The sequence below is a fragment of the Numida meleagris genome, chromosome 9 (assembly GCF_002078875.1).
Source record: "Numida meleagris isolate 19003 breed g44 Domestic line chromosome 9, NumMel1.0, whole genome shotgun sequence".
NCBI lineage: Eukaryota > Metazoa > Chordata > Aves > Galliformes > Numididae > Numida > Numida meleagris.
In genome coordinates, this window is record NC_034417.1 from 19,063,807 (window position 1) to 19,132,744 (window position 68,938).

A 68,938-nucleotide genomic window follows, 5' to 3' on the forward strand; every position below is an offset into this window, starting at 1 on the left:
TGCGGGGCTGGGCTGGCGGCTCCAAGCTCGCCGGTCCCGTTTGTTAAATGCTGTCCGTCCAGCATGAGCAGAAATAGAAGTCAGGGCTGCATGCCCACCTGCCCTTGGCACACCCAGCCTTCCCCTAGGAGCTTCGTGCAGGAGGAGGAATTACGTTGTGCAATGCTGGGCAGTGGAAGGGAGGGCTTCCTGCCAGAAATAAGAAGCAAGTTATTTTCTCACTCTTTGGGAAGTAAGATAGGTGCGTGCAGCACGTGGCTGTCCGGTGTGCTTGCGCAGGTTAAAGCCATTCCTGCTCCCTGTGTGAGCCATGCAGACAAGCAGTGCTGCTTTGGGGTGGGACAATATGCAAGAAAGGACCTCTTAAAACAGCTTGTAATCTGATGGGCCGGTTGCTTGGGGGAAGTCCTGCAACAAAAACCGAACAAGCAGCCGAGGAATGACGGGGGTGTCTGCTTTCCAGGGAAGCACAGCTTCTTTGCTCCGCGTTCTGCAGGGGCTCATTGCCAGCAGCCTGCAATGCCTGGGGGCTGCGGCCGCTCCTGTCTCTTACCAGGGATTAAACTAAATGATCCCTTCAATTAAACCAGGGCTTCCTGCAGAAACTCAGTTTCATCATTTTTGTGCTGGGAATTATTATTCTGGTTCTAGATGTCATTCTTCTGGTTGCATTTCTTTTTTTCCTTCCGGGGCGGCTCACCCCAGCTCGGGGCCCGTCCTATTTGGCAGATGTATGGGGCTCTGTACAGAGCACGGTGACGATGGAGGAAAGGCATCTGAGCTCCCGGGCTGGAAATTTGGCTCTGGCGTCTTGGGATTTTCCAAAAAAGAAAGAGTCCTCATCGTGTTTTCAACCAAAAAAAAAAAAACCAACCCTGAAACTCTCCAGGAAGGAATGAAATGCCAATGGTGAGAGAAGAGTTGAAGAGAAGGCTCTGACGTTCGGCTGCTGTCAGATTTGGGTTAAGGTCATTGCTGGATGCAGGTGCTGTGAGCACAATCAGCATTGCAGAAAGTCAGAAGAGTTCCACGGGCGTCTGCGTGGCAGCGTCACAGCCATCTCCTCCCTTGCAGGGGGAGCGGGTGCCCTAGCATCTGCTGTAATGTGATGCTGTCAGGTGGAAGAAACAGGGACAATTTATGGAAAGAATTGTATTGTCATGGTGGTTGGGAAATGGAAGAAGCGCTGTGTGTGGCGGGGGCTGTCCAGTCCTGGCAGGTAGCGAGGCAATGGTGGACAGAAGGAAAGAAGGTTGAGTCAGTGCCTAACCCTAATCTGTATAACCCTATATAGAGAGAGAAAGAGGCTAGGTGTATTATATATTTACATATATAAATAGCAGTTTGTATTCTACATGTTTTCCTGCGAGTACGCAGAAATCTGACAGCAATGTGTGCTTCAGAGAAATTCCTCTTTGGAATACATTCCATCCAGCTTTGCAGGTGAGAGACCCGTGCCTTCAAGTGGGGCTGCTTCAGAACTCTTGCAGCCAGCAAGCTGCTCTCCCTGAGAGCGGTGCATGGAGCTGTGTGCGTGCCATTCGTGGGCACGCAGCTGGGACTGCTGAGGTTTGTCCTTCCTGCGGGCAGAAGTCACAAAGCCGTAGCAAAACCTGCTTCTTTTTGTTTAGCCCGGTGGTTCTCGTTGTCACAAGCGTTTTTCAGAGGGATTGGAGCAGCTCCAGGAGGTGGAGTTGGTCCCGTGAGCGCCCTGCGGCGCTGCTGGAGCCAAAGGAGGAATGCGGTGCAGGAATGAAAGGAGTTTTTATCAGACATCTGCATGGGAGGATTTGCACTTTCAAACCCGTCGTTCCCGTGTCACTGAAGGGGTGGGGATCAGCTTGGCAGACACGCAGCCCCTGCCCTCATATCAGCAAACAGGAGAAAGCAACCCCCCCCTTTGTGCCTTAAAAATGCTTTCCCATCCTGCGCTCCTGAAATCCTTTAAGTATTATATGATGAAATCCTTTTCATGAGAGCACCGAGGGAATAGGCCAATTTAACGCAGCCCCTCTGCAGCTTTAAATTACCTCTTTCTCCCGTGGAACTTCTGAATTCTGTCTTCCACAGCTGAATAAAGAAATCCATCTTTCCATGTACCACGCAGTCAGCCTTTCTCCTGCACGGGTGGCTCTGGATGTTGCGGTGCCTGGTGAGATTTCATGCAGCGGGGCTCTGTGAAAACTCCGCTTTTCTTCCTGAGTCCTCTTCAGTTCCTCCATAGTTCATAAAGGCTCGGTGTCTCCAAAGCTCACGCTGTGCTGGAGCTGAGCATCAGCATCTCCCATTTGGGGTCCCAGAAGCTGCGTGCCCCATCCCTCTTCCTCTCTGCAGTTGGGGTTTTGCATGTTTGCTTTCAGAGCAGAACCAAGCTGAGCTAAGCGCAGTTTGAGGCAGCGTAGCCAGGGCCTGTGCATGGCTGGGGGATAACACGTGGGTCTGTTTGAGAACAGAGTCGGGCACGTGGGGTAATGGGTGCAGGGGAAGCAGGGTGGTGATGTTCCCCTTCCCTCTGTCCGTCCCCTGCTCATCCAGGTGGGTTAATTCATGCTGAGTTTTATAGGGAGGGGTCAGAAGTGTTATTCTCTTTTTAGAAGTTGAATGATCCCCGTGCGTTGTTGAGGTCATCCCAAAAGCATCATTGCTGAAAACTATCTGCTGATGCAGAAAATTGGATTTATTCTTATGCTAGCGTTTCCATAAAAATACAATTAGGTATGAATTTATGCTCTCTAAAAGCTCGCAGTAAACCGGGCTGTCGGCAAATAAGACACTTGTCTTTTAAAGTCCGATTTTAACTGACCAGATGGTGCTTACAGTGGAGGGGCATAAAACTGGGGAGAGATAACTGATTGTTTCCATTTGAAAATAATAATAAAAAAAAAAGCGATTTCAGCAGTGTGTGAACTGCTGCCAGGCTTTGGCTGGGGGGCTGTTCTGTTGGAAATCCTCCCTCGTTGCTCTGGGCACGGTGGTGGTTTTCTGCAGAGGGTTTTCCCATTCGGATGATGAAGGTTTGTGGCGATGCCCTGGTGGCTGCTCAGCCTCTCGTTGATGGTGAAAGCATGGGATGGCACAGTCCTGGTGGTACAACACGATGTGGGGGATGAGAGGAAAGTCTCCTGTCCCTGGAGACTTCCAAGGCGAGGCTGGATCAGGCCCTGGGCAGCCTGACCTAGCTGTGGTGTCCCTGTGCATTGCAGGGAGTTGGACTAGATGGCCTTCAGAGATCCCTTCCAGCTCTTAGGATTCTGTTATTCTGAGTGGCTGAGTGATGCCCTCGGAGGAGGGGTCTGGGGGTTGCTATGGGGGTAAACTCAACAGGGAGGGGGTCAGGTGGGGGTTGGGGAAGGTTCTGCACCCAAGGGCAACGTGCACGGCTCTGAGCTGCTGGAGCTCAGGGAGCACTGGGGCACTGCTCTTGGTTTAGCTGAGTTTACCTTGGTTTAACTCCTAGACTGTCCTGCGTAGAGTCAGGAGTTGGACTTGGCATTCCTCATGGGTCCACTCCAACTCAGGATATTCCATGATTCTTCTATCAGTTTGATCAAGCACTGGAATGTGCTGCTTAGGGACGTGCTGGAGTCCCCGCCCTGGGTATATTTAGGAGCCGTGGCACTAAGGGACAGGTGATTGGACTCAGAACGTCCAATGATGCATTAAGCTCAGAAACAAAAAACCCAAATTACCCATCAAACAAGCAAACAAAAGCAAGAAGTCCAACGGTTGGACTCGAGGACCTCGAAGGTCTTTCCCAACCCCATGGTTCTACCAACACTTCCAGCACCAAGCCCGCGAGGCACCGCTGCCTGAACCCCTCTCCCTTTGTTTTGCAGGTATGGTGTGAATATGCGTTGCTTGGCAGCTCGGGTCAACTACAAGACTCTGATCATCATCTGCGCTCTCTTCACGCTGGTGACGGTGCTGCTGTGGAACAGATGCTCGTCGGACGGGGCCGGCCCCTTCCCCCGCAGCCCGGGTGGCCCCGAGCGCCGCGCTGCCGCCGCCAGCAATGGCCCCGCACGCGACATGGCCAAGCAGAGCGAGGAGGCATCGCCCCAGGAGCAGCAGAAGGCTCCCCCCGTCGTGGGAGGCTTCAACAAAGCCCCGGGGCTGAAGTATGAGGAGATTGACTGTCTGATCAACGACGAGCACACCATCAAAGGGAGGAGGGAAGGCAGCGAGGTCTTCCTGCCGTTCAGCTGGGTAGAGAAATACTTTGAGGTTTATGGGAAAATTGCTCAGTACGATGGTTATGACAGGTTTGAATTCTCTCATAGCTACTCCAAAGTATACACACAGAGAGCACCTTACCACCCGGACGGGGTCTTTATGTCCTTCGAGGGCTACAACGTAGAGGTTCGAGACAGAGTGAAGTGCATAAGTGGTGTTGAAGGTTTGTGCTCCGCGTTTTCCTTTTCAGTTGAAATGCTTCCTAAAATTTGCTGTTGTCGTTAGAGATGCAGAATGCTCCTAATTTTGTCACGACAGCGTGGATGAAAATCCATCGACTCTGAGAAATCTGGTGCAAGCTCCAGCATCACACCGAGTTTTGCTGTGTTTCCTTCCTGTGCCGCTGGTTCTACTGATTGCAGCCATCTCCTGGGGCTGGGATGGGGTTCTCATTTGCAGCGCTGCTGTTGGGTGTTGGCATGGCCATTTCCACTTGCCGTGTCCGCCATGGAGCCAAACGATCCATCACACAAGCCAACAAAGCAGCACACCAACGGGGCTGGCCCTGCTTCCCGAGGAGACTCCGCTTCCCCACGGGCACGGGTGCAGCACCAGGCCCCATCTCGCTGTGTGTGACACTGCCCTGCTGCTCACCACTTGGGTTTTTGTCTTTGTGCTCCTGGTGCTTTAACAAATCCTCTTTCCTCATGTGCCCGGAGCAGTGCTCCAGTTCCACTGGTGGAGCCATCCCTTCGTGCTGCTCTGAAAAGCTGATGCTGTTTGGCTCAGTGGTGTGGCATGGGGTTAGCTCTTGTCCAAGCCCCTCCCCTTGCAGCCTCTGGGGGTTAGGGGTATGGGAACTGCCTGTAGGGAGAACTGCATGTGGGACAGTGCCCTCTCCACATCCTACTGTGGCACAGGTGAACTTCTCCAGTTGGAGCTCCTGGCTAAACTATGCAGGTGTTGGGAGGCAAGGTCCTCCCATGTCTTGGCTAAGATTTAGTCTCAGGAAGTTCTGATTGGGTTTCAAATTAAAAAAAATCCAATGATTTAAAAAAGGACAAAACTATTATAGAATGTGACACTGTGACCCATTGTAAATTGAAGACCAGCTTTCACTGAAGGACCGGAACATATTCATTTTCACACATCTCAGTGATGGGCAGTCTGTGCTGTGTTGATGCGGGCTCTTCCCCTGGCGGTCCCTGCAGAAAGCTGCCGTGCCATGCAATTAGTTTGTCTGCACAGGGTTCACATCCACAAACGCACAGGGCCCTGTGCACGTCCGTCTGGCTCACAGACCTTTGGGTGGAGGTGATACGCTGTGATGCTGGGGCATTAAAAGGGCCAACTTCTCTCAGTTCAAGTGCTGGACTTTCCCTACACTTGTTTTTGGGGCGTGAGTATGTACGCTGGGAGCAGGACGTAGGCAGAGCCCTCCTGGAACATCTTTGTTACCAAAGGTGTGAGCGCATCGCAGTAGCTGCGCGTCCTCTGGGTGCTGAGGCTGGGGAGGGGGTTTCCTTTCCTCTCTCTGCAGTAATTGATGGCTGAATACGGCTCAGGAAACGGGCACGTTTTGCACCTGACTGTTTGGTTATTCCTCTATTGGCCTTGCTTTTTTTTTTGCAGAAGTGATTTAAGAGCCGTCCTTGTGAAACGCGGTGCCAGGGCCTGGCTGCTGGAATGGCAGCGGTTAGCAGCAGCCAGCAAACAGGGCTGAGAAATGGTTGCAGAGGAGGAGCTGGAGTATTCAAACACTGTCAGCCAGGTTCAGCTCCTGCCTCGCGTGGTTCCAGCCCTGGGAACGCTCACGTTGTTGCGTGTTGAAGCCCTCGTGCTGTATGTTCACCTTCTCCCTTTCTGCAAGGTTAACGCGTTGTTATGTCCCATGACCTGGAGAATTTAATCTTGTCATCTTGTATAAATTTCAAGTGAAGCTCTTCCAGCAGATTCCTTTTTTTTGCATCTTTCAGTCTCAACGACTGCACCCTTTAACTGCAGATGCTTAGCGCTAATGAGCGAGCTGGCTTCCAGGAGCAGAGACAGCACACAAGGCTCAAATATTTCCACCAATGGTTTTCTCTTCAGGCAGCAGTAAACCATCCCATCCCCATCAGTGATATTTATTAGTAACGCGAAGCACAGAAATACGTACGAAAATTTATCTTTCCCCATCGAGTTCAAGCAATATTTTCACTGCACTGGGTTTCAGGCAAAATTAGTTTCTGAGCTTGACATTGCCGAAGGGGAGAGCGGTGCGAATGCCAGCTTGTTTGTTTGCATCTTCCTTTTTCTCTTCATCCGTGCGCACGAAAGCTTGCAGTGCTCAGTGTGCTGCAAGAGGGTCACGGCGATGTGTTCCCGCTTTGGATTCGTACATTGCAGTTGGGAACTGGCTCCAAACAAGATGCAGGGCTTTGGGGGAATCCTGCTTTTCTCTGTTCTATCCTGAGCGTTGTGCGTTTGCCTTGTTCTGGAGGCGTGTGGCCGGGTTACGTGGCACATCCCAGCCGAGGTAAATGCTGCAGCTCGGGGTTGGGAGGTTCCTCCTTTAGCACCAAGTGGCTCGAACCACAATCCAGCATTCATGTTTAATTTGGAAAGACGTATGCGGCGTTAAAGGGATTGTGTTACACCGAGTGTTGTCTGGGGGCTGAGCGGTCTCCAGGATTGGGGAGGGAAATCTGTTAGGGCATTTTAAATGCACGTTACCATCGGTGTGATGCGTCAGGACATGGTCAGATGGGAGGGCATGGAGGGCTGCCATGAGGACTGCTCTGCCCTTCCCCTGCAATCGCTTCTGATGCATCCCAGTGTCAGTGGGGACAATTCATTCCGTGAATGGGACTTTCCTGGAGTCCAGCTGACGGCGAAGCCTGTTAACATCATGGGTGGTGGGGGAGGAGTGGGGAGGGTTGTGCGCAGCGCCGCGAACGCTCGCGTGTGAGCGCGTGCCGATGAAAGGCTCACGCTGTTCCTTCTCTCCTAGGCGTGCCCTTATCCACGCAGTGGGGACCTCAGGGCTACTTCTATCCCATCCAGATCGCTCAGTACGGGTTGAGTCACTACAGCAAAAACCTGACGGAGAAGCCCCCGCACGTCGAGGTGTACGAAACGGCCGAGGACAAGGACAGGGGCGGCAGGGCCGCCGAGTGGACCGTGCCCAAGGGCTGCTCCCTTTCCACGGTGCCCGATAAAGCCAAGTTCACCAGTGTGAAGCAGTTTGCTGCTCCAGGTGGGTTATCACAGGCAAACAGCGGCTGTGCCGTGGCTGTTAGCTGGCTCAGGGGGTAGCGGGGGGCTCTCCTCCTCCCGGTTCCCCTGGTTTTCTTTGTGCAGAGTGGCTTTCCGTCCTTAAGACCTCACCCCAGAACGTCATCGAGTTCCTGCACGTTTCTTTTCCTGCTGTTTTCTCTCCATCGCTGCTCTTTGAAACGTCCTTAGGTTAATGAGAAAACGTGGCGGTGTGCTCAGGGAGGGCGGTGCAGCTCAGCAGGGCAGCTGCGCTCGCGTTTCCCGAGCCTGTTTGCTTCTGTCCCGAAATGGAAGCGCAGCACTGCAGCCAGCTGCGAAGCTGGGAACGGCACGAGATGACAGAGGGGCACTTTCCAGCCTGAGCAGTCGTCTCACGCAGGACTGCTGCTGGGACCCTGCGTCTCTCTTCGCTGGGATGCCGCTGTTTTTGCAGAGTTTGAGGGCCGTGCAGGCCTCGTTCTGGTTTAACTGGGTTGCCTTAATGAGGCCGCGAGAGGGAGCGCTGCGTTTGCGGGCTGTTAGGGGTGGGTTTTGGGGCTCTCTGCCCTCTCTCAGGATAACTAGATCAGCTTCTGTGTTGGAGTGACTGTATATAGGGGATGAATATTTTTCTAAGGGAGGAAAGGAAAACCCCTTATGGACAGACAGGCACCAAGAGCCCCTCCAGCGGCTCCCGGTGTCGGTGGCATTGCCAGGCTGCAGTGCTGCTGCCACTGGGCCCACAGAGGTGGCCCACCACGGCCCCACGGCCCCAGCTCTGTGGGGCTGAGTGGGCCCTCGCTGCCCATTGCTCACCACCTGCCTTCTGTTGCCCGCTTGACTTTCCCATGTTCTGCTCCGTACTGAGCAGAGGTTTATTTTGAGAAGTGGGTTCTTTCCTGCAGGAGTTTCCTTCGTGCTCGGACAGGCTCGTTAATAAGGACGTAATGTATTTTTCTTCAATCAATACCCATTAGAATTAATGAGTCCATTACTTAAAAGGACAGTGAAGTAATTTTCGGTTGGCACCTTAGGCCCGGGCCTCCAGGGAAAAGCTGCCGAACGCTCTCATGTCTTTGTAGTAGAGAAATACGGGGAGAGGGAAGGCTCAGAGATCTGCTGTGTGCTCCCTCCTCATCCTTTATTGATGGCAGAGTGATGTGCAGGGCTGAAGGCCTGCATCCACTCCTGTGAGGTGGCCGTAAGGAACGGCCTTACAGGCTGTAGGAAGGACGAGCAGCCTTTAGGTTTCCTTTGCTTCTTCAAACTCCTTTTCCCCTCTGTTATAATGTTCTAATTCGCTTTGTTATGGCACAAGCAGTTATTTACGTGGACATTCAGGGCACAGCACAGAGGCACCCACAATGCATGGTGCAGAAGTGGCTGTGATGCAAAATGCAATGGGAGCAGGTGGGAGATGGGAAAGCCACTGCTGGTGGCCACAGCCCTCTGCTTGCACATTCATGGGATATTTCACACATCGAGGTGTAGCAGAAGGGAAACAATTGTCTTCCATGGGAGGGTTTTATTCTATGAAAAGCTGTTAATTTGAGACAACTGCCTTGAAGTGTCAGTCATCCCTCCGTGCCCTCGAAGCTGCAGGATTTACACGCAGCATTAGAGACTAATTAGCCCTTTGATCTTCTGGTGGAGGCTTTTTGGGGGAGGAGTTGATTTTTCATTTCAACATCTGGCCTGAGAGAGAACCCGGGGCTGCGTTAGGTGCTGTTGCGTTAGGTGCCGCTGCCTGGGAGCTTTCTTTAATTGTTATTTTTCAAATTAAACTGCATTTTGCCAACTGAGAGTTTAATAAATGCTTCTCCCGTGTTCTTCTTTCTATATTCTGCGGGGATGTGGCACTGGGGGATGTGGGCATGGCCGGCTGGGCCGCACTCAGTGCCGGGCAGAGCGTGCTGCTGTGGGGTGCTCCCCGCCTCAGCCGTCGCTCGTGGCTTCACTTTTATGCTTAATTAAATAATACATGGACAGAAAGAAGAGGCCGTGTGAATTATTGATCGGCTCGCCTAAAAGCATTTGGATTTTGTCTGGTTGCCTCTGTGTCTTAGATATCGTTAAGGAAACGAGCGCTTTCCCGCTGAAGAATTGTTGTTTGTTTGTTTTGCAGAGAGCACCGAGGGCGTCTCCCTGCAGCTCGGCAACGCCAGAGATTTCATTATTTCTTTCGATCTCAAGTTCGTAACGAACGGGAGCATTTCCGTGGTGCTGGAGACCACGGAGAAGAACCAGCTCTTCACCGTGCACTACGTCTCCAACACGCAGCTCATCGCCTTCAGGGAGCGCGACATCTACTACGGCATCGGGGCCCGCACCAGCTGGAGCACCGTCACGAGGGACCTGGTGACCGACCTGCGTAAGGGCGTGGGGCTGTCCAACACCAAGGCCGTCAAGCAGACCAAAATAATGCCCAAGAAGGTGGTGAGGCTGATCGCGAAGGGGAAAGGCTTCCTCGACAACGTCACCATATCGGCCACCGCCCACATGGCGGCTTTCTTCGCGGCGAGCAACTGGCTGGTGAGGAACCAGGACGAGCGGGGCGGCTGGCCCATCATGGTGACCAGGAAGCTGGGGGAAGGCTTCAAGTCCTTGGACCCGGGCTGGTACTCGGCCATGGCGCAGGGCCAGGCCATCTCCACGCTGGTGCGGGCCTACCTGCTGACCAAGGAGCACGCCTTCCTCAGCGCCGCGCTGCGGGCCACCGCGCCCTACAAGCTGCCGTCGGAGCAGCACGGCGTGAAGGCCGTGTTCATGAACAGGCACGACTGGTACGAGGAGTACCCCACCTCGCCCAGCTCCTTCGTGCTCAACGGCTTCATGTACTCGCTCATCGGGCTCTACGACCTGAAGGAGACCGCCGGGGAGAAGCTGGGCAAGGAGGCACGGCTGCTGTACGAGCGCGGCATGGAGTCCCTGAAGGCCATGCTGCCGCTCTACGACACCGGCTCCGGGACCATCTACGACCTGCGGCACTTCATGTTGGGCACCGCTCCCAACCTGGCGCGCTGGGACTACCACACCACCCACATCAACCAGCTCCAGCTGCTCAGCACCATCGACGAGGCCCCGATTTTCAAAGAGTTTGTCAGGAGGTGGAAGAGCTACCTGCGGGGCGGCAGGGCAAAGCACAACTAGAGCTGACAACCAAAGCCCTCGTGCCTGCTGGCGGCGAAGGTTCGGGCTCCCGGAGCTCGGCGGGGGGGACGCTTGAAAAGGTTGCATCCTAAATTTGTACGGACCGTTTCAAAGAAGTGATCCTTAAAACTGATCTCCTGAAATAATTGCATTCCAGTGTGAAAATCTTTGGGTCTGATGGGCAGGAATGGGGGACTGCAGCTCGCTCGCTGTCCGTAGCGCTCCACCGTGACGTGACCTGCACGAAGCAAAACCCGTCTGTGCTCTGAGCTGGGGGACGATTTTCTTTTTCCTTTCTGCAGGAAAACATTGACGGAAGCCATACAGCTCTCTAAAGTCCAGCACTTGCCTGAAAAGTTAGTACGTGGCCTCTTTTAAAATGGAGCTATTTGTGTGTATGTTGGAGCAGCGTCGCCGGTGGTGTGGTGTGATGCCGTAAACGTGTATTTCCTTGTAGCCTGGGTAGTGGACAGCGTAGCTTTTTCGAGGTGTTCCTTTCTGTACGGATTCTTTCCCTGGGGTGACACGCTCTTTTCAATTCTCTGTCTGGAGATCCTGTAGCCGTGTGGCTTCGTGTCGCACCACGTAAGCACAAGTCGGTGCCCTCTCCTGGGAGCCAGGCGCACGCCGTGTGCTGGCGGCACGTCCCCCCCCCGGCCGCTGGAGTCTCTTCTCGTGGAGCCCGATGTTCTGTTCTGTATTTTTTCATCACATCTGAGAGGTTTCTGTCAGCGTGGGCCACTTCGTTCTGTCGGAGAGCTGCGTTCAGTTCCCAGGTGCGGCGTGGAGCTCGTTTCGAGGAGCGCGCGGGAAACTTAATGGGAAACGGTGAGCGATGTCCGATGGGGATTTTCATTTTTAACCTGCTTCCGGAGATCCAGCACTTGAAAAATGACAGTCAGCCCATTGGGCTCTCCAGCTCCGTCTGTGCTTTAGCAGCGCTCGGCCTCTGCCACTTGATGCCGTGGTCTGTGCAGTCACCAAACAGAATCCCAACGCTTCCACTGTGCCGGCGTCACACCGAGAAGCAGGCAGTCTGCGTCTCGTCTTCGTGAGCCCATACCCCCACCAGGGTCCTGCCTTCGCAGCACGGAGGGTTCTGGTGGATCCAGAAGGGTGAAAGCGACTGGTGGCATCATCGGATGGGAACGGTTGGGTTTGGTAGCGCTGCAAACACCGGCTCGTCAGCTCTGTGCAGGCATGCTGGGCTTCACTCTGCCATCCCAGGCACGAATGCTCCCGACGTGTCCCGGCGTGCTGCGCTCACGGATCGCCGCGGCGTTTTGCCAAGGATCCCATGGTGCACCCTGGGTGGAGGTTTGCTTCGGCTTCGGGCGCTCCTACGGAGGACAGAGCTGGTTCAGGCCACGGGGAGGCTGGGCACGAGGACGGCGTGCGCCTTGGTTTTTCTTTGCTTTTCTTTCTTTCTTTTTTTTTTTTTTGTAATGCTTTCTCTCTTTTTGCAGATATTCGAAGCGCGTTTGTAATGGCTTGATCTCTGCAAACGCGTGCACTGGGATCATACCAGTGAGCGCGAAAAGCGGATGTCGCAGGAGAAATCTCAATACCAAAGTTAGCAGAGGTGATTTTTATTTTTAGTGTGGGGTTTTTTTTGTCTTTTTTTTTTTTTTTTCCTTTTACGTGCGTGCACAGAAAAAAAAACAACCCAAACAACGTGCTTCCTTCCAGCGACCGGTCCTCACTGCAAGCAGAAGCATCTCCCCCCGCTCGTCCCCTCCGTCTTTTGCCCATTTGGGATCTGGGGAACCAAGAGAGACTTCCAGGGCGCTGCTCCGCGGCGGTGCCGGTGCCTTACCGAGGCCACCGTGTCCTCTTTTTTTCTATTATAATTTTATTTCTTTTCTTCTTGTTTTTAATATCGGGTTGCTCATGGCAGTGACGGTCGCGTCCGGGTGGGTCAGCCCCGGAGCATTCGTGGCAATGCCACCGCGCTGGGCGCACCGCGTCCTTAACCCCCCCCCCCCCCGCCCTCTGTTGGCCCGGGGGCCGTGGAGCCGAAGGGAGCTGGTGCGAGGGTTCCTCTTGGGATTGTGTTTTCCAAACAGAGCTGTGCGCTGGGAGAGGGTGGTTGGACACCGGTGCCCATCGCTTCGCTGAAGCCACTCAGCTTTTATCCCCGCGCTTTTTCAGTGGTCAACACGACCAAGGTCTTAGGGGCTAAGGTCTGCTCAACCTTCCCGTGAGGCTCGCTGTACATAGACCTCATTGGAGGCGTGGTGCACGCACGCCAGCGACACACAAGCACAAGCGTACGCGTGTGGCCGTGCTGTTTTCTCAGCCGTTGTGCAAGACATTCACCGAAAGCTGCTATTTTCCTTCACCTTGTACTTGTACTTTATTTTTTCTACATTTTTTTTTTTACATGTGGGGTATACACCATGTGTTAAATATGCAATAAATTGTTTACAGGATGCTCTTGTAAAGGGTGGTCCTTTGTAAAGCTGTACAGACTTTGCAGTTTAAGCACAATGTGCACATGTTAGTTTTATATACGGCGAGACGTGACTTTTTGCAGAGGGAAAGGTTCTACTATGTTTATATACAAAGTAAATGGATCAATGTTTGTGCTTCATGTAAAGCTGCTTTATAAGATTGTAAAATAAAGGTTTTTTTTTTTTTTTTTATCTTAAGGTAAACGTTGAGTGCTTGTGTTATTTCGGTCGGTGCCTTCCCCCCTCCCTGTGGCTGCAGCTCGTTAAGGCTGGAAATGACCACTGAGGTGACCAAGCCCAACCCCAACGCATCGCCCAGCCGTCAACCCATGGTCCTGATGGCTTTGGAAGCGTCTCCTTTTGGGGAATTTGGAAGGGTTTTGTTTCAAAATAAGGTGACAGAGGCTTTGCTCCAGCAGTTCCAGCACACGCCCTGTCACCAGGACTCCCCAAAAGCGGAGCTGGGGTCCTGGAAATGCACAGAGCGGAGCTGCCGGGGTCCCCCCGGTGGGCAGGGGGGAAATCAGAGGTTCTCCTTTCTTTGCAGTTTCTTAGAAACGTATGGATTGGAAAATGGAGGGGGTGGGACGACTTAAATACGTTGTCTCGGTGACGGATCTGAATGTTGGCTGCTCAGTTTGTGGTGGAAGGAGATACGTTTACCATCTGCTGAGGGTGACTGATGGCTCCCGTGGATGCGCTGCGCTTCCCGAATGCCAGACAGCAACGCCTGCGCTCTGCCCATCTCCTCCATGGGAAGGAGATGTTCAGGTGCCCAGCTGTGTGTTGCAGCGTGTTACACGCGGCTCACGTTTGCCGTGGCAAAGTGCGAAGGCCGAAAGCCATCCTGGTGCACGCGGGGCAGGGAATGTTTTAACAGCTCCTCTTGCTGGATGGCCTCGAAGCACCTTGCTGAATGGCTGTCGGGTGGCTGAGCTGAGGATGAGCAACACGGGGCTCCCGGTGCAGCGGCTGCAACCACATAGGAGTGCAGGAGTGGGAAAGCATCCCGTGTGCAGCCCCCATCCCGTGTGCAGCCCCCATCCCGTGTGCAGCCCCCATCCTGTGTGCAGCCCCATCCCGTGTGCAGCCCCGTCCTGTGGGCCCTTTGCTGCCTCCTGGCCCTCCCCATCAGTGGTGCTGTGGCTCTGAGCGTGTCCCCCTGCTCACCGATTGCCTTCCTGGGCTGAAGCAATGCCGTGGCCTCAAGACACTCCCTTCTAATTGGATTCGTCACGGATTTGTGTCGCTCTGTCACCCCCTCGAGGAAACGCCCATCGAGTGAGAGCCCCAGTGCTCAGAGCAGGCTCTGCAGGCGGAGGGCTCTGGCAGAGCACTTCCCACACGCTCCAGTGTAATGCAGCAGGTGATGCAGGGCCAGCTTTCCTGCGCCCATGCAATGCTTCTGCATCACCTTCCCCACTGCTGGGACTGCAGTGCAGGGCAGGAGCCTGGTGGGTAGAGCACCTTGGGCTTTCTAATTGGGAAAGTCACAGCTGCTTTCTAACACTGGCATGTCCCAGCAGTCCTCCAGAGCTGGGATCTGTGCAACCCAAGGCCCTGGGGATGCTCCTGGTTTCAGCACTGCCCCCGCTGCCTTCCAGCCTAGGAACTGCGGGCACGTGTGTGCAGGGAGAACCTAAACAGATTTGCTTCTGCAAAGCCCATTACCGGAGGGAAAATAACACAAAATCCAAATGGCATTGCTTGGGTGGGGAATGCTAACCCATTAATTTGATCATAAAGAGGCCTTCTTATGGAAATCCCCTCTTGATCCCGAGTGCCAGCGCGGATTGGCGCGATCCCATTAACCCCGCTCTGTGCTGCTGGATCTTTGTGTTTTACCCTTCGAACCATGTGCTGTCAGCAGAGGCAGCTGGTGGGGAGCTGCCACCTCCCCCTGCCCAGGGGCTGAGCTGCTCACGGTGCATTAACTATGGATGCTGAGCCCTCTGTGCATGGCAGGGCCGAGCCAGCTGTGCTGGGCAACGTGGCCAGAAGCCAGCGAGGACGAGCAGGGTGGGAGGAAGCACTTCCCAGTGCGGGGTGCCATTGTTTGGCCCCATAGGATGGTTTGTTAGGCTGGCACATCTGCAGCTCTTGCTCCCATTGTTCTGCCCCATCTCTGGGCAGGATCCAGGTTTGCAGGGCTGCAACTCAAGGCAGACCACGGCGATAAATTAAATGTGTGTAATTAAACATGCGGGCTTAGGGTTGCATTAAATATTAACCACTTCTGCCTCCACACCTCCGTGAGCAGTGGGGCTGCAGGGATTGGGAGCAGTGTGCAGCCCTGTTCCTCCTGGGGTGGCTCTGCCCAGTGACCGGGCTCGATTTCCAACTGATTTTAGGCCCTTCCCATGGTTGGTCTTTGCACCTACACTGAAATGTTGAGAGAGCCCACGGTCAGACTGCAGAATTCATTTAAAGAATTTAAACAGTGGAAAAAAATACTTGTGCTCAGAGCCGTCACCATCGTCTGCATCAGGCTGGGATGTGCAGGATGGAGGAGGACCTCTGCCCCTGGGCTGTGCGGGGCTGTGCACGTCTGCATGGGGCTGGAGCACTTCTGGAGGGGCTGCACAGCTGCAGGGGTGTGCACTGCTGAGGTGGGTGTGCATTTGCACAGGGCTTTGTGTCACCAAGTGCCCTGTCCCTGTCCCCTGCTTTGTGACCTTTATCCTGCACCTGTGCTCTGCAGCCTGTATCTTCCGCACTGCAAATGCCTTCTCCTGCTGGTTTGACTCCAGAGATAAGGGGCAGCAGCAGCCCATGGCCAACCCGTGCTTGCAGCTCTTTCCAGATCCCCATGTTGTCCTGTGTGCGTGGCTGCGTGTCAGCTCCATTCCTATTTAGCTGCAAACAATGTCACGAGGGTTGTGCCCCGAGCTCATTAAACACCTTTTACAGCTGGAGAGTTTCCACTGGTTTCCAACCGACCGCGCCGGTACTGCTGGGAGCCTTTGCTGTGCTGTGGGTGCAGGGCCGGCAATGTAAGGAAGGCTGCTGGGTTACAGTGCTGGCAGGCAGCAGCTGCTGTGCAGGAGAGGGGTGAGTAGGAGATGTCTGCATCCCCACCCTTGCAGGGCACAACGCTGTCACCTCAGGGAGAGTGACTCTGTGTGCCCAGGGCACTGCGGGGTGGGAGCATCGTCCAGCTGAGCTGTCCCAAAAGGTGACATGGGGACGGGGAGAAAAGAGGCAGAAGTGCAGGAAATGGTTCAAAGTGCACGCTGAGTGCCAGCAGCGCTTTGGGAACAGTGGCACCAGGCAGTGGGGTCAGCGGCAGCATCCCCTGGGAGCCCCACAGCTGGATGCAGGTGTGAGTACCCACAGCTGGATGCAGGTGTGAGCACCCACAGCTGGATGCAGGTGTGAGCACCCACAGCTGGATGCAGGTGTGAGCACCCACAGCTGGATGCAGGTGTGCACACCCAGCCCAGCCACCTGTGCATCCTCCCTGTGCTCCCAAAGCAAACCCAGACATGTTGTTTGGGGCGGAGGGATGGCTCACCCGGCTCTGGGAAGCACTCTCACTCTGCCCATGCTGGCTGGGCTGGATGGGTTGAGATGAGCATTAATTCTTGCCGTGCTGCGTGAATGGTGCATTAGGTCTGGATGCAGCGCTGAGGGTAATGGCTGTGGGTATGTCCGCATGCCATTCCTTTGGCTCTTTACAGTAATGGCCACACAGTGCTCTCCAGTGACTCCCAGTCCTCTCTCTGCCGCTCTATAAGAACGCTGCGAGCTCCGCAGAGCTGCGTGGGAAGCAGGGAATGCACGGGGTCCCGGCGGAGCCCTGAGGGAGCGATGCGGGGACACCTCCGGGCAGCGGCACCTCCCTCCCTACACGGCGCTTTGCACTTTTCCAGTCTCCTTGGAGACAGTTGAGCAACTTTCTGCTCTTTTCCGGTGCTCGAGCGGCGGGGCCGGGAGCTGCGCGCAGGGAGAAGCCCGGCAGCTCGCATTTTTCCTGCTTCCTCCCAGCCTGGCTGAAGCCGATCGGAGCGCGATCCGACAGAGTTTGGCCGCGGCGATTTCCGGTGGTGTTTTGTTGTGGGTTCTATTTTTTTTTTCTTTTTTCTTTTTTTTTTCCCATTCCCCTCGCACTCGGCCAGCTCTCCTTGGCTCCAACCCAACCGCGCGCGCTGACCTCCCCGCGTCCTTCCCGCGCCCAGCGGGAACCGTCCCCAGGCGGCCCCATCCCGTCCCACCGACCCCTCCCTCGCAGCTCCATCGCTGGGCCATGCGGGCTCTGTTTGTACACAGATGAGCAACAGCTCGGCGCCAGCGCGGCATCGCCCAGCCCCGTGCCCGGCCGCTGTGTAAGTACGGCACGCTCGCTTCGCCCCGCTCTGCCGCTGCGCTTTGTGCTGCTGTCCCGAAGGCTGCTGTGCTGCTGTGCTGCTGCGCTGCTGCTTCCTGACTGTGTGAGGCTGGGGAATGTGGGGGTTTATGTGTGGGGCAGATGGAACTCTTCTCTTGGTGGAGAAGGGGTCTGAGTACCCAGCTCGGCTTGGGTACCGCCGAGCCGCTGGTGCACAACCCATGTGTTGCATGCAGCCACAGCCCCTGCACAACCCCAGCTCTACGGCTCAGCCGGTCCTGCTCCTGCGCTGCTCTAAGGAAGCCATAAAAGTTAACGATTAACAGCTAAAATATCTTCCCCTCCATTGACACACACGGCTCCACACGCACACTGAGCCGATGCGCCGATGGGGATGAGTTGGGGCTGCGCATGGCCGTGGGGATGGGGAGAAAGAGGAGGAGGAGGAACAGGGGGAGAAGGAGGAGGAGAAGGGTGTGTTAGCAGCACGCCTCCAGGCTTTGCAGCCTGCTGCCACAGAGGTTGCAGCTCAACATATGTCTGTCCTTCCCACCGGGGTGATGTCCCCCGTCCCTGCCCCACTGCCTGTGTCTCACCGAATATGCCCCGGGAGCAGGAAGGAGTGGGGCTGCAGGGTGTGCCTGCTGCTCCTGCGGCCTCAGCCCAGTGACTCATTTTGCTCGTAAAAACACAAACTGGTTACTGCAGCTGGGGAGCTCCCTGCTGCGAGAGGCCGGGTCCCTCTGTCTGTCCCCAGGCGCTGTCCCCAGCCGCGTCACCCACAGCTGACCCATTGAGTTTCCCCTGGGAAGCAGGAAGCTTTGCAGCCACCCACCATTTTTATCATTTTTTTCGGTTTGCTGAGGTCACTTTGTCACTCTGAGCGCCCCTGTGCCACTCGGAGAAGTTGTGCACGCAATGGGACTGTGCTACGTCTGCACTGGGCTGTTCCTTCTGGCCAGGCAAGAGGAGAAGATGCTTGGATGCATGGGCAGGCATCCCCATCCCCATTCCCATCCCCATCCCCATTTCCATCCCCATCCCCATTCCCATCCCTGTCCCCATTCCCGTCCCCATCCCCATCCCTGTTCCTGCTCCCATCCCCGCTGCCATCCCTGTTTTGCACTCCTGCAAACCCTGCTGCCCCCGTATATTTGCAGCCCAGCGCGTGCCTGGTGCCAGCTCGTCACACAGCTCACACATTCTTATCTCCAAGATAAGAAAAAGTATTTTTGTTCCATCCCATCGTTGCGCTCATTGTGTTCCTATCAGTGGGGACGGGAGCAGGCAGAGCTGTGTGCCTTTGCTGGTGGAGAATGCAAATACCGGCACACTGCTGGTGCAACAGCCAAGAGAAAGGTCCCGACTGGAGTCTAATCTTTAACTAAAGGCATTTCCAACTTCATTCCATGTCAGGTTTATTGCTCTCTCACCTTGTTAATTTTTCCCTTGTTAACCACCTCCTGGCCACTGCCCTTCCCGGGCACCCCCTGCCCCCCCGGCCCCGTCTGCAGAGAGCAGGGCACAGCCCGGGCAGGGACACACGGTGGGCAGCGCTGGGAGAAGGGAGCAAAGGGCTCTGGTGGGGCTCTGCGGCCGTTCCGTGCAGCAGCAAGGTGTGACGCATCCCCACTCGGGGAGGTTATGGGGAGGGCGAGGAGGAGGCGTGGATGCAGTGGGGCACATCGCAGGGTGCTGCCCACAGCTCTGCTGCTTTCCACCCTGGGAATTCACCTTTTGTTGCCTTTACTCCACAGCCCCGAGGTGCAGGCAGGGAGCGGAGAGACGGTGTGGTCTGGTAAGTGCTGGAGGTGCTGGGATTGCTCCCTGTTCCCCGGTGTCTGATGGGGAGTGGGTAGGTGGGGACAGCCCCACATCCCCCACTTCACCCCATCCCTGTATGAGTGGCAGTGGGGGACCCCACGAAACCCCATGCTGGCTGCAGGGGATGCCACCTTCCATCCCCAGCATCCACGCCTTCAGAACCAGTGCACTGGAGACCACGTCCCCACCAACGCTCATGTCCCCCAGGCCACCCGTCCTGAGCGCAGAGCCATCGCCACAGGGCAGCCACGTCCCCTCTGCTTTTGGTGCCGTCCCCAGGGCAGGGATGTGAGGCACCGTCCCGCAGAGCCGCGGTCCCGACAGCACAATGCTGAGCCTGAAGCTGCCCCGGCTGCTCAGCATCCACCAAGTGCCTAAGGTCAGAAAGAAGCTTCCATCCCCAACCCCTGGGGCTGGGAGGGATGCGGGACCCTCACCCTGCAGCCGGGGTGCTGACCGGCCGGACCTCCCCTTGGGGGACGCTCTGCCACCGCTCTGCACCTCGCAGGGCTACCAGGAGCAGGGCATCCTCTGCGGGTACCGCCCCCCGAGGATCTCAGCAGCTGACTGCCTCCTCAGCGCCTTCCAGATGACCAACGAAACGCTCAACATCTGGACCCACTTCCTCCCCGCATGGTGCGTCTCGCGGCCGTCACCGCGCCGCCGTGGCAGGGGATGCACCGGGCGTGACGCTCACCCTGTGCTCACAGGTACTTCGTGTGGATGCTGGTGGGGCGGCTGCGGGGGCCAGGGGGCCGGGACCCCCCTGCCTGGCCACTACTCGCCTACCTGCTCAGCTGCTGCATCTACCCGCTGGCCTCCAGCTGCGCCCACACCTTCAGCCCCATGTCGGCCCGCGCCCGGCACATCTGCTACTTCTTCGACTACGCGGCGCTCAGCATGTACAGCTTGGGTAAGGACAGGGGGTTCGCCTTGGGATGAGGAACCTGCAAGGAATTCTATGGGGATGGGTGGGTTTGGGGTGCGGCCCTGCAGCACTGTTGGCCCAAACACCGGTGAAATGGGATTTGGGGTTTGGGGAGCCCCTGCTGGGCAGAGGGCACTTCCCACCACATCTTCCCGTCCTCCTCCAGGTTCGGCCCTGGCGTATTCAGCCTACGTGTTCCCGGAAGAATGGGTCGGTAGCATCTTCCACCACTGCTACGTCCCCGTCGCGGTGTTGAACACGGTGCTGAGCACCAGCCTGGCCTGCTACTCCAGGTGCGTGCCCTCCTGAGTCATATTTCAGTGGCTCAGCTGCGTTCCAGCTGCGCGCTCGGTGCTGGGTTTTTTTATGTAGTCAATTCCCAGCTGTTCACTTGTGCCACAGGACCAGCATGGCCAGGCGGGCAGCGCACGCGGATGGGCTGCAATGAGCATGCATGGCCTTCGTGCTATGCCTGCCCCGAGAGCCGCCCTACAAGGGCTCCTTTCATGCCTGCGGGTTTGGCGTCTCCTGCACGGAGCAGACAAACCTGTCTGTGCTTCCTTGCTGCAGCAGAAGCCGTACCCGCCCGTGAATGGGGCCCTGTGCTGTTCCTGGCTGCCTGCCCCACGTTTTGGCAGTGGGAGGTTCTGTGAGGTCCGCATCCGGCCAAGGAGAGCCCCGCTGCTCCTCCGCTGCTTTATTTTGGGGGCTGGCTCTTCAGTCACTGTGTGATTGCAGCCATTCCAACGCTTCACCGGTGTTAATTTCCTGGGCAACACAATGCAGAATGCTGTTCCCCATCCAGACATAGGCTTTCTGCCTCAGATGTGGTATGATGATAACCAACAGGCTCCTACATCTATTATAAGGGTGATGCCATAAAAAAAGCAACTGGTTAAATTAATTAACTCTCAGATTTCAGTCACTCGTTCTGTGCATTCCCCTAAATGACAATTGTAGAGTCTTGGCAGGGTGTGAGACAGAGGCACATGGAGACGTTCCATGCCTCTCAGGCACAAGCTGCAATACAGCTTAATTAACAAACATCGGTGACTGCAGCCTGAGAGCTGCATTACCAGGAAGAGTTTTAGGACCCAAAGCAAGGCAGGGCCTCAAGCAAGGCAAGGTTTAAAGCAAGGCAAGGCCTAAAGCAAGGCAGGGTCCAAAGCACAGCAGGATGCAAAGCACAGCAGGACCCAAAGCAATGCAGTTGCATTCTGCTTGCAATCCTAGCTCCTAAAGACTGGATCAAAAACCAAGAGTGAAAACTCAGTTAACAACAGCAGGGGCAGCAGCTGTTTGCCAGCAAGCTCCGTTCCCAGCTGCTGATGGGCAACAGTGAATGAGCAGTAGAGAAAATCAGCAGAACAATCAGGAGGGTGTAAAAAAGAGCTGCTTCCTGGCGTGCCCTAAGCGATGGATGGAAACAGGCCAAGGGTGGCAGCTGGAGAGGTGGCCTCCCCTGGTCTGGGAGTCATAGCAGGAGGGCGAGGGCACTGTGCACCAAGCTGCAGCTCTGTAGTGGTGGCAGCAAAGCCCAGCACTGCTGCAGCCTCACCCGGTGCTGCTCTGCTGCCTGCAGGTTCCTGGAGCTGGAGCGGCCGCGGCTCAGCAAGGCATTCCGCACGCTGGCCTTCGTGTACCCGTACCTCTTCGACAGCATTCCGCTCTTCTACAGGGTACGCTCACAGCACGGGGCTGCTCAGGCTGCGAGCACTTGGGAAAACATGTCCGTTTTGAAAAAGAAAAACAAACTCCTGCAGGAAAAGAGATGGCGTTATTTTTTCCTGCACCCATCCAAGCACGGCACTCACTGAAGCTGCCAGACCTTAATCACAGACTGGCGGCTTGGGTTGGGAGGGACCTTAATGCCTTTGGGGGTGGGCGTTTTGCTGGTGTGGGGCCGGTGATGCTGGGACCCTGGGGGCCAAGGGTCTCGCTCTGTCCCACCCCCACCTCCCGCAGTTCTACCTGTGCACGGCGTGGAGCTGCGCGGATCCCACGGTCGCTGCCCACTACAGGCACACGGCCTTCGCCTTCCTCACCTGCTTCATCTTCGCCACCCACCTGCCCGAGAGGCTGGCGCCGGGACACTTCGACTACATCGGTAAGCAGCAGGAGGCTGAGCTTTGCTTCCTCGTCAGGCAGAACAAATATTTATGAACGCATCTCCAGGAGGCGACGGCTCTCGCGGTCGCGGTCGAACAAAACTTGCGTTTTCCTTGAGTACTTCTGGCTTCCTCGCAGGGCACAGCCACCAGGTGTTCCATGTCTGCGGCATCCTGGGCACGCACTTCCAGCTGGAAGCCATCCTGATGGACATGAGCGAGCGGCAGTCGCGGCTCCCGGCCACATCGCTGCTGCAAGCACTGGCGCCCATGGGCATGTGCATGGCTGTTGGGTTGGCGGTCATCGTGCGCTGCTGCGCACAGCTCCGCCGTGCGCCGGAGCCCTTGCACTGGGAGAAGCTGCACGAGCATTAGGGCCCCTGGGCCGTAGGATGTGGGTTCCTGGTTTGCTGCTGCACAGGACAGAACCTGGACAGCTGACGGATGGGGAGAACACAGCGTTTCTTCGCGTGCGCTCTATGAGAAAATGTCTCTTGGCGGATCCTCGAGAGCGAAACGTATTGCACTGGTGTTTGTACATAGGGCTTTCAGGCTGGGGATAGGTTATGAAATGCTTTCAATCAAGCTGATATTTCATCACCGGAAATATTTAAAGTAATTTTTAACGTTTTTTTCTGCAAAAGGGAGGTATGTGCCAATGCTTTCCAGAGCAAGAGGCATTCACCAGTTCTGCCTTACGGAGGGGGCACAAGTGTCCTTGCTGTCAGGGGGAACAGTTTTAAACTGAAAAAGGAGAGATGTGGTCAGACGTTAGGAGGAAATCCTTTACTCAGAGGCAGCGAGGTGCTGGCACTGCTGACCGGAGCTGTGGGTGCTCCATTGCTGGAGGTGACCAAGGCCATGGACAGGGCCCTGGGTGATCTGCTCAACCCCTCCATGGCAGAAGGTTGGAACTGGGTGTGCTTCGGGGTCCCTTGCACCCCTGCCAGTCTGTGATCCCATGATGCTGGTCAGCAGCAGAACCCCACGGCAGGATGTGGATGCAGTGCGAGCCGCCGTGCCCCAGGGCTGAGCCCAACCTTTCTGGTGCTGGAAGTAAAACTCCAAATATCTGCAGCCTGCTGCCTGATGCTCCACCCAAGTGCCTAACCGATGTGGGGCTGGGCCGGACCAGAGCCTGCCTTACATTTAGTTTTAAGGAATTATCCAGGGCACCTCGGTGCTCCATGGATCAAGCAGCCTTAGGGGATCACCTCTCCTCCAAGAACACATGGAAGAACTCTTCAGGGCTTTGAGGATGCTTGCCACTCAGCTGCCACATTGGTTTTAGCCAGCACCTCACATGTGATGCGGTGATGCCTGCTGTGGAGCACTATCTCTCGGTAATCATACGGGTGTATAACTGGTTTGTGTATAATTAATTACCTCTCGCAAGGTAGAAGAGATGCACTTTGGTGTGGCAACACAACAGCTCGTTAAGGATACGATGGGGCTACTAAGTCTTTTGATAACAAACTTGCTTTTGAAAGCTGACCAAGATATTAATATTTATAAGCACTGGAACATAATTGTTTATTCAGCAGTTTTATTCCATTAAGAGAGGAAACTAATAGAACCGCGGCACTGATGTATTCTAACCTGATTTGGATGGTTCTATTTCTATCTGTGAAAATAATCGCTGCAGAGATAATTGCGAATAATTGCAAAGCTTATTTACGTGGAGTACGTGTGCAGCCGGAAAGAAACACGCTCTGTCTGCCAGACACGATTTAAGACTCTGTCATCTTTACATCCACCGCTGTGACTTTGTTTGCTCTATGGTTTGAAGTCCCGTGGTCCTCCCAGTGTGAGCAAAATACCAGGCGTGGTTTGCTCCTGGAGCGGCACTGCCAGGCCACACGCCTTGCTCGGCTGCAGATGGGCCTCGCGAAGCGCTGTGACGGACGGTGCGGCCTTCGCATCCGGAAATAAAAGCTTTGGGACCGATTGCAATGGAGGACGTTGATTTGCCTCGAACAAATCGCTTTCTGCACTGCCTGAGAGGAGGTGGTGGGAGGGGGTCGGCCTCTGCTCGCAGGTAACAGCGGCAGGGCGAGAGTGATGGCCTCGAAGGGCGAGACTGACGGCCTCGCCTTGTGCCAGGGCAGGTTCCAGTTGGGCACTGGGAAACTTTTCCTCTCAGAAAGAGCGGCGCTGCACCCCGGGGCCCTGCGCTCACCGTCCGGCTCTGCGGGCCCGCCCCTCCACACCCCCGGCCCGGCAGGGGGCGCCCTGCTGCAGGCGGCGCGCTGCGCCGTTACCATAGCAACGCTTGCGGCCTACGCCGCGGGGCTAGGATGGGCGGTGGCGCCCCCACGACGTAACGCTGCGCGGTGACGCCACGCGGCCGCGCGCGCTGATTGGTCGGATTTGAACTGAACGGGCGCGCGGCCGCCGGGTGAGGCAGCGCGGAGCTCGGACCCTGAGGTGGCCGTCCCCGCACCGCGACCCCCGCACCATGAAGGCGGCGTAAGTCGGATCCCGATCCCTCGGCCGGTCATCCCGGCCCCGTGAGGTTCGTCCCGGTCCCGCGCGGTGTCCGGGCCTCTCCTCACGCCTCGCTTCTTCCCCCAGTAGGGCCAAGACCCCGCGGAGGCCGGCGCTGAAGAAGCCGTCGCCCCCCGGTCCGAAGGATCCCGTGGGGGTGAGTGCGGAGCCTCGGGGCGGGGGGAACCGGGCGGGGCCGCTCTGTCCCGAGGCTCAGCCCGCGCTGAGCGGCCGCCGGGCCCTGTCCGTCCCCCCCCCCCCACAGGTGTACTGCAGGGTGCGGCCGCTGAGCCGCCCGGACCAGGAGTGCTGCATCGAAGTGATCAGCGAGAACACGGTGCAGATCCATCCGCCCGACGGATACAGGATATTCCGAAACGGGGAATACCGGGAGGTAACGGCCCGCGGGGGTGCGGGGCTCCTTCCTCCGCCGTCGGCCTTCCCGCTGGGCCCGGTGTGTCCTGCAGGGTGGGGCGGTTGGCCTTGTGCAGGTGGTGCTCTGAGAGAAGAGGGTTTTCAAATCCCAAAGCCCCTTTGGAGCAGAAATGCGCTTTGGTGTTGGTATATAGAATCAGTGTACAGATCAGAAGAGTGGAAAAGACCTCTGAGATTCCCCAAGTCCAACTCACCCCACCATGACCACTGCCCGTGTCCCTCAGTGTCACTTCTCCATGTTCTGTGAACGCCTCCAGTCCCCCCACCACTGCCCTGTGCGTCCTGTGCTGCTGCATCACTGCTCTTTTGGAGAAGAAATGTCTCCTAATATCCAACCTAAACCTCCCCTGGTGTAACTTCAGGCCATCACCTCTCGTTGCTGTTACCTGTGAGCACAGGATGACCCTTACCTCACCACAACCTCCTGTCAGGGACTGTAGGAAGCCATGAGGTTTCCTCTGAGCCTCCCCCTGACTGGCCAATCCCAGTTCCCTCAGCCGCTCCCTGTAACACTTGTGCTCCAGATCCTTTGCAGCCTTGTTGCCTTTCTTGGACAGGCTTCAGGGCCTCTATGTCTTTCTATATCTCCTATATGCAAAAAGGCTTCTGCAGGGTGGAGGGGTGAGAGCTAAAGGAAAAAAAGATAAAGCTGGCAAGACTGCTTGAAGGGCTTGTTCACAAAGCTCTGATTCTTAGAAACCAGCTCTAAGCAAAATCAGGCATGAATGAGTTAAGAGTTGGTATATCCTTAAGCTCAGCAAAGAGCAACGTTTCCCTGTGTGTGCTGAAGGGGAAAGCTGTAGTTAATGTATAAAAAGAGGAGAGTGGGTGGGCTGGTTTCTTCTCCCTGTAACCAATGAGATGTGTAAACGGTGCAAAGCTGTGCCATGGAGGATCAGAGTGGGTATCAGGAAACATTTATTTACTGTGAAGGTGGTCAGACACTGGAATGGGCTTCCTAGCGGGGTGGGTGGCTGTCAGTGGGCATTGCCCTCAGTAATAGGCTTTAACTTTTGGTTAACCCTGACAAGATCAGGCAGTTGGAATTGATCTTTAGGCTCCTTCTAACTACACTGTTCTGGAGTGGTGAAAGGGCGTGAAGTGGAAAGAAGGTGGCAGGTCACTTATGCCAAGCTGCTATTGCCTTTCCTGGAAAGGGGACTTCAGGTCATGAATACAGAATGGAGAGCTGGAGCACTATAGCTCTGAGCATGGTTTGGTTGTGGGATGGCTAATAACAGGTTCACAGCAAAGTGCTGTAGCTCTAAGTGAGACGATGTCTTTTGCTTTCTGTGAGTAAGGCTTAATGAATGTTAGCTGGCACGCAGGATACTCTGTTTCTGAATCTGTTATGGGAGAATCTTAAAGTATATGAAGTGATATTTAAATATTTACAAGTGTTTTGAGGAAAAGTGGCCAGATCTGTCAAAGTACATTAAAAACCCGTGACTGGAAACAGACTGGGCTGGGAAAAGACATGAACTTAAAAACAAGAATGTTAAATGCTAGAACAACATGACTTTATCCATTGTGAGTGTCCTTGGTGTTCTCTCAGCACCTGTGTAGATGATGGTTGGGGGTCAAACAGAAACTTGAGCTTGAAACTGAAGGTTGTGTGCTTCTCTATTTGCGTGTTTCTGATCACTCTGGTTATTGATGGATGTAAGCTCTATAAAAACCAGAGGTTGTTGTTCTTTGTTATACAAATCTTAGCTGATCGTTAGAAGAGCTATAGTGGATCAACTGTGCACATTCAAACGCAGGTGTAACCTTAAAGTAGGCTCTTTGTTGTTCTGTTGTGCTAACGGAAAGCACTTCTAAAGAACGTGCTTTCCAAAGAACGAAGCATTTTGAAGCAATGGAGTTCTGGGCAGGGAAACCTGAGATCTAGGGCAACATGTCTTCTTTTCTTCAGACTCAGTATTCCTTTAAAGAAGTGTTTGGTACCCTTGTTGCTCAAAAGGAGCTTTTTGACGTCGTGGCTAAACCTCTAGTGGAAGATCTCATTCGTGGGAAAAACGGTAAGGGTTTACTTGTTTTCTGTCATGTCTTTGTGTGTCTTTTTTTTTTGTATTGTTATGATTTTGCAGGTCTTAAGGTTTCTTAACTTGTCTAGGTTAAAAATATGTATATATTTAACCCTTATTTGCAATGAAAGCAGTTGTGGTTTAGCTCCCCTGCACAACTTCCTTGGGAGCTCTTCTTGTGTAATGCTGTGCATGCTTTGTGTGTCCAGGTATAATTTTTTTTTCGTGCACAATTATCTGAAGAAACATTTTTTTTTTTTTTTTCCCAGCAGAAAGATGTGAATTAGTCCCCTAAACACTGGCTATAGAAACAAATCAATTTGTCCTTGGCACACTTTGATACCTTGAAGTATCTGGTTAATGTCAAGCTCCCTAACAACAGCCCAAGTAAATCAGACTGCTACACCTGGGACTTAGTGGCTACATTTCCATTTTCATTTCCAAATGCATGATCCCAAAACAGGGCAAGTACTAGCAGTTGTAGCTGAAGTGTGCCTCAGCGAGATGGTCAGTACTGGTGCCTGAGGAAGAGTGGCTTTTGCTGGGCTGGAGTTAGCTTACTGATAGATACCTCAGCAGGAGTCTTTTTTCCCCAAGAACCTTTTACCCAAGAAAAAGTGTGAATGTAATTGATGTTTTTTTTGAGACTGTAAGCATTGATTACAGGACTCTTCTTCTCTCCTAGGTCTCCTTTTTACATATGGGGTGACAGGCAGTGGGAAAACCCACACTATGACGGGATCTCCTGGTGATGGAGGACTTCTCCCACGGTGTTTGGATATGATCTTCAACAGCATAGGACCATTCCAGGCCAAAAGATTTGTGAGTAGTTTTGCACCAAATTCTCCTTGCTGCTGCTCACAACAACCTAAAACACTGTTCAGAATGTCTCCTGTCTTTAAACAACGACAAAAGATACCCCTAAAAAACAATGGGCTTTCTGAAACAGGACCAAGGAGACAAACCTGGTTTCTAGGACGGACATATCAAGAAGGTGTATGGTCTAACTGTTCTTGTAATTGTTTCTCATTTTTTAATTACTTCAGTAAAAAAAAAAAAAAAAAGAAAAATCTGGGCCATGGTTTCCAGTGAGTTTTGCATCTTGAAACAAGAACTCATTCCATATTTAAAATAATATAGAGAATAATGTTTAGTTTTTCTTTTGTTCAGAAATATATATATTTTTTGCTATCCAAATATATTTGAAACAATACTGGAAGCTTTTTCCTTGGTAGCATGCTAGCTTGGAAGTCTTTGTGGAATATTTCTCTTTTGGAAGTACCTGTTTTCTGTCAAATCTACTTGGAATTAGCTAGCAGATTGAGCGTTAGTGAGGGGGTGTGGTGTTTGCTGGCTGCCAGACAGCTTGATCAAATAACTTGTCTTTTGCTGGCCAACACCTTATGTTCGCTACCGTTTGTCATTACATTGTCTAAACATGTTCACTGTTCAGGTTTTTAAGCTTGATGACAAGAATGGTGTGGATGTTCAGTGTGAAGTAGATGCTCTGTTAGAGCGACAAAAAAGAGATGCCATGCCTGTTCCCAAAACTCCTTCTGGCAAGTAAGTAACTATTGTAACATGCAGGAAAAAAAATAGTTAATGTAAATGTTATTCTGAAACTGTGATTTTAAATTATCTCGGTGTCTTTATCTCTTGCTTTTTTTTCAAGAATATTCATGGTAATTTAGTGAATTATGTTCCGTGTAGATTGGAAAATTGCATGGTTAAATACCTCGATTCTGAGGTTTAGAATCGAGCAACATAAGGCTATTTTTTTGGTATCTGTTTTTACATAAGTAAAATGCTATGATTGGACCAGGTAGGGTAATATGAAATTAAACTTGAGGATGATTTGCAAAATAGGGAGATTGCTGAATGGTGTGTGATTCCAGTGTCAGCCATCCAGGAATTCTGCAAGGTGCTTCTAGCTGGAGCTGAGTACAGCAGTACTGGGTAGATGGATCTATCTATTTAAACTCTTCCGAGCGTACTTGAAACTGGATGTGTTGACTTTAGTTTCTAATGTGTTTCCGTACTCAAATCACACTGCCTGTCAGTAGGCTTGGTTTTTTGACTGTACAGTCAAGGTGGCTGGCTGTGGGTGCTCCATCACAATTGCTGACTGTGCGTAATCAACAGGCGACAGATCGATCCAGAGTTTGCTGATATGATCAACGTGCAAGATCACTGCAAAGTGGAAGAAGTTGATGAAGATAATGTCTACAGTGTCTTCGTCTCCTACATCGAGATCTACAACAACTACATTTATGACCTCCTGGAGGAGACTCCATTTGAGCTGATAAAACCAAAGTGAGTAGGAATAACGATATTGATAGAAGTTATGCTTCTGTGGGGATTGCAGTGTCTTTGTGGCTGTAGTCTCTGTGAGTCTGGCTCACTTCAGGTGAATTGGTTCCGAAAATCACACAGAAAGACATTGAGGCCCTGGAGCGTGTTCAGAATAAGGTGATGTCTAAAGAATCCAGACGATGGTATTTCAGTGTGCTGAGTACTGACGGTCGTTCTGTTGCTGCTAAGATTGAGTGCTCCCTTTCCTAGTGTAATGGAAGATAAATAAGTAAATATTTAATTTCTCGGGCAGCGTTGTATCCTGCTGAGGCTTTAAATCTATTGATGCTGTTCTGCAAGTGCTATTCCTAGCTTGTGACTACGGCTTGAAGAGCAAGCTATTCCATAGCTGGCATTTTCCTCTGGAAAACTGCCCATTGGGGAAAAGCTTATGTATTATTTCCACTCGGTGCCAATCATTTCCTTAGCAACAGAGATGAATAGACTGAAATGAAATTCTGGATGTTTTTTGGGAAGGTATCTACTAGGCCGTGGTCCAGAACCAGTAAATCTTGTGATCTTTGAAAAGACAGTCTGTAAATCAAACTTATTTGAACATATTTTCAAAATTCTAAATCTGTTAAAGAAAACTATGTGCATCTACTGGTACATGTGTTAATTAAAGAGTCGGCCAATCTACAAAGACTTAACTAGAGCGAAACAAGCCATTGCATTGAAACATTGAGAGCATTCTCCAGGGTACTGCTTTGAAACAAGTTTGGATATCTGAATGCTTTCTAAATAAGAATGAAGTTTGGTTTGGTTCTTGCTTATCGTATCCGGAAGTTGGCCTAGGGAAAGTCTTGGATTATTTCCATTTATGGAAGCTACAGTGCATTAAATATGACAAGGTCTTGGACACAAGCTGAACGACTTAATATTTTTAATCCTGTTTTTTTGGTAGGTGGAACAATTGCAACACTCCTGTGCGAAACGGTGACTTTATGTATGTGCCTAAGCATATTACTCCCAATATGGAAGAGTGAATTTCAGTAGAAGCAGAAAATAAACTGACTCCTTATCTCTTCTTTGCTTTACTAGTGAATGTAGAATGCTGTTGAAGCCATCTTGCTTCTATATGAGCCATATGCATGTAGTAAAGCAATAGCTGCCACACAAACCAATCATTTCCAGTAAGAATCACAATTAAACATGGCTTCTAAATTAGTAGCTGAAGTGTAACTAATCTTGGCTGAGTGTGTGTCCTTGTACTTCCGCTTCCATCTGCTGTGTGGATAATTGATGTATTTAGTCTGAATTATGTACTTAAATAAAAGAAAACTTGCATGAGATAATACACCACTGTATATCCAGCTCCACTGAAATTTAGTGCTTTCCTTTCTTCCTTGCCCTTAAGACCTCCACAGTCCAAAATACTTCGTGAGGACCAGAATCACAACATGTATGTCACGGGTTGCACAGAAGTAGAGGTGAAATCTACAGAAGAAGCTTTTGAAGTCTTTTGGAAAGGTAAATAATCTTGAAGTGTAACTTAAAAGGCTGTATGTCTGTATTGAGTTTAACAGTACCATGCTGAAAACAGAACTGGCTTTGGTAGGTGGCAAACCTGTTAAATGAAGCAGGTTTTTGGAGGGAATGTCTTCATTCTTTTAAACAGGGCAGAAGAAGAGGCGTATTGCAAACACTCAGCTGAATCGAGAATCTAGTCGGTCTCATGGTGTCTTCATGATAAAGTTGGCTCAGGCACCTCTGGATGCAGATGGAGATAATGTGCTGCAGGTGAATTTGGGGGCATGCTACTAAAGGAGAATCGTGTTTGTGTGTGCATGTATGGATACAGAGGTTAGAAAAAGCAGTGAATCTTGCAGCGTGGCCTACTGACTCAAATTTATGCATATCAAACTTGTAAAGTCTTGGTGAAGTGAATCAAAATTACAAAATTCCTAAATTTTGTAATTTTTTTTGTAAAAAGAGCATTAAAGTGAGCAGCAAAGCTGCGCTTCTGTTTATTCCTCCTCTGTTTTGAGCAAAGCATCTTAATGTAAGAATGCAAGACTTAGAGGCTTTGAACAAGAGTGCTTGCTGTAATCTATCTTGTGCTGCAAGACAAAAAGGATTTGATAAACATGTTCACAAAAACCCTCTTGAGGTGTGGATTAAGGGCTATCAAAACACTCTCAAACTAAGTCTGAAGGTGCAATATGTGTTTAAGTGTGCCTGCTGGCTTGGGGTTGTGAGGTATGTTCTCCCGCACCCCACACATCCAGTGCCTCCTTAGAAGGCAGGGAATATAGAGCTAATAATATATAATAATAATAATAAGTAACCTAACCTAATTTCTTTCTTGTAACAGGAGAAGGAACAGATCACTTTAAGCCAGCTCTCCTTAGTTGATCTAGCTGGAAGTGAAAGGACCAATAGAACAAAAGCTGAAGGGAACAGGTTGCGAGAAGCAGGTATGCAGCACGTTTAGACAGCCTGCTCGTTTTACCTATCAGTTTTGTCTCCTAGTAAAGAGACCATAAGAAGAATCGTTAAGTGTTCTGTTATAATGTTTGGTTGTCTCACTTGATGGTCTGCAATCCTCCAGCTTGGAAGCTGGAAGTTTTGGCAGCATTTATTGCATTTGTGGATACTTCAGATTATTTAGAAAGGTTATCAGTAACAAGTGACTTACAGGTCCAAGCAGTTTATCTAAAAAAAAAGTTTGGAAATATGATGCAAATAACTGCTTACAGAAATTTCTTTTATATTATTATTTTTAGGTAATATTAATCAGTCATTAATGACATTGAGAACATGTATTGAAGTTCTACGGGAAAACCAGATGTATGGGACAAATAAGGTATGTAACTTGCCATTCAATTATCTTTTGATGAAGAGCTGATGTAACGAAAGCTTACTAGAACTTTCTTCTACTTCCAGATGGTTCCATACAGAGATTCCAAACTGACTCACCTCTTCAAGAACTATTTTGATGGTGAAGGAAAAGTGCGTATGATTGTGTGTGTTAATCCTAAAGCTGAGGACTACGAGGAAAGCTTGGTAACCTTCTTGCAATTCTTATCTCATCCTTTCCTACTCTGCTTCCACATTTAGTACTGAATGATTGTACGAGTTTAGTAGGTGGCAGGAATGATAACTTACATTGCTTAAACACTTCAGGCAATCAGATGTAATACTGCAGGGCAAATATGCCCTCTAAGTCTTAATTTTTCCTCTCAAAAATGCTAGTACTGCTTGCATGCAGCACAGGAAGCTTCTCTTATTTACAGCAGTCCAGATAACCATATTTTGGTGCTTTATCCCCAGTATGACAGTATTTGCAAGAACTTAAGGTATCTGCACAGTCAGCTTTATGGCTCCTTGATGCAGGGAGGGAAGGTGTTACTGGAAAGATTTTTAGATGCTCTACTTCAGATTTGCAAGCTATCTAGCTGGGAAATACTTAAGCTTCTATGTTGATCATGTCACTGCTAAAACTTTTATTGATCTAAAATATCACTTTGAAACTTACTTTGGACAGCTGCTGTTTTATTGCTTTGCTGAGCTTGCTTTTGTTCTTTTGTAGCAAGTCATGCGTTTTGCAGAGATGACCCAGGAGGTTGAAGTTGCAAGGCCTGTAGACAGACCTCTGTGTGGCTTAACGCCGGGGCGGCGCTTTAGGAATCAGGCCTTCAGGGAGGAGCTGGCCCGCAAACTGGAGATCCGAGGTGGCCCAATTAATGGAGGTAAATAGGAGAATGCGAGGTGTTCACAGCACACACCTTTTTTTTTTCCTGTTGTTTGTTCTTGAAGAACAATTTAGAGCCTTGAAAGCACGCAAGGAGCTGCGTTTAAGTGTTAGTGGTGAGCTTTCTCTGTGGTAGGTGCACCTGAATTGCTGTTTTCGTGCTGCGCTACTGCTTACGCAATAATTGGGCTTATGCTACAGTTCTCAAGGTAATTCTTTGTTGTTGATGATGAGCTGCATTCAGGGTCCCATTACTGCAGCTCTGGAAAAGAGATTGTGCTGAAGATAATACTTTGATGCTTTTATACGCCCTGGGTTTACTTTAGAAATTAGGATTTGCCTGGAGGTATTGTAAGGAATGAATCAAAAATGTCACACTTAATCTCTTCTCGATACTGTCATCCATTCTGAAAACATGTCGTTCTCATTAATAATTCTACATCCTGTCTCCTTCATAATTCTGTGGAATGATCTGTGGCTATGCATTGTCAAATGAGAACTTTGTTCTCTCACTTGCTGACAGACTTCCTTGGCTTTAAATCTTACAGAAACAGAAGAGCAATCTGCTTCAGAAATATTTCTGCAGAACTTTCCTCCTCTGCCTTCGTGTGAGCTATTGGATATTAATGATGATCAGACGCTTCCAAAGCTTACTGAAGTCCTGGAGCAACGCCATAAACTACGACAAAAGTTGTCAGAGGAGTTTGCCAAAAATGGTAAGAATCTGAGCATTGATGTAGAGCTGGATTTTTGGCACCCTCATTGCTACTCAAGCATCTCTTCCGTACTAATGTGGAATAATTGTCTAGATTGGCTTAAAAACCCTTGCACTGAGGTAATGAAGTAGCTGGTAGTGTTAAGTTAGTAGGAGAAAGGATGAGAAGGGAAAAGTATGTTGACTTTCTTGCAGTGCTTACATTTAAAACTGTGCTGCGAGAACTTGATTCCAGCGTTACGTCCAAAGAAAACTATATTCAAGGAAAACTGTCTGAAAAAGAGAAAATAATAACAGGACAGAAAACGGAGTTAGAACGCCTGGAGAAGAAAATCAAAACTTTGGAATACAAGGTAAGTTTTCTTTCGTTGTTCTAAGCTATACGGTTCCTAAGCACAAGAAGCTTTTTCTGTCTACCATTTGGCAAGCTTCTTGAAGTCAGAAGTTGTTTTTAAGGTGGATAGAAACGAGATTAAAAGTACTTTGTGGGCAACCTCTGGACACTTCTAGGTTTTTGAACAGGACTGTAGAATCAGTTAGGTTGGGAAAGACCCTTAAGATCATCAAGTCCAATTGTCAGCCTCTAACACTACCCGGTCCACCACTGAACTATGTCCCTAAGCTGCAGGTCCACAAATGAGACTTGTAGTAATACATTTAAATGGGTAACTTTCTTAAAAGTTGTAAAATGTCTGGAACTTTCTGGAACATGAGCTTTTCAGCTGGGTGTGTTGGTAAAAGAGCTAACAAATATATTCTAGCACAACCAAACGTATCCTGTGCTTCTGGGCTTAGATGGTTGTGTTGCTTGGGGGCATGGCAAAGTTCTTCCTCTCTTCTTCCAGATTGAGATTTTAGAGAAAACTGCTACAATTTATGAAGAAGATAAGCGTAATCTTCAGCAAGAACTAGAAAGCAAGAGCCAGAAACTGCAACGTCAGGCTTCTGACAAGCGTAGGTTGGAGGCACGCCTGCAAGGCATGGTTGCTGAAACAACCATGAAATGGGAGAAGGAGTGTGTGAGTATACTGCCCTATGTATTAGAGATGTCTAGTGGAGTAATGCTGGAGGGAGCTGGGGAGCTTGGTTGTTAAATATTTTTTTAAGGTTTTTCTTTTTTTTTTTTTTTAATATTATTAAAAGTGAAGATATATTTGGCTTTTAATTGAGGGATTGAACAGACATTTTCATCTTAAATTTTATAAATGTTGTATGATAGGATGAATTCCTCAAGGGCCCATGTTGCAACTAGAGCAGCTCTCTTGTGCGCTTTGTTTCAGTATCTGGAACTCGTTCTTTTGGGTTTATGGTTCTCTGAGGAGTGATTCTTTTGTTCTGTCAGTTGTCAGGAAAAGCCTAACATCAGCCTTTCCCCATTATCCTCATGTACACTATTGCTCAGATCTGAGCTTCATGAGCAATAAGAAAATCTGAGGAATTAATTTACACTGCTGCAGGACTGTTTACTTCTCCAGGGCTATCGATAGAACTACAGTTAGACAGTGCTCTGATTTGCCCTTGTAGTTTAGGAAGCAAAATATTCATGGCATTAGACATAATCTTGGCAGTCTTTCTTTATAGCTTGATACATGATTACTTTCATCAGCTTGTATCTCAGAGGGAAAGAACGTCCTTCCATGTAGAATATAGAATTATCTTCAAACTTGTAGCCCAACTACTCTGTGTTTGTATGAAGTATGTTATGCTTTTCCTCTCTTTGTCTTTGTAGGAGCGTCGTGTAGCAGCAAAGCAGCTGGAAATGCAGAACAAACTTTGGGTCAAAGATGAAAAACTGAAGCAGCTGAAGGCCATTGTTACTGAACCAAAGAATGAAAAGCCAGAGAGGCCTTCCCGGGAGAGAGACAGAGAGAAGCCTATTCAGAGATCAGTGTCTCCTCCACCAGTACCTGTAAGTTGCCTTTAAAGCACTTCTTGGTAAAGGGACAAGCATACTTCTAAGAATGAACTAAAACGCAGAGCACTTTTCTCTAGTGGCTAGAAAATGTTTCCCATGCACAGTATTTGGATGATTGAACTGCTTTTGAATTCTTCCTCTCCTCTTGTATTTATCAGTGTTTTTTATTTGTGCTCCTACTCTCCTTGTGCCTTTAGTATTGGAAGAACATCTGATTCTTACTGCTGTCACTGCAACGTGGTAGCTCTCCGAAACCATACACTTGGGTAGCTACACTGAATACTACGTGCAGTGACACTGTTTTATTGCCTTAAGAGTTGACAGTTCTGTATGGCTAACTGCTTTCCCATTCTCTTTAGCCTTCTAGTAACTTTATTACTCAGGTCCCTAACAGCCAGCGGCTCGTGAGCAACCAGCAGGTGCACAGACGTTCTAATTCTTGTAGCAGCATTTCTGTGGCTTCCTGTGTTATGGAATGGGAGCAGAAAACCCCTTCGCACAAGCATACCGATGGCACTTCTAAAACAAGGACTAGACAACAAGAACCAGAACAAAGTAGAGGCTATAACACCTCAGACAGAAGGCGAGGGATGTGCTGGACTGGAGTCACTGAGGTTCCCAAGCGTAGAGATGAGCTAGAAATAGAAGAGGATCAATGCTGCAGGGTTAGTGCTGCTCCTGTCAAAAGCTAAATGTAGTGTTACTTAGTCTGGCTCAAAAGTTCATCACAGCTGCTCTCTTATGTTGAGTACAAAAGAGATTTTGAATTTTTCCCTAAATGTATTTTTCATAGGGCAGTACTGTTTCCAAGTTGAGTCTCGCTATTACTCTATTTAAATCTTTAATTTGGCATTTAAAAATCTTTAAAAAGCATTTCTATTTCTTGTTAGTGTGTAGATAGCTCTGGAAAGGAACTCTGATCTAACTAGGCCTCTTTTTTTTTTTTCCTACCTCTAAATGTCTTTGTTTTAATTTGTGTCTGTCTCCTCAAATCTATCTTACAGCCTGCAACTTACCGTAGTCCACTTGGGCAGCTTAAAAGGTGGTCTTATGAGCCAGCCACGTATGCAAATGTCCATTGGAAATAGTGCTTGGACAAACTTCTCACTTGAATAACTGCTAACCTTTGATCTTCTAGAATAGTCTTTGCAAATTTTTGCATCTGCATTAAAACCGGGGGGCTTTGCTTATAGTTGAGAGATGCTTTTCCATTAAATCATTGCGTGCAAATGTTTGTATCGGCGGTGTCTCTGTCCCAATATTACTGTCACAGTGGCTCAGGTAAATCCAAGAGAATTGTTCTACACTCTACCCCCAGGATCAGAGTTCTTGAGAGGGCTTCCCAAGAAGAGGGGATTTTGTCATGGTAGGATTCATTTTTTTTTGATACCATTTTCAAAGTTCCTGTTACTTGCCAGCCCCAGCCCTTTCAAGTATGGGATGTGGTTTAAGCAAATCCTGTCCCAGTTAACTAATACACAAACCACCAGCATCAGAGTATGGGATATGTTCTCTCCCACAGTAAAATGTGACTGATGGCAGTTTTGTCTTTTGGACATAATTTCTTGATTTCTAGGGCACCCTGGCAGAATCAGTTCCTACTTCTCCACTAAAAAGAGGGGAGATCTTGAGTGGTGTTTTTCCTAATTTTCATGCACAACAATTTTGTTGAAAGCCACATATCTCTAGAAACATTTAATCTTCAAAAGGTGCTTTAAATCTGTAAGAGATTTACCTGTGAAGGACACAGCTAGTCTCATGTCTATTACAAAGAGAAATCCCAGTTGCTGCTTTCATCCTCTGAAAGCACAGAGGATGGAATTTGCATTCATAGCTGTGGTTTATTTAACAACACTGTAATTTACAGAGGTCTGTAAATTAGTGAGTAAACAGAATGCCCATTCAAGGATTTTGAAAGGACCCAGGTTTTTAAACAAGCTTCCTCTATATTCTGGTTTACCTGAGCAACTGACAGTGTTCATGAACGTAAGATAAAAATTTGTGAACCTCCATTGCTTCTCGTGGATTTCCAGCAGCTGGGCTCAGAAGCAGGAATGCTAGCCAAGGGGCTCTTCCTTTTTCTCTGCTCGTAATACTTCTAAGCTAACAGAGGCTTCGTGTTCCAGAGATGGTGGAAATCCATGCTCATTCTGTTCCCTTTGCTACACCAAGATTACATCTTGATCCATTAGTGCATCTGTGGAAATGCTTCCAAATGTATCTTTTCAGGTCGGTTAATATGTTCATGGCAATCAGGCCTGGGATGTCTGGGGAGAGTGCTGCCAAAGACAAAGATGTTCTCCTTGAGGAAACTTCCCTGTGTAGGGAATGCAACTGATTGGATAAAACTGCATCAAATTAGTGGGAAATAATTGGCACAGAAATAATCCATTAAGCATTTTTTGCAAGGCTCTTGGTAGCGATACGTTTCAGGATGGATTCTAAAAGGAACGAAGCTTTGATCTTCAGATAAATGCATCTTAACCAGACCTGCAAAATTGAGTTGTGCTGACGATATCCTTTGAGAAGCTTACTGTGTGCTGATTTCTTCTGATTCTCTTCCACTCTGATCAGAACGCACCTCCAGTTCGTCTCAGACACAGACGGTCGCGCTCAGCTGGGGAGAGATGGGTAGATCATAAGCCACCTTCTAATCTGCCCACTGACACAGTCATGCAGCCACATGTCCCTCATGCCATCACGGTAGCGGCTGCAAGTGAAAAGGCTCTAGCTAAGTGTGACAAGTACATGCTGACGCACCAGGAGCTAGCCTCTGATGGGGAGATTGAAACAAAACTAATTAAGGTAAAGCAAACACCTCTCTGGTAAACTTGTGATAACCCTGTCAAATCCTATTTCTGGCAGTGTATTTGTGCTACAGGCTTGCTGCCTTGCAGAAAGGTGTGTTTGATTCCGTGTGCTAAGAGATTGGATTTACAAGTTTTGTGCCCTTGGACTCACGTGAGGTTTTAGAGTCTGAAAATGCTTTTCTTGAGCTTTGTCATTGCTTTATGTATACGCCATCACATACTTGTTATTACTTGATCACCATCTTTCCTGAAAGTAATTAAGGTTTCTTTTCCCCTCTAGTAAAATACAATAATCCATTCATAATGAAAGTTTCTTAGACTTGTGTCTGCTGCTAATCTTGTGCAGTCGGTCTTGTTGGAATGATATTTGATTTAGATTAACAAGTTAGCTGGCTGGAGTGATGGATGCTCAAGTGCTCTAAAACATAATTCCTAGTATGCAACTAATTAGCAAACTGGTGGGGCGACTTAGGCTTTGAATGCTTGCAGTGTTTGTGGTCCAAAATACTGACTGTACTTACCGGGGGCAAATTGAGAGCTCTTTGTAATTCATAGCAGCTTTTCATTCCTTTTTCTTATGAGCATGCACCTCCCAATATTGCCTTTCTTCCTTTGAGGTTTTGTAGCTGTTGCTTGTGCTTTGTTATCTTATGTCTGGTGAGGAAGAATGTACTTGCTGGTGTGCGCTTACTAACTTGAAAGAAAACTGTAGCTGTTAGTGCTTAAGTTTTCACCTGAAAACTAACAGTGTAGCTGCCACAGTAACCTCATGACTGTAACTTGTTAACTGCTTTTGGCTCCCAGGGTGATGTTTTCAAAACCAGAGGTGGTGGACAGGCTGTGCAGTTCACAGAGATAGAGACTCTAAAGCAAGAATCTCCAACTGGGTGAGTTGTGCTCTTAACTTCGGGCTCTGGTTCTGCTGGAAATGTGTAACTTCAGTAGTTGATGTGTAACTGATTCTGGTCCAAATGATTGATAGAATGAAAAGCTGTTGCATCTAACTCAAAATCATATGAAAATAACTTGGAGGAGCTTTTAGGTACTGGTGGTGCTGGTAAGGCTGGTCTGCTGTTGAGAGAAAAGTATTTAATTGAAAAATATATAATCTATCGTGCATGAGAATCTTGTAGATTCTTTAAAGAAAATGATGTTCCTGTAACATCTTTCTTTTTTTCCCCATCCTCACTGTACAGTCGAAAGCGAAGATCATCACCTTCCAATGCTGATCCACCAGAGGATGCTGCAGACTCTGAATGGACTGATGTGGAGACCAGAGTAAGCTACAAAGGAGGGAGGGAGACACCTCACGTTTGATCTGGATGAGGGCTTGGAGTAATGTTGATGGTTGGGTCAGGGTTGGGGTTAGAGACTGACTTTCTGTGTCTTCTCAGTGTTCTGTGGCAGTGGAAATGAGGGCAGGATCTGCCCTTGGACCTGGCTATCAGCATCACGCTCAGCCCAAGTAAGTGCCTCTCCTCTCTAGTTGGTGTATTGTTCTCTTTCCTGGTAACACCTGAAATGAGACAATGCTTGTTTCCCCTTCACCTTGTTGCCCTTGCTGCTTTGTGTTTGCGATGCATATGCTTCTAGTATACTGCAAAGTGAACAGGCTTGTTGAGTGTTGGAAACACTGACTGTACAGATCTGTAGGAGACTTCTACCCCAAAGATGTGTTCTGGCACGTTCTCTGGCATTTAGTGCCGTGAGCAGAATGTCAGGTTTGATCCTGTCCTTCTGCAGCAATTCAGAGTGCTCTTAGCTGGACTGCAAAAAGCTGGGGACTGTAGCGTGCCTGGCAGGTCAAAATTGGAGTGGGATTGAAGGTGACAGTGGCATGAGACTGTGCTGTATCCTTCTCTAGTCCCTCTAGCCTTTTTCAGATGCTGATGTAGTTAAAACAAAACCCTCATCTTCATATCTTTAGATAAATTGAAATAAGGTTACAAATACCTCAGCATTCGCTTTGGTGCCTCAGTGAGGGAACTGAGGGAATCATGGGGTATACTTTATAGTGTGCCTGAACGCAGCTAGTATTTCAGCTGCTGCCTGCTGTGCGACTGCCAAGGCATCTGCTAAGGAGACACGAGCTTTAGTCATGCTAGAGGAAGCTTTCTTCCTCTTTAGATGCATAGATAAGTCTGAATTCTTTAGGACTCTTATCATTCTTTAACGTGATGGGATCAGAGTTGCAGTTACACAGCAAACATACCGGATCAGAAACCTCAATTTCTAGGAAAAGTTGAAATGATGTACTTGGTAAAGTTAGTGCCTAAGACTTGAATCAGACATCTAACAAAATCTCTTGCCTATAAAAGAAATGCTGCAGATAAGGTAGTCTTGCTAAACTAGATGTTGCGGAACAGAACTAAATATCCAGGTTTGGACTCTTGCAGATAGGTGCTGGCAATGCTGCGGAAGTCACCTGTTCAACTCAGGGGAAGACGATTTGCAGTTTTGCAAGACATGTTTACAGGGAGGAGAGAGGGCTGGAGAGGTAAAGAGGCTTCTGCAAAGCCAGAATAAACCAAACGGATTGTGTTTGGAATCAAAACAGTAAAAGTTAGTGAAACACAGGTTCTCATCTCTTGAGTGTTTGTACGTTAAGGGTTTAGCAGTATAGTGGCAAGGTGTTCTGGGGAGTTTCTGAAATGAGTAGTTCTTGTTCTGGGTAAGGTTGCAAATGTCTGTTGACGTGCACTCCATCACACTTCTCACAGAACTTGCTCAGGGTGGCTGCTGCTACATGCAGCCTTGCTGCAGCCTTATGATATTGTAGTAAATCCTGTAGTTTTCCTGCGTATTGAACTGGAACTTGTATTTATTTAAAACTAATCAATTGAAATAAAACTGTCTTTTAAGCCCATGGCTATTTTAAAAACAAGAAAAGAAAATTCAACTGTTTCTTGAGAAAGGAGCTCTTTAGTTTGCTTGTTGTGTTTCTTAGGAAGTACATGAAATTTATGCATGCAGCAGGATAGGTAAATGGGCTATTGACTGCTGGTACAGACAACTGCTGCTGTGTATGATCTGAAAGTTGTTTGATTGCCTTGTTTTCTTTTAGGCGAAGAAAGCCATGAACTTAACGTACTGCTGCGTTGGAATCCTGGTGATTTTTATCAGACTTATCTGCTGCCAGTGATAAACTAACTGCTTTGTTATCACTACAAGCTTGTATTTTTTTTTTATACTGGCCTATGCTAGGCAATGGTTAAATGGAAAATAATTTTTGCAAAGCTGAAGAAGCATATGAGTGGGTGCAAGTACTTTCCGTGGACGGGGGGAGGTTCTACCATTGCATGCTGTGGACTTCTGAAGAAATCCTTCTGTCTTGTACGTATGAAGCCCTCGTTATTAAGCTGTACTTTTATAGAGTAATGACACGAGGCTTTTGCCTTGCATATTTTTCAGCTCTTTGTAGAATGTACCTGTATTCTGGTCGCTATCCCTTTCTTGTCAGGCCCTCTGTTTTGAAGAGGTGTAAATGCTGCGATGTATTCAGATGCAGTAATGCACTTTAAGAGTGTTCCTATGCCATTTCATATATTATTATAGCCAGCAGCAGCTTGGTAATGTAAATTTCTTCTTGGAAGAATTACCTTTAATTATTTAATATACAAATCAGCTTGTGAAAACAACTTCAATCTCAATCTTCTGGTCTTCATGGTAACAAAGCAAGAATACTGAGATGATGAATAATAATGACTTGACATCATGGCTACTTTATTTTGTAGTGCAAGTAAGTAACTAAGTGTTTTACATCTGTAGATATGGGGGAAAAGGGTGATGTGCTCACAGATATGGTGAGGGCCTTATATGTGTGGCTCTGCAAGCATGTTAAAATAAATACTTTTATTCAATGGCTCTTACCAGTCACGTTCTTGTTACACCACAGTATGCTAAACTACAAAAACTGAGGTAAGCCCTGTAGCTTGTGACCATCTTGTGGAAAGACCTGTGATTGAATGCAGCCTTTGTGATGCTTCTGGAGTTTAAACCAAGAGAACTTCTTGGGTCTCGCAACGTATTTTGGACAAGCTTATTTTCAGGTCTGCCAGTTGCTTTTGAGGGCAGTTGGTTCTGTTTTGGGGGTGTGACTGTCTGGTTGCAAGATACTGAAGCTTTGAGCTTTACTTACAGGCCATCTGTGAGGAGGTTTATGTTCTTTCCCCGGATCTTGTTGGTGCATGCCAAGAGGAGAATGCTGTACAGCACTAGTAATTGTTAGAGTGAACGCTGTCCTCTATGGCAGTATTAGTGTTGAAAATAGCTAAGAGCAGGCTTGACTGTAATCCCTTGGAGGAAGCACACAGCAGAGTGTTCTGCTGCCTGTTGTCTTGAGCTATGCTGCTTAATGGGTTCCGAGGCCTTCCACCTCGGTCTGGAGAGCAAGAAGTCCTAGTTAAAAAAGCCACGAGCACATATAGCTGTGGCTGGCATGTGTTTATTTAATCTGTGTGCTCCGGGTGCTGGTTGGAGTACAGTCTTGCTTTTATGCATTTATGACCGCCTTAGTAATTGTCTATATTTGAAGACATTGCAGTTAAGTCAGAAATGGCAAACACACACACAAAAAAAAAAGAACCAATAAGAGGGGAAGAAAACAGCCTGAAGATGTGTGGTTTGGCTTTTTGTTGCTGTTGTTTCTCTTCTTTTTTTGAAGAGGCTTTTGTGAATTTGAGCTAAACGGGCAAATCCTGTACGGTAACGGACCAGGGGGACACTCTGCTGTGACAAGCCAGTGCCACTAGGTGGTGTGGAATAGCCACCATCGGGTGCTGGTGTTGGAATCCTGCGCTCATCTGCCCTGCAGGGAGGTAGGCTTTGCCCTGAATTCCTCTTCTTAGCACTGCTGAGTTTTGGGATATTGCTAACCTGTGCGCTGTGTCCCCACTGCCATGCATCTCCTGCCTTACCTGCTGTGGCCCAGTGGGGGAACAGGAAGGGTAACAAACAGAAATAACGGTGAAAGGAGCTCAGCAAGGCGATGCTCCTATTCCTGGTGTTTAAATTAACCCCTTTACAGGCACTAAAATAGTTTATCTGCTGTTAGCGATAAGCAAGCTGTCAAAGGTATTATCTCTTTGGTTTAGATTCAGTCATCCTGTCATCAGCACAAGTCATATTGAGAGTGATTCTGGGGGAACCTGAGAGGGAGCCTTGGGGAACGGATGTTCAGAACTTTGAAAAGAAATTAGCAGCTGCAGAATGTGGCTTCATCTGGGTTGCTTTAAAAGCAATGTGAACGAGGCGTTCTGGCTCAGCTCTCAACCTGTTGTTTTCTCTATTACTTGTGGCAAAGGATGTGTGGCCACAGTGTCTGTTTCTCAGTCCTTGTCAAGTTCTGTATCTTGACATGTAATGGTTTTGCAGGAGCTTGTCTCAGGAAGAAGCTCCATGTTTTGAATGAGGATGCTGCTCAGCACAAAGAAAAGAGTTGCTGCAGCCACCTTGCCCAAATAAAGGTTAATACAAAGCAAATCTGAGGCCTTGTGAAGGAGGGTGCCTGTGTCCTTGGCAGTGCTATGAGGAAGGTGGCAGCGTGTTAGCAGGTTGTATCAAGTCTGTGACTTGTTCTTCACATGCCCAAGGTGCCTAGGAGGTTTGTGTGAGCTGGCTGCTCGGGTTTGTGTTTGGAAAGAAGCCGAACTTAGCAGAGCACCCGGGGATGGAGCTTGAGGTCTGGAGAGGACACGAGGACTCCTGCACTAGCAATGGCAGCAGAAGTTCAGTGCGTATCAAGCTGTTTCCTGGGCCAGATCTAGCAACGCTTCTCCATCGGTGGAATTGCATTCAGTGCCACTCAGTTGCATTCCTGTGAAGTCGTTCTTCATGTCTTTGCGTCTTCTTCACATATTTACTCTAGCACATAGTACTGGCGGTGTTTACTCTGCAAAGATTCCTCTAAGACTCAGCTAAGCACACAATTTACTCAGCTAACAAGGGCTGGCATTTATTGTGGGTATCTTTGTGTACTTGTCATTCTTTAGTCTCCGTTGACATTCAGTGGGAAGCGTTAAAGCAAACAGCAGCACGCAGTAGGAGGGTTGCCTGTTCCAATGCTTCTCTGTGAAATAGCTGAGCGAGGCCTTCTGCTTGGTGCTGGCCGAGCCAGCTCCCCCCACTTGCTGTCAGTGGGGGTGGAAGAGCCTTTATGAGGGAACTGGACTTAGTGGGGGGCGTTGGGGGGAGATGGTTGGAAATACAGGTATGGGACTTCGCTTGTTTTTGCGGTGTGCTAATGCCTACCTTTATTTTTCCCTTGAGCTCTGCACAGATTGAGTCTAGCATTACCCAAAGCAGGTAAGAATGTAGCCCTGTGGTGTAAATAATTTTACGTTATTGTTGGGCAGGGTTTGGGGAGGTTAGCTCTGTGTTTGTTATTGCCCAAGCAGGGGCTCTAAAGCCAAGGACATCTTGGGGTCTCGCTAAGTAGTATAATTGAACGTGCTGCTCAGAGAGAGCTCAGTTGTACATGGAACCAAAGCAACCAGTGGGATGTAAAGGCGTAGTAAATTATGTGATATTGGTACTTCTTAAAAAAATAAAAATAGTATTAATTTGAACAGGGAGGATCTGGTAACTGCTTTCTCCAGTAGCTTCCTCTTAGAGCTCTCCCAGGTTCGTTGCAGGCTCTTGTTCCTTCTGCCAGTCCTTCCACTGGCAAGCAGGATCAAACCATATTCTAGTGGGATGCATCACTCCATTTTGCAGAGGCGTGGAGCCCACTGGTGAAAGCAGCTCTTCAGTGCTTTTGTTCTGAGGCTTGTTTTTGTGATTTCTGGTTCCTGTAGCTAGCAGCCAGCTGAATTTCAGCACTTCAAGTCAGCTTCTCTGGACGAGAACCGAAGAGCAGTGGATGCTCTGTGCTTTCTGCGGGCAAGCCTGGTGTCAGAGAAGAATCTTGATTAGTTTGCTTGTAGTTAAGTTCTTTGGTATTCTTGGCAAATGCTGTTGTACGTTCAGTTTGCTGAACCGAATTCATGTTTACCTTTTGAGGTAACAAATTCCTGCCACAATGGGCTGAAGTCTGCAGTTAGTGCTGCCCGTTCTTCCTGCCAGCTCTGGAGCATCAGAGTTTCCTACTGGCAGTAGGTGAAGGCTCTGGGCTCTGTTGCCTGTGTTGCTTGGGTGTTCTTGGCATTAATTGGCTGCAGCCTCTGCTGAGTAATAAAAAGCAGAAGAATAACATGCAGGCTCGACCCTGAAATCATAAGAGTTCTCACAGTGAGCTGGAGTAGGCTTGTTGTTGAAGCTGGGCTTTCCTGAAATCTGCCTCAAAACAGGTCAGGATATAGTATGAAAGCTCAGGACACCAATCTTATTCCAGGTCATGTTCCGCCCCTTTGCCTCCATGGCAGTGAATCACTGCTAAGCATGTTAAGTACCAGAAGCCTGTGGGATTAGCTGAACTCTTCCCAGCGAAGTTAACGGGATTTTGCTGCCTACCTCGCTACCCTGCCTGCTCTTCTTGCCAAGTGCTTTGCGAAAAAGGTGCCTGCACTCTGCTCCTGTGAAAGCGTTCTGGCTGAACTCAGCCCGCGTGCTAGGCAGCCTGCCAGAGAGCAGGGGATGAAAAAGCTGATACGGAGGAGCCTGTCTGCTTTTGGACCTGGCAGCTCCTGTGCGTGCTTCACACTTGCACGCTAACATGCTCCAACCCTGACCCCGGCGGCTACAGCTGTTCTCAGCTCAGGGCCTGCCGTTCCCCAGATCCTCCCGTAGCTGCCTGGTGGAAGCTATTTGCAGACGGGGATCAAAGGTACGGCCAGCAAAACTGTCTGCTTGAGGCTGACGTGGGTTGTCTGAGGTGGAATCCTTTTAGCTTAAAGTCACTGCAGAGCACTTGCGCGAGGGCCGCATCTGTGGGTGTGCAGTGCTGGAGCTGCTGGTGGTGCCGGCTGCTGCCTCCTTGTGCTGGCTCTGAGTGGCTGCTGGGCTGGGCTGGGATGGAGGCATCACCCAGGAGCTGTGCTCCATTTCCCCCCCCCCCCCCGCCCAGATCTTCACTCTGTCCTTCCATCCTTAATAACAGCGCTGTGGGCGTTAGGCTCCCAGCTGTGCCTCCCCCAGGACGAAGCCGAGGATCAGGGAGCGGTCACTTCCTAGCGGTTGGTTTTGCGTGTAAGGCATTTTCTCACAGTGAACTCTTCTTCCTATTTTTCTGCTCCCTTTTGTGGTCTCCTCTGTCATGTCCAACGCCAATTATTGCAGAGCATGTGTGGCCTCAGTTGTCTTTCTGTGGGGCAGTGCTTGGTGGTGGCCCGCGGCGGGGTGAGCTCTGTGTCCCTGCAGCCAGGCTCGCAGCAGGACCCAGTGCACTGAGGTGCCATGTGTGTGGCACCCGGGGGCTGGGCACGAAGGCTGAGAGCTCTTTGGAGCTGGCAGCAGTCAGCTTGAGGTGGCCCGAAGGAATTGGAAGTGGAGCTGCTATTCTTCCGAGAGAAGCCTCGCTGTTCGCAGCGCAGCATGAATAATTATAAGCAATAATCCTGGCAGGCGTGTGCAGCCCTCTTGAAATTGTAAAAGTGGATGAACCGTTGGCAAATGGCAGTGCCTGCGCTGGACAAGCAGAGTGGTGTGGCATTGGGGATGGCATCACAGCTTGCTGTGCTCCCCTGCCAGGGGCCGGTGATGAGAGCCACGCTGACCGCTCCGCTCGGGGCAGAAGCAGTTGTCACCTTGCATCTGAAGGACGCTGGTGGCTGCCAGTTGGCAGCATGCCTCCGGAGCGCAGGGCCTGATCCCTCCTTGTAAACAGGGCAGATGTTTATGTGCAGGAATCCCCCACCACGGTGCTGGGCTGGGTGGGATGAGCCCGGGGCTGCCCGCTGCTCTGAGCAGCGCGTAGGGAGCGATCTGCAGCGAGCGGCTCTGCGCGTCCTGCAAATAGCGTCTGTCTCCAGCGTCTGTCCTGATTTATGTTGAGCTCAGATGCTGTTAAAAATAATCCTCCCACATGCTAAAATTACACCGTCTCTGATTTATATTCAGTTCCGTGGACGAAGCGCCTATAAAAAGATGAGTAAAGCAGTGCTCGTGGTGGCGTGGGGGAGAGCAGCCGTCAGTTCAGCACGAAGGAGTTTGTCATCGCTTTGGCTGCAGAAAAACAGCACAGCAGGGCCACCCTGGGTCGGTGTCCAGCAGTGTGAGCCCTGCAAGGAGGTCAGCAGCATGTCCAAAGGTACAGGGGTCAGACGCATCCCACCAGCAGGTCAGCTTTCTCCAGTGGGACAGTCAGCAAGAACTTTGCTTGAGACACTGGCATGGAAGCCCCTTCCTGCCCCACCAGCTTGTTCTGGAGCGTTGGGTACTTGGATTTGTTCTTAAAATACCACGAGCTGCTCTTGCTGTTTTATTAGGAAAAATCTAGAGTCCATAAAATACAATTCCCTAGGATAGGAGGCTAATCCTCTTATTTCTACACATTTCTGGATGATTAAATGGCTGGATTATTTAAGTAGTGATTTGTTACCGGATTGCATCATCAAGGAGATCTGAGGCATAAATATTAGCTTTGGGCTTTTGGCTCTTTACCGTTGAAAGGGGTAGAAGGTGTTCTGCAGACAAAAGCCAGAGAAATTAAATTAAATGAGCATGTGGAGTAGCGGGTCACAGCGGAGTCCCTAAACCCTTATTGGCTCTGAGAGCTTTAACCTTTATAAAGAACGCGGCCAGTAAGTAACATCAGCTTTGCCTAGTAAATCTGGTATCCTACTGTGTTTCTAAGTGAACCGGCCCTTCTGCTGTACTTGGAAATGTTTCTGCAGTGTTTGTTAGCTTCTAGGGCTTGGATTAGTCCTTCCCTCGCACCGAGCCAAGTCCTGGCAGCCCTTCATACGGCTTTGCTCAGCGAGTGGGTGCATGGGATGGGGGCTCAGCGGGAGCTGCAGTGCTGCTATGTGCTGGGGGGGGCACCTCCTGCCCCCAGTGCGGGCTGGGAATGAGCTGGGCTGCACAGCCAGGGGGCCTGGGGTTTTCCATCACCCAACGGCAGCATGGGACCAGTGTAGGGAGACTGGTGCTCTTGATCTGGGCAGAGCCCCCAGCAGTTGGGATGCGGTCTTTGGAAAACAACTGGAGAAACACTGGGAGCTGCTAAGGAGGGTGGTGGGAGAGACTCGGGTCAAAGGGGGCTGTGGGGAGCACCCTGCCTGCCCCAGCACGCTGCATCCCTACACCACATGGGAAGACCCAGATAACGATAGGGCTCCCATGCTGTGCTTTGCCATGTGCTGGCTGTCCTTCCAGTGCGTGACTTCCCCAGGATGTTTAGGGGCGGGGGGATGGTGGAGATGTGGCACTGAGGGAGGTGGTTAGTGGTAATGGGTTGGCAGTTGGATTTGGTGATCTGAGGTGTATTAATGATTCCATGGTTCTGTGATTTGCTGCTCCCATTTGGCTGGTGCAGGAAGATACATGCTGCTGTGGCAAAAACACTGCGACTTCCAAAGGTGTCCAAAGCACAGCGTGTCTCAGTGGAGCGTGCTGCTTGACAAGTCCGGCTCCCCGGCAGCACTGGGGCTGTCCTCATCCTGTCCTTCACCAGCAGATAGCAACCTGCAGAGAGGGCAGCACTGTGCGGATGGGGGAAGGGCAGTGACAGAGTCCCCACCTTGCTGCTTGTTGTACTGGTCTGATGTGTAGGGTGCTGGTGGGGGCTGCCCGGGGCTGTGTGAATCCAGCCCTGCCTGCTGTGCAGGAAGCAGAGGCAGGCTCCTCTGCGCAAAGCATCTGCAGCAACGTCCTTTGCTGACAGCACGCATCAAGTCTGATGTGCCTTGGGGAGAGGAGGTGGGAAAAGGAGGGAGAAACAGGAGAAGCTGTAGCGGGCAGCTGGAGGAGAAGCATGGGGTTCCCAGAGCGTGCCCTCCTGCGGGCTGCTGGCCAGGTGCTGCTGGTGGATATTGCACCTTGAACCATCTCTGCAGCTCCCCCAGGATACTTGGCTATTCCCAAGATGAGCTCAGACTCCATTTCAGAGCTTATCATGCTACTAGCGCTGATTGGCGGATGCCTAATTAAGTGTGGCTGTGGTGCACTAGCTGGTGGTTCAGCTTTGTGTGTGTGCAGCATTGGGCAGCATTTATCCTAATACCTTCTTCTGCTTTGTGCGTACACTGTGATGCCTCTTTCCTGCTTGTACCCAGCAGGCTGTGGTTGTGCTACACAGCACAGACCAGAAGCCGTGAGGGGAAAGGATCTTGGCCCAGAACTGCGGTGCAAAAAGGTGGGTAGGTGAAGGGACAAGGATGTCCTCAACGTCATTGGCAATCACTGATGCTAAACCCAATGGGGCAGTGATTCACAGCCTGCTGGGATGTGGTTGCGAGGATGAGAGCACTTGGGACACCCTGTGGGGTTGCCCTTGCTGGGAACTCCCCTCTGTGACTGATGGAAGTGAGCAGGGCCAGCTCTGAAGGTGCAGACCAGCTCTGCTTCCAAGCTGCATGGAGACTCCCACCTGCCAATGGGTTGTTCTGGTGTTGCCCCTCCTGCCTGGCTCTGCAATGGGGAGGACACAGGCTGTCCCCACATGCCCGGTGCCACAGATCCCTGCCACGTGCTCAAACAGGGGGACTGCAGTCACTCGCAGGCTGTTGGATGGAGGAGGTGGCATGAGGCTGACGGTGGAGGACCCTCCCGCTTTGGATTTCCAAAGCTTGGAAGAAATACTGTTAGAATGAACTAATACAAAGGAAGTTGCAATAGCAGAGGTATTTTCAGCGTAACACAGATACAAGAATTGGTGCTTGCAGGAAGAGCGCTTTGCTGCGGGCTCAGAACTGGAACAGAGTTGGAAAGCAGAACTCCACAGCCACTTTAAGAAATCCAGTTGGAGAATAAGACAAAGTAAATATTTACTCGAGCCTGGGCTAGCTGCATGCCTGATTGCAGTGGGAATTCTTCGTGCTGCTACGTTAATGCTCTCATCTGCTGGGTTAATGCGCGCCGGCGGGAGGAGCTGCGGGCTGGGCCCCTCCAGGTGCTTTCGGAGCCTGTTGGTTAAACACAACTTCTGCTTTTTAATGAACCCAACCTCCAATGCAAATTAGATTGCAAATAATAAGTAATTAACTTTATCAAATTGACATTACCGTTTATAACAAAATGTCAACACTGCCTTTATAAACAAGGCAGAGCTGCTATTTGCGGAGTCGGCGGGGGGAGCGCGTTGGTAGGAAGATGCAGCGGGGCTGGGACGAAGAACAAATGCTCCTTTTCCTTCCCATGGCCGTTCTTCCACCGCTGCTCTGAGCAGCTCCTTGCTGTCCCATTGCTCTTTGCTGCAGTGAGGTGATGTGGAGGGGACACGTTCCTCTCTGGGCACGGGCACTGCGCCTTCAGGAAGGGCGCAGCTATGGGAAAAGCCGTTGTGTTATCGAGCTCAGGGCCCGTTTCATCATTAAATGGTGCTTAGCTGCAGGCACAGGTTTTGCTGATGGTGTTTCCAGAGGTGTAAAGCACGGCAGAGGTCAGGCGGCGGCGTTGGCCTCCAGCATGGATTTCCTTCCCTCTTCCTCTGGGTCCAATCTCGGAGCGAGAGGAATTAAGGCACGCGGTGCAGCGGTGGGTGCCAAGGCCCTGATGGATGGACCAGCCTCATAAAAAACGTGCAAATGTGCAAAGCGGGAGCCGGCTTAACAAAATAACCGCTGTGTTTGAAGGAGGAAAAAGAAGTGTTTACTCTCACGTATGGAAATGAAATCACTCCTCCGTGTGCATTGGCGACAGCGCTGTGTGTTTTTTGCGTTACCCAAGAACTGAAGTTACTCATTCACCTCTGGTGTTCTCGCAAGCAGAGGTTAATAGCTGCAAGGAGGATCACGTTAATCCTCCTTCCTGCAAGCACCGAGCGGAGCAGAATGGAAACCCAGAAATCTGGGAGGGCCCCGCACTGGGGGTTCCATGGGGAACAGCATCTGCAGCCCTGGGTGGTGTGCAAGGGGAGAGCGGGGCCCTCCAGCCCTTCACAGCGTCCTGAGCGGAGCTGTGCCCAAGGGATGCTCCAAAGAAAGCTGCCTTGGCCATGCCTTGGGTCACAGCTTTTTGTGAGATGTTGTTTTCACAGTGGGGAAAAATATCCGTTTTATTGGCATGGGTGTTCCTGTGACTTTGTTTTTTTACTGCGATTCTACAGTTCTGGCAAAGCAGGTCTCAAATTTGGCAATCCAGAAGGAAACGTTAATGTAAAACTCTGCGTGGAGGAAGGGCTTGGATGTTTTCTGGCCTAGGAACTGGATGTGCAGGCACAGAGAGGCTCTAATGAGCCAGGTGCAAAAAAATTATTTATTTTTCTTAAGGTTACCGCTCTTGAGAGCCCATTCATGCATAAGGATGCCAATGGGATTTGTGGCCTTTTCAGCTCGCATCTTGGCAACGATGAACGGATGCCCTTCCATTTAAAGGGTCGCTTCAATGGGTTGGGGCAGTGCTGGGGGGGGGCTCAGCCCCATGCCGGGCTCTGGGAGCAGCCCTGCCCCTGGGGCAGCCCCTGGGGAACGCGCTTGGTTCGATCCCAAAGCCCATCTCCAATTTCAGATTGAAAAAAAGAAGGGAAAAAAAAAAAAGAAACCAACCCGCATTAATCCCATCAGTGGAAATAATCATGTTGGGCCCATGATCTTAATCTTTTATGTCGTACACATCTGGAAAAGTAATTCGGGGAAATAATATAAACTTCAGCTAAGCTGTATAAACCCAACGAGAAAGTGATTTCATTTCGCTGCGGCTCGGCAGACCTTTGTCACACGCCTTCCTGTAACAATATTGACTTTATAACACCTACACTTTGTTCTCTTCCTTAACAGGACAGCTGCTAAGTGCTGGTAAAACAAACATCACATGTTCTGTGGGGCTCCTACAAGGTTTGCAATCAGGCGCTCTCTAATAACTGCTTAAATACTCTCATCAAGCTTGTCCTTGCTGTTTGCTTTAGGACACGGTGTTTTTTTTCTCCCCTCCCTATTTATTCTGCGTGAGCGATAGGCAGAGCTGGAGGTCACACAAAGTAAATGCAGGTGGTGGTTTGGGTTTTTTTTTCCTTTTTTTTTTTTTTTCCCCCCCCCATTGCTGAGCTTGCCTTTCTGAAGCAGTGGAGCGGACGTCCCCCTAAAAGCATTGCCTTGTTCTTCCAGGCACAGTGAGCTCCGGGACGCAGGTCCCTCTGCGCTCCTGGCACGTTTTCAAGTCCAAGCTGAGCAAATGCAAGATGACAAGAGGAATAAGAGCTTCCTTTAGCAGGAAAAGGAGAATTGAGCCTGATCTGGGGGTGGCTGCCCCCGCAGCGTGGTGAAGTATCACAAAATTAGGTTCCCCTTTTTGCACAGCCTTCAAGGTCAGCAGGAATGGGAGAGGGTAAAGGTCAGCGCTGGGATCCTATCTCCCCATGCTGGTGCAGCCTTGCCCTGAGGCCGGGTCCTGGACCAGCAGCTTCCTCCCTGGATGATAATAGAACTATGGAAACATTAAGGTTGGAAATAACCTCTCTGCTCCCCAGCCCAGCCCACCATGCCTCTGCCCACCTCCCTCAGTGCCACATCCCCGTGATTCTGGAACACCTCTAGAGATGGTGACTCCACCACACCCTGGGCAGCCTGTGCCGGTGCAGCACTGCTATTTTGGAGAATCATTTGTTCCTAATGTCCAACCTGAGATGCAGGAGTTGATACCAGCTGCCGCTGGCTTCGCTTACAGCTGTCCTAGTGCAGCTGCACCTCCCCTTTGAACCCACTGCTGTGATGTACAGCACGCACTATGGGTAGGACATCAAACCCCCACCAAGGCCTACTGGGAGCTGTGGGTGTGAGAAAAGGAGAGCTGCGTGGGGGCTGCTGGTTCAGCTCAGGTGGGTGGAAGGGAAGGGGCGAGAACATCTGTGGGCAGGAATGGGGGTTTTGCTCGGTGCTGTGGCTGCTCCTGTTCCGAATCGTTGCATTGTGTGTTCCCTTTAAAAACAAGGGCGATGCTGCACGCTTCCTTGCTTTCAAAGAAAGGGTTTGCTCATGCTGAAGTCCTCACTGAACGCAGTGCTGCGCTCTGGGCGCTTTCCAGGTATCGCAGTCACCGCACCCAGGAGCGATGGGTGCGAGCAGGGTGTGTTTGTTCGAGGGGTGCCCCTGTTGTAAGTGCAGCCCTAACGTGGCATCCTGCCCCAGAGATGAGCAGTGCCCCAGGGTTTGCCAAACCTCCATCCTGCAGAGCGTGAGCCCTGCGCAGCCCTCCGCCCCTCAGATAAGCCCTGATTTAGCAACAGCTACTTGCACTGCTGGGGAAGCTGCCATGCTACAGGGGCAAATCATGGGACCCCGCTTTGTCAGGGTGTGCTCTGCCCCTGGGAGCAGCTGATCAGTGCTGGGAGCTGGGTGAGGACATGGTGCTTAAATCACTGTCTGCCTGGGAAATCAGTCCACGGAGCAGGGGAGATGGATGTTAAGTAACTTTTATGGCTGGGCTGTCGATATTTCTGCACAAATAGTGAGAACTGTTCCGAGGGGGCAGCTGACAGCGTGCCATCGCCGGGGGTGTGGGATGCGGTGCTGGCAGCAGCAGGCTGCTTACTGAAGCAGCACTGATTTAAAAGGACAAAAAAAGAGATGTTTGTACTGGGAGGCGATGAGCTGGGCAGATTGGATATCCCACCTCTACGTGGCAGGGCTGATTTGTGGCTGTGGCAGCAGGATGCTCCCCTGGGGCAAGAGCATCCTGGGACACGTTGGCACTGCTTCCAAATGAGCCAGGCCCTGCTGTAGACATTCTCCCCATTGCATCCCCCTGGGTAGGACAATGTCCCCTCTCCCCTTGTCCCTGGTCCTGTTGAACCCAGCGCCAGGCAGGAGCTGGCATGCAGCACCCATTACCTTGGTCTCTGCGATCAAAAGCCATTTATAGTAAATGTGTTTGCTTTGTACTGAATTACTCACAATGCTGCCAAGTACAACCACACCAGCTGTTAATTAGAGTTTAGCTTTTATTACCAAAAAGTCTGCTCTGTTGATATGGAAAATGGGAATAAAAAGTCATTTAACCTATTGTGATGTGAAAATAAACGATGACTTGTTGGTTTAATTAAATAGTCTATTTATTTAGCCGTCAAAGTGTTTGAACATACACAGGATTACGAGCGGTGCTATCCTGCCTTTGTCTCCTGTTGTCTGCATAATCCTGTTGTTGGAAGGGAGGCACCTGCTGCATGGCTCATTGAGCCCAATGCGCATCTTTCAGCAGAGAAGTCCCGTGCATTGCTGACCATCCCTTCCCTTTCCTCCCATCCAAAAAGGAGCCATCGCCTCCTGCCATAGAATTATAGGGTGGCTTGGGTTGGAAGGGACCCCAAGGATTGGCAAGTTCCAACACCCCTGCCACAGACAGGGCTACTGACCTCCAGATCTGGCACTAGACCAGGCTGCCCAGGGCCCTGTCCAACCTGGTCTTTCCCATTTGCTCGCATTCTGTGCTTCCCTAAAGCGTATCCCTTGGGTTCATTTTGGAATTTTGCTGCTCGTTCTATAGCAGGAGGAATCTTAGTGCTTCTGGAAACCTGTGTGCTCTTCAGTGCCTTCATCTCTTTGCTGAGGTGATGGTGAAAAGGGAGGTTCTCCATGCTCACATCTGACATTCTCTGTGTTTCATGCATTTCTTTGTCCCTAGCAGCTCTGTCTCGAATGGTGCACGGATTTCCAAGAAGAACACAGGCAGCTGCTGGAGAACCTGGATTTACAAGAAGAACACAGCCAGCTGCTGGAGAACCTGGATTTCCAAGAAGAACACAGCCAGCTGCTGGAGAACCTGGATTTCCAAGAAGAACACAGCCAACCAGGGAACCTGGAGCTGGGTGGCGGTGGATCCAGCAGACCTCGTGCCCACGGGCAGCCGGGGCTCAAAGGACGGGCATGGAGAGCAGGTTTGGTCAAAAGGTTCCTTGGGTCGAACGGTTCACTTGGTTGACCTGGTTGGATGCCAGCCTCTCATCAGCATTCCCAACGGGTGTGGGTGCTGCCGCTGTTTGCTCCTTGCTGCAGTGCTGGCCGCGGTGCAGGACACGCGCTGCGCGCAGAACGCCATCTCCACGAGAGCGCTGAACTTGTCGGGGCTGTTTACTTACGCGTTCACACTGTTTGTGCAGTCAGAAGTCTCAATCTCATATTTATCTCCTCTTAAAGCAGCTACAGTTTATACTTTAAACACATTAATCATTTCCAAGCCTTTAAAGGGCTTTTAAGTGGAGACACTGGTTTTGTTTGCCTTTTATTTAAAGTCTCCCTTCCGAATCAGGAGGCAAGTGCTTCAAAGGACATGGAAGGAGCATGCTCTCGGATGAACTGCAACTGGTAAGCCTTCCCCTGTGTAAAAACAGAGCCAAAAAAGCCTTGTGCTTCGGAGGGCAACTCCACGCCTGGCTGGGTGCACGTGTTTTTTGGACTGCCCTTGCCCATGGGTCTCTTTTGGAGGATGTGGGCTCTCCTAGGTGCACATCTCCATTGCATGCAGTGGTTTGCTCCCTGCAGCCCATGTTTGGGGTTCTGTGGGTCTCATCAATCAGTCCTGGGGTCTTCTAGCTTCAGCTTACCAGTGGCAGAGCACGGCTCACTGAAGGGTTCTATGACCCATGCCCTCTCCATGGCACAATATGTGCTGCTCCCAGCTGCACCGGCACTGCTCTTGGCTCTGGGTTTTGAGCTCCAAACCCATCCCGGTGTTCTCAGGAGGAGGTGCTGGCTTCTGCTCGGGTCACTGCAGCAGCCCAGTGGGGATACAGCACTCGGGAATGCATTTGGTAAATGCTGGCACACTCGTTTATTTGATGGGGAGGAAGTTCTGCCAGAATTAGAATGCTTGCACAGTGTTGGCTTCAAGTAGGGACAGTAACCGCTGCAAGATGCTGGCTGCTTGGGGGCAGCTGTCAGGAGCACACAGCCCCTTGGTAGCGAGGGCTTGGGACCTCAGATCTGCATCCTGCTAAAATGCACAGAGCAAAGCAGGCGGTGCCCATCACGGCTCACAGCCAGCTGCTGGGGGTGGAAATAAAGCAGTGGTTGGGTTGGAGAAGGATTATTAACAAAGACGTTGCTGCTGGCTTTTGGTGGGTGGAGGATGTTGCTCCCGTGGCATCTCCATGCCTGGCTGCTGGGATGTGCTTTGTTGGAGGTTGATCCTCCAGAAACCTTTATTTATGTATTATTATGTTTTTTCTACGAAACCATTGGAAACAAGTGAGGCTGGAGGTTAAACATCAGCCCTGCAGCTCCAGGTCCTCCTCCGGGCTGTGCAAAGAGGTGGTGGGAATCACGGTCTCGCTTATGTTGTGTGAATGGCAGAGAAAATCCATTGGAACGGAGCAGCTTCTGCAACGATAAGGAGAAACTGTTTTCTTGGGAGAAAATTCTGGCTTTTTAAAATTTTTTTTGAGAATCTACCCTTAAAATTCCCATTAGCACTGGGTGCTCAGCACCAGGCACCAGGCAGAGCCCATTGCGTTCATCTTTGCGCCCCTGGCCTCTGCTCTCCTCCGCCGCTGTAATTGTAACAAATGCTTTTTCCATAAGATGTCAGTGTGGCACAGGAGTTTGGATGCTTGTTTGTTAGTCGTGAGTAATCCACCACGGGAAGCGAGGGAAAGCCATCTTCGGGGCTGTCCCCAAGGGTCAGCTCATCTACGGCTCGCGGCATGAGTTTTTCCATTGGTGGAGGGATGGAGGAATGGCTGCCCCGATCCCGTGCCATGGAAGGGCGGCTGCTCGCCTTCAGCGAGGTCAGGAGATGCTGAAGAACCAGAAATTTGGGGAGAGATGCTCCGAGCAGGTTCCTGCTCTCCCAGTTGGGCACTTCCACCCGACCTATTCACGCACCCCCGGAACTGAACCTCGAAGGCCGTTTCCATCCTTCTGTGCATTCGAAACAATCTGGACAACACGCTGCTGTTTTTAAAAGCTAGGGCCCGGGGTGTGTATCTCCTCCCCGGGCAATGGGCGCGCTCGGATGGGCTGGATGCCGCGCAGCTCTCTCCCTTCTCTGGTTTCAGCTCGGTTGTTAAAGCCAGTAATATGCGCAATAATCTGCCCTGTCTGGGATTAATATAACGTTATATGTTTCTTGAAAGCCTTTCTGATCCCGCAGTTAATTTAATCTTTTATTAACATTAACTAGCTCATGTGGTGTCCAGCAAGCCTGGGGAGAACGCTTTCCAATACCAACAGATGACAAAGAGATGAAAATGTAACAGCAGATGCATTCCTCCTTCACCGCAAAGGCAGCAAGGAGGGCAGAGCAGAGCCTCCCGCTCAGCAGAGCACGTACCGCTCGCTAACGTGAGCTGCCAGGGAGCAGTGCTCGTTGCTGAGGCTTTGAAATGGCAAAGGGAGCGATTACCGGGAGGCGGATCTCTGGCCGAGGAGCGGCGCGCACTTAGCAGCTATCAGCGCCCAAGTGCCAAAAGGAAAACGTTAACCTCCCTGGTGCCAAAGAGGCTCCGCGGATCCATTCTTTGGCCTCAGCGCAACGTTATAAAACAGAAATAATGGCAGTCTGGAAAACGGCCATTTCGCTGCTAGGAATTGCTGCTTTGTGCACGGGCCAGGTTCCTACCTCGGGTCGCGGGAGTCGAAGCGCAGTGTGGGGCAGCAGCGTGCCCACCCCCACGCAGTGCCAGGAGCCCCTGTCCCCCCCCGCCTTGACTTGGGCAGGTGACACCCGTCCCACCCTGCACTGTCCTTTTTGGGCTCTGCTTTGGCAGCGGTGCTGTGGGCTCTGCCTTGGTTGGTGCTGGGGGATCAGAGGTGATGGAGGCTGCGTGGCTGCTGCTCGTGCCGGGCTGCCTTGGCGCATCACCCAAGAGCCACAGCCAGACCTGGAGGGATCCAGAAGTTTCATTAATTTCCAATTGAGCTGGAGCCAGTGCGGGTCGCTCCTCTCGGTAGAACAAAGTTGTTCTGCACACCCCACAGCACCGGCATTGGATCCAGATGGGAGCAGCTCTGCTCCAGCAGGCAGAGGGAACCCATTAGGAGCGTGCTCCATTCCAAGGAATTCCTCTCCAATTTCCTTCCCGATTATCCTGCTTATCCACACGCATGAACCCTCCCTGCTCTGATGCTGCTTTATCTCCTGAACGGAGGGATTTTCTTTTTCCTTTGTGCTGTGGTGCCGATGTTGTGGGACCACGTTGAGTCAGGAGGGGCTGCTGGGTGCGAGGAGAGGGGGTGTCCCCTGGGGCTGCTTTGACTTTAATCCATAAAGCAGAGACCTGCAGAAATACAGTGCAAAGCACACGAGGTGCTTGCTCTTAGCAGGAGGCTTTCATAGGAGCATTAAAGGTTGGGAGAGACCCCTGATATCCCCAACCCATCCCACTGTGCCCACTGGCTGTGTCCCCAAGTGCCAAATCCCCACGGTTCTGGACCGGCTCCAGGGACGGGGAGACCACCAGCCTCTGCTGGTGCAGCACTGCTTTGTCAGAGAAGAAATCTATTGGCCACAGGGATTGCCTTTTGCATGCCACCAGCCCTGCTCCTGCACGCTGCCCAGGAACGAGTGCTGTAAGTGATGGACGTGCACTGCTTTGCACGCTAGTGCAGGCTGTAAGGGCAGGGAAGTAACATAAAAATGAGTTTGTAGCAAAGAGGAGGGCGAACAGGGTTTGACTGGCTCGGCGAGGAGAAATTAGCGATCGAGTTGGAGTTTTCTGAGCCGCAAGCTGCAGTTAAATGTAAACTTTAGGAAAGTGTGGTCTCCGCTGAGGTCTGTGCCGTGGTGAACGCGGCGCTGCTTTCCAAGCCTCAACGGTTTTGCTGGACTAATAAAAGTGGTCAGAGGAGGAGGGAAAGATGTGGTGGAATCTGGGCATGGGGGAGGCAGGACCTGAGCTGGAACTTCTCATCTGGGGCTGTTCAGCTCTACGTAAAGCAAAGTGGAAGGCAGCTCGTGGGCCAACGCACGGGCAGGGTGCAGAGCTGCAACCATGGCTGTAAGCCGTGCAGAGCGGGGCTGGCGGGCCCAGGTCGCTCGGTCCCCAGGTGGTTTCCCACCATCTCTTACAATTTTTTTGGCTCTGGGTCAAGTTTTAATTTGGTTTTTGCTTTGAGCGGAGGTGCACCGCGGTGCGCTCGGGGAGGTGCAGGCGGAGGGCGAGCCGTGAAGCGAAAGCGGAGGAGGTGGAAAAATCACAGCCTGGGAAAAATGGGCTTTGCATATATTTGGGAAGGTTGCTAATTAGCGCGGAGAGTCACCACACCAGGGAACGCTGCGTGAAAGGTAAAGCTCGGCCGCGCTCAGGATCGAGATGGCGAGGGAATACTAATGAGAGCGGCTCAGCTTCACCTTAATGCAAACCCGTGCAGAAATTCAGCGTTTAGTGCTGCAAAACACCACCGAGCAGGTTGGGGGGGGGTGGGGAGGGGGCTGCGGCTGCACCAGGGTTTGCTGGGGACCTCAGCAGTCTGCACCTGGCTCTGGGATCAGCAGCGCCTGCTCCTGCGTGTCTTGGGACCGGTGGGTGGATGGGAATTGTGCTTTGTGGTGGGCAAGGTGGTCCCGTATGGGAGCCTCACGCGTAGGCCATGCAAAAAGCTGCGTGCACGTTCAGGTTCTGAGCTACAGCGTCACGTTTTAGTTTGGGCTTTGTAGCAAGCTCCATCCCAGCATTTCTTGCATGCCCACCACTTGCGTTGGCTGTTGGGTTCTGTGCACGTGAGCAGTTGTGGTTCAGCTGGTGCCTTTCCTGCTCTCCCGAAGGCAGTGCTGTGCCTGTAGCTTGCTTTGCACTTGCAGTGAATGAGAGATTTGGTGCCTCCAGCACTGGGGTTTTGAGAAATAGTTGTGTATCCTTGCAGGAGGCTCCTCCTCCCCAAGCCCATCTTCAGCGTAAAGCTGCTGAGAAGAGCCTTTCCAATCAGCAGCGATTGGGATTAGGCTGTCTGGAGAGAAACTCTTCCTCCACAAACATCAGCTGCAAGTTTTTATGGGGTCGTTGAGAATTATACCTGGGACAAATCATTGGTTTATGTCTCGGGGAAGTGAGAGGCCTCCGGATGCACTGAGAGAACCGCCAGCCATTAGCATGAAGGCGTAATTTGTCTCTCCTCCTCTTTTAGGCAGGGCTGAGGGATCCTACCCAGGTGAACGCAGCGCTCAGCTGGCTGCTTGGTGCGCTGGGTGGGGGCAATCCCGCTTCCTTGGCAGGTTACAGTGACACACATCGCCCACCCAATTTAGTGAAAAATATTGCTTTCTCCTAATTAAGCAAATTGGCTCAAGCTCGGTGGCTGACTCTTGGGACGTTGCACTTTCTGCCTTCTAGGCTCGCTGACAAGGGAGTAGATTTATCTCCAATTCAGATCACTGGAGATGGTGCTTGGTGTTCTGTTACCACGTGCAACTTTCTGGATGTTACTGGGAGATTAATGAAGAAGGGAGGGCGGGGGTGAGGGGAGCTCAGCAACGGTCTGTGCGTGACAACTATTAATTCTATTTCATTTCATATGCAGATGATGCAATCAGCTGCGCAACACTGGAGATAACACTTTTGTCTAGGTTTGCTTTTCGACCTTGAGAGGCCACGTTTTGCTCCCCCCGCCTCTTTCAAGCAAATCAGAGTTCGTATCTTAATTACGCCCTGTGATTTGAGCTTCACACGCGCAGATTAGCGGATGTTAACACGTGGACGGGTGTGATAACCACCTGCAGGTTGGTGCCTCCACCCTGCTCACGTCCCCGTGCACCCTGGGAGAGCGATCAGCCCAACTTAGCGCTGGGCACATCCCTGCCCATGGTGTCCCAGTGCCGCCCTGCAGCCATCCAAGGGGGGATGGTGGCAGCTTGGACCTGCACTTGGTGGTGTTTGAGGTCTTTAAGGAGTCTGCCAATCTATGATGAACGTTGAGATAGGCGTGGGGTGAGTAGGGAGTAAAACTCTGTCATCTGTATCTATCTGTAACAGCATCTGTCCATCTGTCTCTAAGCCTGCACACTCATAGATCTACCTATAAGCATGCCTTTATGTAATTGGAAGTGTCTGTAAGTGTCCAAAAGTAAAAATGTGGCTAGCAGAGGGTGTGAATTCTCTTCATATTCCATCTGAGCAGCTCTCGGCCAGAATTCCCCCTTTTTATTAAAATTTGATTCAAAGCCTTCACCCACGGTAGTATATTTTCCCGTCTTTAAGATCTCAGTGCTTATAAATGTCATCCCCCCCGGCTTTTATTTTGTTCCATCAGCTCTCTGAGGCCAAAGACGCGGAGGTTATTGGGGTGGGGGTGGCTCAGCACCGCGGGCGCCGTGTCTGCCGGCCCAGGGCAGCGCCCGTGCACGGTGAATAACCATAATGGAAAGAGACGCTGTCGGCTCAAATACATCAGGGCTGTTTCCTCGCAGAGTGGCAATTTGCTCTGTCATTTAGAGTTATGCAAAGCGAGGGTAAGACAGCAATATCCTCGTTGCTAATAGCTTACAAGTGACTTGTCGGAGGAGCCGCTGCACAAGGATGTGGGAGGTGGCTGCCGGCAGCCCGGGCTCTGACAGCTCCTTGGGCTTTATGCCTTCTCCACTTGGGTGTATTTCCCCACTTCTCGTGTTCCTCAGCCCCGACAACGAGCGTCTTTCATTCACTTTTCCAGCCCTTTGCACCCTGAGCTCCTCATTCATCTCACGCCCGTAAGTGAAGTCAGCATTTCAAGGGGTGCGCTGGCCAATTGGATCCCCTCCTCCTGTTCTGTAAATCTGCTTCTGTGAGTGAGAACATAAGGGGAGGATTTCCAGAGCTGTGAGAGCTTGAGCTGACCAGCCCCTGTGTTACCTGCCTGAGCATCAGCTAATTACTGTGCAGCTGCCTCAGCTAATTAGCAGGCAGTGGTATCCCTCGCTGAGCACAGCTCCTTAGGAAGCAGCTTGTGAAGCACTGGGAGTTTGCTGTGTGGGCTCATGACGGGATGCTCCGAGGTCTCCTTTGCTTTCCTGGCCTCTCCCCTAAGGACCACACGGGCTCTTAGCCTTCCCAAGGGCCTCTCTCCAGCAGCAGGGTGCTGTGCTATCAGGATTGGGCAGTGGCTATTTCATTCACTGGGAAGGCTCAGGTTGTTCGTGGAGACCCCATCCTCAGGGGTATCTAAGAGAGATGCGGACGTGGCAGTGAGGGATGTGGTTGGTGGTGGGACCTGGTAGGACAGGTTGGGCTTGGGCTTGATCCTGAAAGCCTTTTCCAAGCGGAGTGGTTCTGTGATTCCCCCTGGTTCACAGCTGTGGGAGGTGTCACCTTCACGTGGTGCCAGCAAAACTATCTCTGCCTCTATGAGGTCATAGGATCATGGAGGTGGGAAAAGACCTCTCAGAACCCCAGTCCACCCCCAGCACACCCACCGACCATTGGCCCTCAGTGCCACATCCCCATGTTCCGTGCCTGTGGTGCTGCTGTGTATCCTGGGGCGCTCAGCAAAAGCTGGAGGAAGGGCTTGGCTCCTCTTGTCCACAGAACAACCCAGTTTATGGGATGGTGATGCCTAGGAGCTTGTACCTCTGCCAGCTTAGGGCCATTAAGGCCACAGAACCAGCTGTCAGCTCGACAACAGCCCCCAGTCCAGGCTCAGGTGCTTTCCTGAGGCTCTCATTGGGTGTACGCCCACTGCGGTGTCCGTCTGTCCTGCTGGGCTCAGCCCTGGTGCCCAGAGCCGCCCGGCACAGCGATGCTGCCCCACGCATTGGGTCCTTCGAAGCTGCTTGCCGTGGAAAGCGTGGTAAGAACATCCCGACTTCAGGCTGATCCATCAGGTATTTAATTGATTCATCATTTTCTGCCTTCCCGGTACGGGTACGCGTGTTTTCCTAACCCCTCCAATTCACGTGGGCTTGTTTTTTCCACCGTGGGGCTTTCTTTTCCCCCTCCTCCGCGCACGAGCAGACAAGATAGCTTAAGAGCTCTTATCTGCAAAGGAAAAAAAAAAATAGTCTTAATCCCCATTTAATAACATAATATCAGCAGGTAACATGTTCAATATGGCAAAGGAACTCCAGCACCAGGTCAATAGGGTAGCTATAATTTTTAGCAATAAACAAAGCCTGCTTTTAATTACTTCTGCGAAATTGCTTGATCCATGCATGATTAAATATTCATTCTGTGTAACTAGACAGTTTCTTTGTATATAGATCCATATTAAATTTAGCTGGCATCCTGCCCACGCAACACATCTCATAAATTCCTTTTAATGTGCTGCAGCTTTGAAGACGTCCCCCCTCCCTCCTCCCCCCCGTGTAAATGGCTGATGGCTCTGCCTTACCTGGGCGGCCGCCGCTCGGGAGACACATGGAATCTTTTAGGAAGGGAAATGATGGAATTTAGGGGAGACATGGGAAAAATAAACCTCCTGATTGCTCCATGATGGATCTGCGAGGGGAAAAAGTGACTCGCAGACCTTGTTTTCTCGCAGGCTTGCCAGCTAACTACTTTGGCAGCGCGCGCGAGGGGAAAAAATCCCTCCTTTTAAAGTCAAGCCAGGGCTGATGTAAATATTTATGTAATATTTTATTACAATCAGCGCTCGCTTCTCGATTGAAAAAATGTCCTAGGAACCCTGTGGAAAATCAAATTAATACGGAATTGAAGCGGCTCGATTTGCTTTTAGTAGTGGCTTTACCGGGAATGGCGATGGTCACGGGGAGGGCGATGGGGATTGAGGTGTGCGATCAGGATCAGGCCCTGCCTGGGTGCCAGCCCTGCAGGATGAGACCTCCCTGTGTCTCTCTTTCATTGCACGGAGATGTGTTGGTCAATGCAACAAGCAGGAGAACGGGGCTGGTGCTGGGCTGCTGGTGGCTGCTTGGGCACAGTGAGCACGAGCATCCTCAGCGCAGCGCAGTGGGGCTGGTTCCCCTTCCAGAAACATCTCCATCCCTCTCTTACACACGGTGTTCCCCTCCGGAGCATTCACTGTTTGTGCTCTGCTGCCAGCGCCAATGTGAAAGGTGCCAATATTTGGAGGGAAGAAGTGGTGGGTGGGCTGCCAGGGGAGGAGATGCAGCGGCGGGATGCTGGGTGTGCACGGGGCTGCACGTGTGCACACGCATGGTCCCACCCCAGCAGCACCTTTGCACACAGCTCCAGCCTCCGCGCTGATACCGCGCGTTGGATGGCAGCGCTACCAGGCTGCAGCATGAATCGTGCGTTTGTTTCTTCCAGCGAGGCCGCGCTGTTTAGTGAAATCCAATTCAGCAGAACACGATCACTCAATGACCAAAAAACCAAAAAGTAATAATTAAATATCTCTTTAATAAATCTGCACCCATAGAGCTGAAGCCGATGATCCCTCCAACTTGGCCAACCGAAGGGAGGAGCTGGCTTTTGGAGCTGTCCTGGGTGCATGTGTGCAGGGGGGGCTTTGTTGTAGAGCACAAAAAAAGCCTGTAAATTCCTCGGAGGCCCAATGCTTAGAGCTGGAGTCACCGGCTGCCTTTAAACGTGCTTCTAAGGAAACATAGGGGTTGTAATGAGGAGCGACTGCGCTAAATGAGTGGCAAGCCAATTAGCTTGCTTTAAAACATTATATTCATTAGCATGAAAATAAAGCCAAACTTTTTCGAGATAATTGCATCTCTCAGATATCGGTGTTCTCGATCCGCGGCCGTCTCATAAATATGCATGATGATACAATCCTTTAAAAACACGCTCCGCTCGTAAGGGGTGCAAGGAATGTGTTAGGTGTTGGAAATGGTGGCATGCAGCAGAGCAGCAGTGGCAGTGCCCTTCCCCAGGGCTGCACGCTGCTTTTTTCCCTGTGGTGTGTACAGAAAGCGGCTGGGAGGTGAAGAGAGGCAGGGAGGGAATGGAGCTGATGTTCCTCTCCTGGAAGCGCTGCCCATGTTCCGAGCTGCAGCGGAACGTTGCGCGTTAAGGCTGAGCTAACAGGAGTTGCTGGCATGTGCAATTTGGTGCTGATGCTGTAGAAGTGGAACTTAGTCATCCCCTGTGGCTTTATTTATGGCTCGGGGAGAAGGAGGCTGTCAAACAGCGGGGCTCTCTGCAAGAAAAGGAGCTGTGCTCAGCACTGTGCGTGGCAGCGGTGGGGCTCCGGGGCAGCCCCCACCCACAGGCCCCACTGCCAGCCCAATGGGGCTGGGGTGGTGCCCACATCCACCTGCTCAAGCTGTGGGTTGCGGGGAAAAGCCCCCAGCCTGTTTGCGTGGATGTGCGATGGAGGCACCATGCAGAGGCTGGGCAGCTCTGGAGATGCAGCCTGCGTGCTGGTAGGTGGCTGTGCCTGCAACCCCATCCCGCTGCCCGTCCTCACCGCGCTGCTCCTCCTTCCTAAACATCCCAGGGGTTGGCTGCTGGGACAGCGCTTCCCTCCTGCCCTCTTTGCCCATCTGTCAAACTATAGGATCATAAAAAGGATGGCATAGGCCACTGAGATCACCTCGTCCAAGCAAACCAAAGCGTAAAGGTCTTACACGCTGCTGACAGCCCGGGCTGCGAGTCAATCAATGTCTGTGTGATATTTTGAGAACATAAAGCCCGCACATTAATAAGTTATTGCTCTGTTATGGCCAAAGTGCTGCAGGCTCAGGCTGACAACGCTGCGCAGCAGAACTTCTGCTTATTGCACCCGTTATTCCTGTCAGCAGTTGCTGCCCTATGAGGAAACAGGACAGTGACCCACTCCCTTTCTCAAGGCAGCCATAAGCAATAGCTGCAGACTGTACAGCAGGGTGAATTCATTTTTTGGCCATTTTGCTTTCTTTGCCACTCTCTCTTGGGGTAAATAGCTTCCCGTGGCTCCTGCCATTTTCCATTCTCTGCTGGCTTTGTTAAGAAGACAAAGCTGCAGAATGGGACACGTTGCGGGTGGTGCTGAGCCACCAAGACAGCACTTGTCAGCATGCATTGACCACTGCCTTTGGATCCTGGATGGATTTTCTTTTTTCTCTCTTATCTTGGTGTTCCCAGAGGCTGAGTGGGTGTTCTGGAGGGAGCTGGCAGGTTGGGCAGGCATGGAGGTGAGCAGCGCTGGCAGTGCTGTGCATGCTGTTATCCCTGCTGGGGATTGGGTTATCCCTGCTGGGACTGGGTTATCCCGGCTCCTCTTGTGCAGAGAGTTGTGGGAGATGCCTTCCCAGCTTCCTTCCTGGAGTGCTTTGCTTTATGGCTGGCTGCACAAACTGCTTCAAGTGGAGTGCCCAACTGCACTGCTGAGCGTTGCCTAAGTAATGCCTGGCATTAAAGAATAATGCTAATTTCTCTTAAGAGATGGCGGTGCTAATGGGTTTTTTGATTGCACTGTATGGTTTTGTTCTTCTGCTCGGCCAGCAAAGAACAAGTCATTCCTAATGAACACGGCGTTTCGAGGCCAGCAGGGGAAGGGATCCCCGCCAGCTCGTTAGGTGCCCGCTAATGGCACTGTGGTGGCATTTCAGATGTCAAGGATGGGTCACCCACAGCACATGACGCCATTCATGGCGGGTTGTCCCTAAATCCCCCAGTGCTGACGTCACCGGGAAGTTCCCCATTGGTTCCATGGCGCTGGACGTGCCCTGCAGCAGGGCATGGGCACGGCACAAGTGGGCAAAGCTCTGGGTGCAGAAACCCTCCCCAGACACGAGGCTTTGGCACATGACTAGCAGCAATTCACAGGTTTAGCGTGACTGCAAACGTGCACTGCTCGGGTTTAATAATTAACCGGGGCTTTATTTAAGCCCATCGCTGCGCTGCAGTAATGATTCATCAGATGCCTTATAATGTGTACGCTGTAATTTTTATTAGGAGGTACTTCTAAAGCACAAGGCTGGTTGTTACCTGTTTGTATTCAAACACGTCATTAGTTACTGTGTATCGCGGGTCAACACGCGGGCATAAAACAATCCCTTTTCTTCTCTTGCAATGATTAACCCGTCTATCAGCAGGGTCTGTTTAATATCTGTCACTATAAACAGTCATTATTTCCAAGAATAGCCAGATGGGCAGATAATTTAAAACATAACTTGGAATCTATTTTAGTTTTTAGAGGCCGAACTTAACGAAAAAATCATAGAAATGCCCATGCAATCACACGCCCAATTTGCGCGCGTAATTACCTTGATTACATGCGTGCTTGTGGTAATTGTCACCACAGATGGTGCTGGGATGCATGAGTGGTCACTTGTGCATGCAGCGCTGCTCCGCATAGCACACCAGGGACATTGCAGATGCAAATTGGGTGAGCTCCCCGTGCACCCCGCTGCAAGACGGGCGTGCAGCGCTGCGGGGCTGCCCATGCCTGGCTTGGTTCAGGCACTTGGGTGCAGGCATGGGGAGGTGGAAGGGGGCTGGAGGCACCGCCACAGGGCTCAGGGTGCAGGGCCTTGGTTATGCATCCGGGTGCCGCTCCGTTGGCTCATCCACGTGCTGCCCCTTTAGCACAAGCAGTCATTAAGGTTGGGTAAGACCTCCAAAGTCATCAAGTCCAACCGTCGACCCGCCACCACCATGCCCACTTTACAGCATCCATAAGGCTGGAAAAGACCTCCAAGGCCAAGTCCAGCCATCAACCCCTTACCTCCCCAGCTGCTTATGGAGTCGTAGAACTGTTAAGGCTGGAAAAGGCCTCCAAGGTCATCAAGTCCAACCCACTCCCACCATGCCCACTGACCACGTCCCCCAGTTACACAGCCACACGCCTCCCCATAAGTGCACCCCACGTCCCAGGGGCTCCGTTGCAGGGCAGCAGCTCTCCAGGCTGCAGCTCTGCCCTTAGCGGAATTAAGGATGCCTGCTGCCGTCCTTATCAGGGCGGGGAGACAGAGACTTAGGAGGCAGTCTATCTAAAAGTTATTATTAATTTTTATTGCTGCATGGATTTAGAGATTTGGAAGAAGATAAATTCCAAACAGACATCCATTACTAAACCGACAGTGTAGCTTAAAGATAACATTTACATTCTTACGGTGTTGATCTGTATCTGATCCCACTCAATCTGCTCCCTGTTCAAACTTTTTGCCACCTTCAGAAGGATCAATACCTACATCAAAGGTTATATGAAGGTGGCCAGATTCTTTTAAGCTGTTTGCATAGCCCTCAGTTTGCTGTGCTAACACAGGCTGGTACTTCTTCCAATAACTCTGTTTGCCTTGTATTAGGGCTGTTTGCTGAAACACCTAGCAGAATCCAATAGAGGACAGACTTTCTAAACATTTGGTCACATCTGTCAATCAATAACACCAATCGGTTTCCTGATACAAACAGCAAACTCTGCCAAATCTAATATTTGCCCAAACTTTTACTGACTCTTGCTGGTTTAAAACAGTAAAAGGCACCGGAGCAGACATCGGTGCAGAAAGGTTCTTGCTAAT

At 50.8% G+C, this 68,938-nt stretch overlaps 3 protein-coding genes across 14 annotated transcripts in view; all 3 read left to right on the plus strand.

Annotated features, from left to right (window-relative positions):
• Positions 1-13,217, plus strand: part of GLCE (glucuronic acid epimerase) — a 37,003-nt gene extending 23,786 nt beyond the window's left edge. For 3 of the 5 annotated variants that reach the window (XM_021407050.1, XM_021407052.1, XM_021407051.1), the window contains 3 exons: positions 3,837-4,396; positions 7,166-7,411; positions 9,536-13,217. In XM_021407050.1, the coding sequence (XP_021262725.1) occupies positions 3,837-4,396; positions 7,166-7,411; positions 9,536-10,560 (1,831 nt within the window). In that variant the 3' untranslated portion in view covers positions 10,561-13,217. Of the gene's footprint in view, positions 2,153-3,836; positions 4,397-7,165; positions 7,412-9,535 lie in introns of those variants that run through there. The other 2 variants (XM_021407053.1, XM_021407054.1) reach the window with 2 other exon arrangements.
• On the plus strand, positions 17,083-24,153 carry PAQR5 (progestin and adipoQ receptor family member 5). Its single transcript, XM_021407385.1, has 9 exons — positions 17,083-17,338; positions 19,098-19,138; positions 19,372-19,543; positions 19,673-19,800; positions 19,875-20,077; positions 20,259-20,385; positions 21,675-21,771; positions 22,058-22,199; positions 22,340-24,153. The coding sequence occupies exons 3-9, from the start codon at positions 19,493-19,495 to the stop codon at positions 22,573-22,575; spliced, it is 984 nt and encodes a 327-aa protein (XP_021263060.1). The 5' UTR covers positions 17,083-17,338; positions 19,098-19,138; positions 19,372-19,492; the 3' UTR covers positions 22,576-24,153.
• On the plus strand, positions 24,526-42,495 carry KIF23 (kinesin family member 23). 8 transcript variants are annotated; one of them, XR_002441815.1, is made up of 25 exons: positions 24,526-24,669; positions 24,775-24,844; positions 24,953-25,081; positions 27,038-27,143; positions 27,835-27,971; positions 28,603-28,712; positions 29,292-29,462; positions 30,406-30,447; positions 30,859-30,971; positions 31,120-31,241; positions 31,816-31,918; positions 32,228-32,307; positions 32,388-32,507; positions 33,034-33,193; positions 33,744-33,911; positions 34,106-34,263; positions 34,756-34,929; positions 35,640-35,819; positions 36,185-36,490; positions 38,400-38,630; positions 39,440-39,522; positions 39,832-39,913; positions 40,030-40,100; positions 41,032-41,132; positions 41,700-42,495. XR_002441815.1 is itself a non-coding variant. In XM_021407379.1 (24 exons), the coding sequence occupies exons 1-24, from the start codon at positions 24,659-24,661 to the stop codon at positions 41,713-41,715; spliced, it is 2,940 nt and encodes a 979-aa protein (XP_021263054.1). In that variant the 5' UTR covers positions 24,528-24,658; the 3' UTR covers positions 41,716-42,495. The 8 variants fall into 8 exon arrangements, 7 of the variants coding, with proteins under 7 accessions (XP_021263054.1, XP_021263053.1, XP_021263059.1 ...); XM_021407379.1 differs by lacking the exon at positions 41,032-41,132 and having other exon boundaries at positions 24,528-24,669; positions 24,778-24,844; XM_021407378.1 differs by lacking the exon at positions 41,032-41,132 and having other exon boundaries at positions 24,529-24,669.

Excerpts from the sequence above, each read along its gene's own strand:
- KIF23 (XM_021407378.1), top strand. Across the intron at positions 27,144-27,834 it reads TCTCATTCGTGGGAAAAACG|GTCTCCTTTTTACATATGGG; the intron begins GTAAGGGTTTAC and ends CTTCTCTCCTAG. Across the intron at positions 33,912-34,105 it reads AGAGGAGTTTGCCAAAAATG|TGCTTACATTTAAAACTGTG; the intron begins GTAAGAATCTGA and ends ACTTTCTTGCAG.
- PAQR5 (XM_021407385.1), top strand. The coding sequence starts at position 19,493 with ATGCTGAGCCTGAAGCTGCCCCGGCTGCTCAGCATCCACCAAGTGCCT. Across the intron at positions 20,078-20,258 it reads GCTCAGCATGTACAGCTTGG|GTTCGGCCCTGGCGTATTCA; the intron begins GTAAGGACAGGG and ends GTCCTCCTCCAG. Across the intron at positions 20,386-21,674 it reads AGCCTGGCCTGCTACTCCAG|GTTCCTGGAGCTGGAGCGGC; the intron begins GTGCGTGCCCTC and ends TGCTGCCTGCAG.